This window comes from Spinacia oleracea, chromosome 6 (assembly GCF_020520425.1).
Source record: "Spinacia oleracea cultivar Varoflay chromosome 6, BTI_SOV_V1, whole genome shotgun sequence".
Classification (NCBI taxonomy): Eukaryota; Viridiplantae; Streptophyta; class Magnoliopsida; order Caryophyllales; family Amaranthaceae; genus Spinacia; species Spinacia oleracea.
In genome coordinates, this window is record NC_079492.1 from 15,163,984 (window position 1) to 15,219,811 (window position 55,828).

General features: G+C 36.3%; 2 protein-coding genes across 2 annotated transcripts; both read left to right on the forward strand.

Annotated features, from left to right (window-relative positions):
- The first annotated feature begins 6,742 nt into the window (after positions 1 to 6,742).
- Positions 6,743 to 18,116, forward strand: LOC130462694 (uncharacterized). Its single transcript, XM_056831483.1, has 12 exons — positions 6,743 to 7,126; positions 13,196 to 13,491; positions 13,590 to 13,805; positions 13,891 to 14,160; positions 14,273 to 14,665; positions 14,771 to 15,031; positions 15,124 to 15,449; positions 15,529 to 15,708; positions 15,801 to 15,905; positions 17,452 to 17,521; positions 17,633 to 17,731; positions 17,833 to 18,116. The coding sequence occupies exons 2-12, from the start codon at positions 13,207 to 13,209 to the stop codon at positions 17,929 to 17,931; spliced, it is 2,304 nt and encodes a 767-aa protein (XP_056687461.1). The 5' UTR covers positions 6,743 to 7,126; positions 13,196 to 13,206; the 3' UTR covers positions 17,932 to 18,116.
- Positions 18,117 to 29,520: 11,404 nt separating this feature from the next.
- On the forward strand, positions 29,521 to 30,458 carry LOC110777358 (protein SMALL AUXIN UP-REGULATED RNA 54). The gene has a single exon (XM_021981960.2). It carries the CDS (start codon positions 29,718 to 29,720, stop codon positions 30,225 to 30,227), a length of 510 nt encoding a protein of 169 aa, XP_021837652.2. The 5' UTR covers positions 29,521 to 29,717; the 3' UTR covers positions 30,228 to 30,458.
- The last annotated feature ends 25,370 nt before the right edge of the window (positions 30,459 to 55,828 follow it).

Consider the following 55,828-nt stretch of genomic DNA (forward strand, 5'->3'; position numbering starts at 1 on the left):
CAGGATCGAATCCACAGGGAAACAGGCGTTCTTTCAACTATCAATCAATTAAACTAGACTATTGGGAACAAGAGTTGGTTGGTGTTTTGTATACTAAGACTACGAACGATAATTAAACGAATATGAATCAATATATTAAGGAATCTAGGGCATAGGTTCACCAACAAATAACAATCCAGGACAACGAACAATTACGATAATCAACAAGGTAATTAATTAGACTAGCATGCTCTCTCGAATCGATACTAATCATAGACTTAGAATTAACGGGCTCTCGCTACGTATTAATCCTAATTCCACCTATTGACACAAGCCTAAACATCAAATTGCATCTCTCGAATCTTAACTTGATATTGCATAACTACCACAATTAAACCTGCGCAAATCTAATTGTATAGTGAAATAAACCAATCAATAGAAATTAATTACAATGCCAACAATCACAATATTCAATGTCCCTTCATATTGTTCAAGGATCCCCAAACCCTAGAAAAAAATTACTCAAGCATAATAACAATTAACAAAGTAATCAACATAATGGAAAACATGATCAAAAGTAATTAATAAAGCAAAATAGAAAGCAATACCTAAATGTAGAACAAAAGGATGAACTAAAAATTGTAGCTTTGATTGAAACCAAAAATAAGTGCTTGGAACAAATTTGAGAGAAAACTAGATTAAAAGCAAATAAACTAAGGGTCTAATACTAGAAAATAAGATGCCTCTCAAATTAACTAAGGCTTTTTTATATAGTTTGCCAAAATAAAGCCTAAAAACGGAAAAGTAAATGCGCGAAAACTGCTGGAGGTTGGCGTCGCCCGATCGGGCGAAGTGCTCGACAGTCGTCCCGATCGGGCCAAATTCTGCCCGATCGGGCGGTTTGCGAATTCTTCACAGCTGCTCTTATTTGGCCGCCCGATCCGGACCGGGCGAAGTGCGCCCGAACGGGCGCGCGTAGATGACTTTAATTTCCTCTTCTTTCCGCCCGATGGTTGCATTTCGCCCTCAGCTCACAAGGCGATTTGCAATCTTCAATATCCTTCGCCCATATCACCGAGTCTAACTCTCGGGGCCCAACATAAGCATTGAAGGCTCCCGAAAGTCGACGAAAAAGGTCCCGAACTTCCTCGGGCTCGCGTAGTGGCCTAAATCACCATGAAACGGGTCTAAAAAGACCGATTTCTCATAATCAAAACCTGAAACTCAAGGCACACTCAATAATGCATATTAGTACTAAAAATGGCTCCTAAGAGCTCATTTGACACATAAAAAGTACTAAGGGACAGGGGGTGAAACACTATATAAAACACACATATCAAACTCCCCCAAGCTAGATCCTTGCTTGTCCCTAAGCAAGGAAATCATCGATGAATACAAGACCAACTTCACCCCCAACATATTTCAAAATGAAACACATAATTCAAGGCAAAATCCAACAAGAATGCATCAATGTCAACCAATCAAATCTATTCAACCGCTAATCCACCTTAACAATCGTCAAGCAAAGCGAACCACAAATGCACAATGGAATTCAAGACTAGTGCTCACACACTCGTCACTCATTTATGTGGCGGATAAAAGATGTACCCGTTTTCTCTCCTCCCAACATATAAGTGAACAATGCCCTCCCAAACTCACAACACTCGTGTGTCTAGAAAAACATACACTCAACCTAGTAGTCGACTCGGAATGTGTCATGTCATAAATTGCATTGATAAACAACTATTTTCACATAATTACGACTCTATGCACAAAGGTCGGAAGGTCTTCAAAGCTTGTAATGTTAGGCTTAGGTAAGGGTGCGGTAAATTTGGATATAATGTGAGCTTAAAGCCTTGGCTTTGGGGAGCATGAATCCTAAATACAACCACGATCAAACAATATAATGATCACAACTCTCCCACTCAACTCATGATGAAACAACAAACACCAACACCATACTTTCTTGCCTTTTTTCACAATTATAATCAATCATCACAAGGGTATGAAATTACAAAACTTGATTGGAACAAATACTTTGAACTCTTTTTTTTTTCGAGAGTAATAGATTTTTCTCATTCTTTTCTTTTTCAATCTCTTTTTTTTCTTTCTTTTTGGTAACCTTCACATTTGTTTTATTCTTTCATCTCTTTCATTTTCAACGCATTTTCAACAACAACAACATGATGAAACGAACTCCTTTTTTCACTACTCACTTTGTGCTCAAAATGTAGCACACCACAACTCCCTTACCTCACTACTATTAGCTCCCCCAAGCTAGGCTTGGGACTAGTAACCAATGGGGTTTTCACAGGCTTGTAATATGGCTAGTCACCGAATAAAGGGAACAAGCAACAACATGGGTAGAAAAGGAGGGAACAAATGTATCTAGATTCATCTGAAGGCTACCTAAACAGAAAAATGTCTTCGTCCTCCACAATGTGCATGTATATGAGTCATAAAACACTACTAATAGTCGTAAATCAATACTCAAAATCAATGACACACCAGGAAACTATCACACATCCTAACCAAGTCAACTAGTCAAGCACCAAGTCCACAAATAGTTAGTCAAAGTTGACTCATGTTAAGGCATCAAATCAATCGAATATCAAATCATGGCCAACACATCTACATTGCCCATCATCAAATACCAAGGATCAAAACAATTTTCGACTAGGGGCACAGGGAAGCATGATATTGTAGGCATAAGAAGCGTCCTGCGGTACCTTCGCATCCCAGAAGTCAGACCTTAAAAAATACTTACCCTTCAACATCGTTGCTGCAAAGGAATTCGGGTTGGTGGCCAATCGCCAGCATTGTTTTGCAAGGAGGGTCGTATTAAAGGCGCTCAAATCTTTCATCCACATACCACCTGTTTCCTTTGATTTACACATTTTATCTCAACTAATCAACGCAAGTCTTCTTTCACTCCCTTTTTCCCCCCACCAAAACTTCCTAAAGAGACGACATATTATTGACGATGCTCTCCGGTAGTTTAAAGCATTGCATAGCATAGGTCGGGGTTTCTTGTGCCACAGACTTTAGTAATACTTCACCACCTGCCCGTGAAATATACCTCTTTTTCCACCATTTTATCTTCTTCCACACCCGATCCTGGATAGTCTGGAAAACAACTCTCTTAGACCTTCCAATGTAAGTTGGGAGACCAAGATATTTGTCGTGCTCAATCATAGCCGTAAAGTTTAACTTCGTCTGAAGCATATTCTGCGTATTAGTGCAAACATTCTGACTGAAAAAGACTTCCAATTTTTCCAGGTTTATCCATCTTTTGGCCCGAGGCTTCTTCATAAGATGTGAGAATGTCAAGAATATCATCTACTCTTGTCACAAGCCCTTGTAAACACCAGACTATCATCTGCAAAAAAATAGGTGAGAAATCGGGGAAATATGTCTACCAATTTTGACTCAGTGGATTACTTTTTGGGCCTCGGCCTAAGGAAGGCGGACATCCCTTCTGCACATAATAGAAAAAGAAACGGTGATGATGTATCACCCTGTCTTAATCCTCTTCCTGGTATAAACATTGGGGAGGGGAAGCCATTAAAAAGTATGGCATCGACGAGATATATATGCCTCATAATAAGATCAACAAAATCAACATTGAAACCCAGCTTTATCATCATACTCTTAATGAACACCCATTCAACTATGTCGTATGCTTTGCTCATGTCTAATTTCATTGACATATACCCCTTTCCACTCTTCTTCTTCTTCTTCTTCTTCTTCTTCTTCTTCTTCTTCTTCTTCTTCTTCTTCTTCTTCTTCTTCTTCTTCTTCTTCTTCCTAAGGTAGTGAAAAGGTCAGTTCAGAAGAATGGTCATTTATGGGGGGGTAGCAGCTCTTGTCTAGCTAGTTTGGAGAAGCATAAACATTAGCTTTTGGTATCAATCAGTTCCCACTATTCAGTCTGTTATGTCTAGTCTAAAGAGTATTGTAAAAATTAGAGTAATGGATGTGATGCCTAAGAAAGTTAGTAGGAAAGATCAGTTGTGGTTCATGACTTTGTAAGTCTTGTTTGTAGCTTGTTGTGTTGTCTTCTCTTCTTTGAGAGGGTCCAACCTAGTTGGTTCGTCTCGAGTTGAGTTTGACTAGGTTGTAATAGTTTTAGTGTGAGGGGGTCGAAAAAGCGCGAGGCTAATGCGTGACCTCGTCCCTCGTGGGTGTGACGATTCTTTTTATTCAATCAAGTGTAATTGAATTTCCTGTGAGTATACACCCAATTGACTAGTAATATAGGAGTCGTCATTCAGTTTTTAACGATAATGAGAAAAACTGACAAAACCCGGTTATCGTGACATAAAGGGAGTGCAATTATGTTTGACCATGACGGCCGTAGGTTCCCTTGTGATCCCTGGTGTGGGGATCTCTCAATATACACCCGCAAGGTAGAGATTGAGGGTTCAGGGGACTGTAACTACCGAGAGGAGTAATTCGCTCGTCGATAACTCCAGATTTCGGCGCCCAGGGCTGGGCGTTGAAAATAGAGATCCATGTAATTTCAGCGCCCAGGGCTGGGCGTTAAAGATTTAGGCGCCCAGCTCTGGGCGTTGAAAGTGATGTCTGGGCCGAGTTCTTTGTCAGATTCGGATTCCTAGAATCCGGAGTGTTTGAGATTTAATCGAGTCTTTCATTGCGTATCAATTTTATGGCGGAATGCGTCTGGACCCGTTACGAACTCTAGGCTCGTTAGGATTTTAATTAATACGTAACTATAATTTACGAATCATATTAGGAATAGGATTCTTGCAGTTTTCTATCTCATTTAGGATTTATGTTGGAGTGCAACACCTAATTCTGACAGGTTTCTATCTTTTATGTTTTGCCACTTTTAGAAGCTACCTTTTACGGCAATTACTATTTTTAGCAGGTTTCCATAAATAGCAGGTTTCGGGTTAAATGAAATGGGGAATCGAGATTCGTTTATTTTATAGGAGATGCGTTGTCAAGTGGAGTTTTTTATGCTTTCATCATCGAACCTTTCCCTTGCGGGAACGGGGACAAAAGTAGGTGTCTACAATTAGCCCCCACTTTGACTGAGTCTTGGAGTAAGACGATGGTCAAAGTATTAGACGGAGTGCGTCACACAAGCCATGGTGTATGTGACCTGTTTTGCGAGGGTCTCACGAGCCCCCGAGTGATAACATTTGACTTAAGGGTCATCACTTGAAGTGTCGACATATCCCTCACGTGTCATTGGGATTTGTCAACTGATAGTATAGAAACTTCCTCACTTTGTCATTGGAAGGATCTAAAGATGCGTAGAAAACTCCCTCACTTTGTCATTGGGAGTAACTACAGATGTTTTCGAAATTAAAGCTGTAAAGTGTAATTGGGCCTGGCCAAGCCCAATCACGAGGTAAAACGTTTTTAAAGATTCTCATTTTCAGGGCTAGCTAAACGAGAAAACCCCATTGTTTTTATAGGACGTAAAATGAAGGAAAATCCAGCACCCTTGTTTTTATAGGACGTAAAACGAAGGAAAATCCATTAAAAGTTATCACTGCAGCGACTAAGGACCTGCGCGGTTAGTGACGCAGACCCCGCCCGCTGAAGGTGGGCGAGCCTGTCCGCTGAGGGTGGACCCCCCCGTCCGATAGAAGTGGACGAATCTGTTTTGATGTTTTTGAAAATAAGGACCTACGCGGTTTGTGACGTAGACCCCGCCGGCTGAAGATGGCGAGCCTGTCCGTTGAGGGTGGACCCCCCGTCCGATAGAAGTGGACGAATCTGTTTTGAAATTTTATTTTGTTTTTTTTTGAAAATAAGGACCTACGTGGTTTGCGCCGTAGACCCCGCCAGCTGAAGATGGCGAGCATATTTTAAATTTGAAGACTTTATTTTTCGAAAACTGAGGACCTGCGCGGCTAGTGGCGCAGACCCCGCCCGCTTGAGGGTGGGCGAGCCCATTTTGAATTTTATTATTTTGCCTATGTAGAAGAGCTTTTGGTGATTACAACCTGTTGGTGAGTCGTAATATTTTTAGATGTGTCCTATAAGTGGGTCCACACTGTGTATATTTTTGTTTAACAATATATTTTTTGAGATATCCAAACATGACATGGTGCATGGCGCAGTCCGGGAATGTGATTTTGATCGCGCGCTCCTCGTAGGAGTCTATTTTTTTCGTTAGCCCCCAAGCACTGTGGCTCGTCGGTTGTTTTTTGCGTCTTGTAATCATGTTTGGGGTCATGCTCGTATGTGCGAGCGACCTTCTATAGTAGTGTGCTACTCTCAACAAAGCCGTGAGGTGCGACTTTCAGTGAAGAAATCGGCAATTTTCAGGCCGAATGAATATGGCAGGGCCCAATAGAAGTTAGGGCCTTTTGAGCCTGGATTCATTTTCGGCGCCCAGGCCTGGGCGTTGAAATAATTCACGCTCAGGTGGGGCGTTGAAACTGTAGTTTGGGCTGGTCTTTTGATGACACAGTTGGCCTCTTGTTCATTCGCTTACACTAGTGGAAAAAGGCTTATTTGCATCCCCGCATTTGCCACGCCATTCTGAACATGTGACGCAAATGACAAATTTTAGCATAAAATTTAGTCATTTGCGTCGCAGCTTTGTTAAACTGCGACGCAAATGACTCTAGGATGCCCCCCAGAGTCATTTGCGTCGCAGATTAGTAAAACTGCGACGCAATTAACTCAATCAAGTGCGTCGCAGATTTACTAATCTGCGACGCAAATGACTCTGGGGGGCATCCTAGAGTCATTTGCGTCGCAGTTTAACAAAGCTGCGACGCAAATGTGTTTTGATTTTTTTTTTTTCGAATTCGCGCTCAGCTTAATTGCTTAGGAACATTCTGACTTAGGTTAATATTGCTCGACAAACACTAGCTGCTTCCCTCCCAAACGAAACCAACACCAACACTAGCTGCTTTGTTCTCACCGGCGGCTTCACCCTGTTCACTGTCGTCGTTGCCTTCGCCGCCTTCCGTCGTTGCCGCGCCGTTCCTTTGCTGCTTCACTGCTTCACTGCTTCGCCACTTCACTACTTCACTGATTCCTGCCCTTCTTCCTTTTTAGAGTCGCCGCCCACGGCCAAGGAAGTCATCCACGGCACGGCAGCCGCCCACGCCGCCGCCCACTCAGCCGCCCTTGTTCATTGTCGTCTCTCCTCTCTTAGGTATTGAATTTTAGTTTTGATATTTATTGAATTTTAATTGTGCATTTTAATTTTAATTGTGGACATTATAATTGAATTTTAATTATGCATTATAATTGAATTTTAATGGTTGATATTATTTGTTGAATTTTAATTGGGTACATTTTAGGATTTAGGTTTTGTTGAATTTTAGTTGTAGGTTTTGTTGAATTTTAGTTGAATTTTAATTGGGTACATTTTAGGATTTAGGTTTTGTTGAATTTTAGTTGTTAGGTTTTGTTGAATTAAATGTTATGAAATGAAGTTTTGGGTATGAAATGAATTTAGGTGATATATGAAATCATGTTTTGGGTTTGCTACAAAATTTTGGATTTATAATGATTTGAATAGCCTAGTTTATATTCTAACCTTTGACAAAATTTGGTCTAGTGGTTGAAAATGGATCGGAGTTGGATGTATGGTAGTAAACGATTTTCTACAAGGTTCTTACAAGGGATTCAAGAGTTCATTAAGGTTGCCTTGAAACATCAATCAGAACATGAATCAAGTTTAATTCTGTGTCCTTGTTGTGATTGCAATAATTCAAGGGGGTATCGGGATATTGATGATATTGTTGATCACATAGTTCGTCGCGGTTTTAAGGGTAACTACACGACGTGGACATGGCATGGTGAGAGCATAGATCATGGGGCAAGTTCTAGTATGCCGAGCTCGAGTCAGCATAATCATTGTGATAATGGTGATGATAATGAAATTGAGGATGATATTGGTGTTGAAAGTGAGGAAGAAGAGGAGAAAGATAGGATAGATGATATGATGCATGATGTGGAAGACCATCATTTCGTTGAGCGTCCCCATATGTATGATAGTATAATCAAAGCTTCCGCAACACCATTATATCCTGGTTCTACACAAACTGTACTTGGTGCCGTCATCGAATATTTCAACTTAAAGGTGGAAAACGGTTGGACCAACAAGATTTTTTCACAGTTTTTGGAGGCCACGTCTGGTAATCTTCCTGAAGGAAACAAACTTCCAAGGTCTAACTATGAGGCCCAGAAGCTTATGTGTCCTTTGGGTATGGATTATGAGAAGATACACGCGTGTCCAAATGATTGCGTGTTATATCGAAAGCAGTATGCAAATCTGCATGAGTGTCCAAGATGCGGATTGTCCCGTTACAAGATCGTGGAGAATGATGCAACATCAACTAAGAAGAAACCTTCTCCGGCTAAGGTGCTTTGGTATCTTCCAATTATACCAAGATTTAAGCGCCTTTTCTCAGAAGAGAAAACTGCAAAACTCTTGAGGTGGCATGCCGAGGGGAGGAAGAAAGATGGGTTAATGAGGCATCCTGCTAATTCTCCACAATGGAGGAACATTGATCGAAAGTACAAGGTCTTTAGGGAAGAAGTTCGGAATCTCAGGCTTGGTCTTTGCACGGATGGAATGAACCCATTTGGGATACTTAGTACCCAATATAGCATTTGGCCGGTTCTTCTCACCATATACAATTTGCCTCCTTGGTTATGCATGAAGCGTAGATACATCATGTTGTCGCTCTTAATCTCTGGGCCTAAACAACCCGGAAATGACATAGATGTGTATCTAGAGCCACTCATTGAAGATTTGAAATTGTTGTGGGATGAAGGGGTGTTGATGTTTGATGCATACACCAAAACCAATTTCACTTTACGTGCCATGATTTTTTGTACGATAAATGATTTCCCGGCTTATGGAAATTTGTCAGGGTATTCTGTAAAGGGAAAGAAGGCATGTCCAGTTTGTCATGATGATTTGGTCTCGAGGCGCCTAAAATTTTGTGGGAAAGATGTGTACATGGATTACCGGATGTATCTTCCTGAAGATCATCCATTTCGAAAAGAGAAGGAAGCTTTTAATGGAGAATTGGAGATGAGAGAAGCTCCTGCCCCCTTATGTGCGTGTGAGGTTTATGAACGGGTTAAAGACATTGAGACAGAGTTTGGTAAGCCTTATAAAGGTCAGCCAAGTGGTGGTTACAAGAAGAGGTCTATCTTTTGGGATCTCCCATATTGGAGAGATTTGGAAGTTAGGCATTGTTTGGATGTAATGCATATTGAGAAAAATGTTTGTGATGCCATTGTTGGGACATTGTTGAATATGCAAGGGAAAACGAAGGATGGGCCTAAAGTTAGACAAGATATGGCTGCTATGGGTCGCTCCGAGTTGGCACCTCAAGAAAGGGGAAAACGCTGGTACCTTCCCCCAGCTTGTTTCACCTTGTCTAAAAAGGAGAAAGTTAGCTTTTGTGAGTCTTTGCATGGCTTAAAGGTCCCTGCCGGTTACTCTTCAAATTTTCGTAGACTTGTGTCCATGTCTGACTTGAAATTAGTTGGAATGAAATCTCATGATTGTCACGTGTTGATGCAACAATTGCTGCCGGTTGCAATTCGAGGGATATTGCCGCCACAAGTGAGGTATACCATTACAAGATTGTGTTTCTTTTTCAACACAATTTGTAGCAAGGTGATCAATCCAACAATACTGGATGATTTGCAGGCTGATGTACTTGAGACCATGTGTCGGTTTGAAAAGTATTTTCCGCCATCATTCTTTGACATGATGCCTCATTTGATTATTCATCTTGTTCGTGAAATTAAGCTTTGTGGGCCAGTTTGTATGAGGTACATGTATCCCTTTGAACGGGAAATGGGTACCTTGAAAAATAGAGTGATGAATCCGGCCAAACCTGAAGCTAGTATTGTCCAACAAACCGTCGCGGAGGAAGTTGCTGCATGGGTTTCTCAATATATGGCACGTTTGAAAGAAGTCGGAGTACCAAAGTCTAGACATGATGGGAGACTTGGGGGTCAAGGTACAATTGGCAAGAAAAGGATATCAATCAGTTCTGAAATGATGTGTAAGGTTGAGCTGTTTGTGGTGCAAAGTCTTAGTGAAGTCCATCCATACGTGGCTGAGCACATGAACTTTCTTAGAGAGCAATATCCTTCAAAAAATGGTCCTCAACTGATAAAAGAGCATAATCGTTCATTCCTCACATGGTTCAAGCGTCGAGTGATGGATCAATTTTCCGACACGCCTAATGAGGTATCTGACATGGTGAGATGGTTGGCATATGGTCCTAAATGTCAAGTCATATCTTATGAGGGGTACGACATCAATGGCTATTCTTTTTACACGAAGCGACAAGATGACAAAACGACGATGCAAAATAGTGGTGTTACGGCAATATGTTTGTCTTCAGAGTATGCTAGTGTAAAAGATAGAACACTTGTAGATAAGACGAACTCTTACTATGGAGTCATTGAAGAAATATTAGAGTTGGAATATAAGTATTTTAAGATTCCTCTATTCCGGTGCAAGTGGGTTGATATTAGTCGCGGTGTCAAAAAGGATGAACATGGGTACCTGACACTTGTAAACTTTAGTCGAGTTGGGCATCTTGCAGATCCTTTCATATTAGCATCACAGGCAAAACAAATCTTTTACATGGTTGACCCTGCCGATCGTAGTTGGTCAGTTGTTCTGGAAGGCAAAAGAAGAATACTTGGCGTTGAGGATGTAGATGATGAAGAAGAGTATGATGAGCAGTTTAATGAGATTCCACCTTCCTCCTGGCATATCCCTCAAATGATTGACGATGTTGACATGAGTTATACACGCCGAGATCATGATGAAGGATTTTATGTTGAAAAAGAGAAATAGTGAGATAGGTACTATTTTGGCAACTATTTTTTCACCAAGTTAATTTGTAGATTAGTTAAAAGTTGGGTTCGAAAATGTCATTTTTGCCTAAATATGTACTATAACGACCCAATTACCCTTAAATGTGGAATAATAGATTAGTACGAGGCTTAGAAAGTTATAACTATGCATATGAGACATGTAATAAGTTTGAAAACATTCCTTAGGTTCTTTGGTTCAAAGTTGGGTTCGAAAATGTCATTTTTGCCTAAATATGTATTATAACGACCCAATTACCCTTAAATGTGGAATAATAGATTATTACGAGGCTTAGAAAGTTATAACTATGCATATGAGACATGTAATAAGTTTGAAAACATTCCTTAGGTTCTTTGGTTCAAAGTTGGGTTCGAAAATGTCATTTTTGCCTAAATATGTATTATAACGACCCAATTACCCTTAAATGTGGAATAATAGATTATTACGAGGCTTAGAAAGTTATAACTATGCATATGAGACATGTAATAAGTTTGAAAACATTCATTAGGTTCTTTGGTTCAAAGTTGGGTTCGAAAATGTCATTTTTGCCTAAATATGTACTATAACGACCCAATTACCCTTAAATGTGGAATAATAGATTATTACGAGGCTTAGAAAGTTATAACTATGCATATGAGACATGTAATAAGTTTGAAAACATTCCTTAGGTTCTTTGGTTCAAAGTTGGGTTCGAAAATGTCATTTTTGCCTAAATATGTATTATAACGACCCAATTACCCTTAAATGTGGAATAATAGATTAGTACGAGGCTTAGAAAGTTATAACTATGCATATGAGACATGTAATAAGTTTGAAAACATTCCTTAGGTTCTTTGGTTCAAAGTTGGGTTCGAAAATGTCATTTTTGCCTAAATATGTACTATAACGACCCAATTACCCTTAAATGTGGAATAATAGATTATTACGAGGCTTAGAAAGTTATAACTATGCATATGAGACATGTAATAAGTTTGAAAACATTCCTTAGGTTCTTTGGTTCAAAGTTGGGTCCGAAAACGTCATTTTTGCCTAAATATGTACTATAACGACCCAATTGCCCTTAAATGTGGAATAATAGATTATTACGAGGCTTAGAAAGTTATAACTATGCATATGAGACATGTAATAAGTTTGAAAACATTCCTTAGGTTCTTTGGTTCAAAGTTGGGTTCGAAAATGTCATTTTTGCCTAAATATGTACTATAACGACCCAATTACCCTTAAATGTGGAATAATAGATTAGTACGAGGCTTTAGGATAGTGGTGGTTGTTCAAAGGATGATGGATGGTTACACCTGATACTTCTTTATTCAGGGAATTTCCATACTCCTTGAATTCTTATGCAACTGGTCTCTATATTATGCTCATGGAGCTGGATATTATGTCATCCATGTTTGCACTCCCAAACTACCTCCCAACCCGGAAAAAAACATCTTATTTGGATTTAAGTGTCTGCTAAGTTCCTGTGTACCATCTAATTGCTGGTTGTTAGTATCTGAAGGTTATTTCAGGAGCTTGGTTGTGCTTTCTTTGTTGCTTAATCTTTAAAGAACAGTCTGTTTTTGGGTGGGTTTGTGGACCAAAATTTTGCATATTCAAATTCATTCCCCAGCATTTGTACAGAACTGATCAGAACTGACCAGTTCTATGCACTGATCTGCACAGCTCAGATCAGAACTGTGCAGATCAGTGCACAGAACTGGTCAGAACTGATCAGTTCTGTGCACTGATCTGCATAGTTCTGATCTGAGCTGTGCAGATCAGTGCACAGAACTGGTCAGTTCTGATCAGTTCTGTGCACTGATCTGCACAGTTCTGATCTGAGCTGTGCAGATCAGTGCACAGAACTGGTCAGCTCTGATCAGTTCTGTGCACTGATCTGCACAGCTCTGATCTGAGCTGTGCAGATCAGTGCACAGAACTGGTCAGCTCTGATCAGTTCTGTGCACTGATCTGCACAGTTCTGATCTGAGCTGTGCAGATCAGTGCACAGAACTGATCAGTTCTGACCAGTTCTGTGCACTGATCTGCACAGTTCTGATCTGAGCTGTGCAGATCAGTGCACAGAACTGGTCAGCTCTGATCAGTTCTGTGCACTGATCTGCACAGTTCTGATCTGAGCTGTGCAGATCAGTGCACAGAACTGGTCAGCTCTGATCAGTTCTGTGCACTGATCTGCACAGTTCTGATCTGAGCTGTGCAGATCAGTGCACAGAACTGATCAGTTCTGACCAGTTCTGTGCACTGATCTGCACAGTTCTGATCTGAGCTGTGCAGATCAGTGCACAGAACTGGTCAGTTCTTTATTTTTATTTTAAAATCCTGCTTTTGAAGGTATGTAATTTTGATGATTTTCCAATGCAGTAGCGTCAGGCATGGATGAAGATCAACACGCAAATTCAGGTCCTTCTAACAAATCACCAAATCAAGTGCCCCAAAAGCAAAAAAAGAAGCCAAGAGGTCCTACAAAAGGAATAAAATCCATGCCCGGGGTTCCAAGAAAAATTGAATGGGATCACTTGGACCGACCCACAGGGAAATGGGCAACGGATTACAAGAATCACATTGGCGAGATAAGTCGCGCAAAGGTTTTAATATTGATCAGAACCTGGGAAGATGTTTCACAAGGAATAAAAGACACTTTGTGGGAAGACGTCAAGGTAACCGGTTTTATTTTGGAAATTCAGTTGTACATATCTACGTGTCTTTTTCATGTGCTAAAAGACTTTCTTGTTCCTTTTCTTTTTCTTTCATTTAGAGAGAATTTCATATCACAGATGAAACTAAGAAAGAAGTTGTCTTAAAGAGTTGTGATAAGCGTTGGAGGGAATTCAAATCAAGATTGACGACTGGTTGGATTCGGGGTACAAGGAAAAGGCCAAAAGATGAAAAGATGCCATATGATTTGTATAGTTATATAACTAAGGATATATGGAAGGAATTTGTGAAGATACGTACCTCCGAAGAAGCTGAGGTATAAAAATTATTCTTATTTAAAGTCTTGTTATAATCTAAGTTTTATTTTGTTGTAATAATTTCTTTTACCCCCCTAAAATTAGGAAATAAGTGAGAAAGCAAGACAAAGTCAATCTTTCAACATATATCCTCATCATATGGGACAGAAATCATATGCTGAAATGACAAGTGAATGGCAGAGAAAAGGGTACATTCCCTCAGTTTCTTCGTCATCTGAAGGTTCCTCTGCGTCTACAATTTCTTCAAGTTTGCCGAGTAGGACATGTTTATGGCTTCTTGCAAGATCGAAACCAGATGAGAAAGGAAATCCTTACTTGCCGGATGAGGGCACACAAAAGGTCAAAGAAAATATTGTAAGTTCATTTAACAATTTTGCGTAATGTTGTGATTCCTCTAATTTCATATATGTTCTTAAATATGAAACCAAGTGTTGAACTTTTCTCAAAACCATTTGATTTCATGTAGGATGAATGGAAAAGGAAACAAGATGAAGGGGAATTTGTTCCCAAAAGTGCACGAGATGATGTCTTATCTCGTGCACTTGGTAAGACTAAAGAAGGGAGACCACTAACATTTGGTGGTGGAGTAGGCATCAAAGCTGTGTGGGGGACCGGAGAGCGGCGTAGCTTTCGACGGTATGGAGATGCGGAGATGGAGGAAATGGAAGCAAGAGTGACCAAAAGGGTCAAAGATGAGACAATACAAGAGATGAACTCCAAGATGGATGCCATGGTCATGGAGAAATTTATCACATTTGCTAAAGAACTTGGTGTCCAAATACCAAGCCATATGAGGATAGACGCAAATGTTCATAGTAGTTGTCGTTCCGGGGGTTTAGATCCATTTGCCGACATTACGGTATGATAATTTGTGTTTTTCAAGTACTTTGTTTCTAGTTAATTCTATTGAACTTTTCTAACATGTTACATTGTATTTGCGTTATTGTTCAAAATAAATAATAAGGAACCTGTCCCGTGCCATCTATACCTGAACATAGGCTCGGAGAAAGTCTTTGTTGCCTATGGTACCATATGTCCAGAGTTGCTCCTTGATCACCACAACGACGTCACGTCCGATAACGTGAAAGTGAGCGTTGATGATTTTGAGCCCGCGTACAAAGAAGCTCCCGTCCCCGTGCCTTCTCAATATATTAAGAAACTTGCTCAAGCTCATGGTACCTTCACTCAGTGGCCAAAACATTTGGTGTCGCTTACGAATGAGGAGGTAACTAACATATGCATGATAATTTGAAGTAGAACTATTATACCATGTATGCTCACTAATATGTATATCGTTATTTGAAAATCATACCTCAGGTAAACAAGCCTACAAGTAAAGAGCCTAAAGGGAAAGGGAACAAAGGGAAAGAGATAGTGGTTGGGGGAAGTGGAACAAAAGCGTCCAACACTAAATCAAAAACCTATTTCCTTGAAAATTATAAAGTGCAAAATTTGAGTGGTAAGTGCAATGTGATGAAAACTATGATGTTGGGATTAAAAGAAGGGGAGCACGTTAAGGTACATTGCACTAAAAGGACATTCAATATGGAAAAGGACTTTGAAATTAGTGTCACCGTTGAAGACACCGATCAACTTCTCTCGGGAGCATGGCTCAATATATCAATAATACAAGTTTTTGCTACGTGAGTTACCTAAATTCATATTTTGCCCCTAAATTTGATTTTTATGATTGTCTTAACGTTCTTACACTCTATATTATAGGGCTTTGAGTGAGTTGTGTTTTCACGATGATTGTCACCCCAATAGTATTGGATTCATGTGCCCGGAGATGATCTCGGCCACCATGTTAAAGTCCGATGCAGATCGAATTCTATTGTACATGACGAGGTCCATGAGTGCACTTAGTTCTAAGACATTCATCTTATGTCCATACTACGAAAAGTATGAAAATTACTTTGAACTTCGTTTTTAATTGATTGTTATAAATTTAACTTTTTTTTTTCTAACTACATACGTTTATTGTTTGTATGTAGGAGTCACTGGATGCTTTTAGTTCTTTGCTTGTCTAAACGTGAGGTCTACATATTTGATTCTCAACAGAAGAAGAGAAATTTGATGATTAAGGAGCCACTAAACAAGTAAGTAAAGTATGCATATGAAAATGCCATTTTTGCCAAAATTTTTGCCTTAGGTTCTTTAGTTCAAAGTTGGGTTCGAAAACATCATTTTTGCCTAAAAATGACCTAGGACGACCCAATTAGCCTTAAATGTGAAATAATAGATTGTAAAGGGACTTAGAAAGTTATAACTATGCATATGAGACGTGTAATAAGTTTGAAAACATTCCTTAGGTTCTTTGGTTCAAAGTTGGGTTCGAAAACATCATTTTTGCCTAAAAATGACCTAGGACGACCCAATTAGCCTTAAATGTGAAATAATAGATTGTAAAGGGACTTAGAAAGTTATAACTATGCATATGAGACGTGTAATAAGTTTGAAAACATTCCTTAGGTTCTTTGGTTCAAAGTTGGGTTCGAAAACATCATTTTTGCCTAAAAATGACCTAGGACGACCCAAATAGCCTTAAATGTGAAATAATAGATTGTAAAGGGCCTTAGAAAGTTATAACTATGCATATGAGACGTGTAATAAGTTTGAAAACATTCCTTAGGTTCTTTGGTTCAAAGTTGGGTTCGAAAACATCATTTTTGCCTAAAAATGACCTAAGATGACCCAAATAGCCTTAAATGTGAAATAATAGATTGTAAAGGGCCTTACAAAGTTATAACTATTCATATGAGACGTGTAATAAGTTTGAAAACATTCCTTAGGTTCTTTGGTTCAAAGTTGGGTTCGAAAACATCATTTTTGCCTAAAAATGACCTAGGACGACCCAAATAGCCTTAAATGTGAAATAATAGATTGTAAAGGGCCTTACAAAGTTATAACTATGCATATGAGACGTGTAATAAGTTTGAAAACATTCCTTGGGTTCTTTGGTTCAAAGTTGGGTTCGAAAACATCATTTTTGCCTAAAAATGACCTAGGACGACCCAAATAGCCTTAAATGTGAAATAATAGATTGTAAAGGGCCTTAGAAAGTTATAACTATGCATATGAGACGTGTAATAAGTTTGAAAACATTCCTTAGGTTCTTTGGTTCAAAGTTGGGTTCGAAAACATTATTTTTGCCTAAAAATGACCTAGGACGACCCAAATAGCCTTAAATGTGAAATAATAGATTGTAAAGGGACTTAGGAAGTTATAACTATGCATATGAGACGTGTAATAAGTTTGAAAATATTCCTTAGGTTCTTTGGTTCAAAGTTGGGTTCGAAAACATCATTTTTGCCTAAAAATGACCTAGGACGACCCAATTAGCCTTAAATGTGAAATAATAGATTGTAAAGGGACTTAGGAAGTTATAACTATGCATATGAGACGTGTAATAAGTTTGAAAACATTCCTTAGGTTCTTTGGTTCAAAGTTGGGTTCGAAAACATCATTTTTGCCTAAAAATGACCTAGAACGTACGACCCAATTAGCCTTAAATGTGACTACTACGTATATAATTGCATTTACATGTGTAAACAAAGTATATAATTGCACTTACATGTAAAATATTCTTTGCATTTACATGTGTAAACAAAGTATATATAATTGCATATTTTATCGAATGTGTAGTGCTTTTCGGAGTTACAAGAGACTAGGTGGACAATCTAAGGGAACTAAATTAACATGGATTCCAGCACAGGTATATATATATATAATTAGTTTATTATTTACCTAAGAAATAAGTTTTTCAAAATTATAACATACAATGTGATAGAAATTTTACTTGTGTTATTTATTTTAATGCATTTAGTGTGCTCAACAACCGGGATCACTAGATTGTGGCTACTACGTCATGCGTTTTATGTACGACATAATAATGAATCATGGTAATAGTCAAGATCTTACTAAGGTATGTTCTCATAAACTACGTACTTTATATAATAAATTGAAGTACACAAAACTATTATATTGATCAATCGTTGATAAATTGAATTATTTACACTTTTTTAGGATTTTTCAAGAACATTGCCTTATTCAGCGGAGGAGATTAATGAGGTGAAAGATTTTTGGGCAGATTACTTCATGAACAATGTCGAATTTTTAGCTTAATTTGTAATATGAACTTGATCTCTAGCTAGCTACGTACCTTTGTTGTAATAATTTTATGTTTGTTGTAACATGTTGGTTGATCGATCTATGACGAATTTAATTGCCTTTTATTGGGAACGTTAATTACGTTGTAAACTTTTGTGACAGGTATTAATTATAAATGTATTCCCGGTATTGGGAATGAACCGTCTAATTTCAAAGACGATCATGTCGGAATTTCCAACTAAAATATTAAAAAACAAATATTTTTTTTAAAAAAAAAAGTCATTTGCAACGCACGTTAGCTCAATGTGCGAGGCAAATGACTTAATTTTTTGGCGCTAAAATTGTCATTTGCGTCGCACATTAAGCTATTGTGCGTGGCAAATGACTTTTTTTTTTTGCGCCTAAAAGTCATTTGCGTCGCACATTTATCTAATGTGCGTTGCAAATAACTTTTCAACATGGTGCCTGAAAAGTCATTTGCAACGCACATTAGCTAAATGTGCGACGCAAATGAACCTTATTTGCGTCGCACATTTAGCTAATGTGCGTTGCAAATGACTTTTCAGGCATCATGTTGAAAAGTTATTTGCGTCGCACGTTTGCTAATTGTGCGACGCAAATGACTTTTAATCATTTGCGTCGAGAGCTTTTGCCATGCACGATGTGCGACGCAAATATGCTTAAAAGTGCGATGCAAATGACCCTTTTTCCACTAGTGTTATTTCACTTGGAAGTTCTATGTATTCTCTTTTCTTTTGTTTTTTTTTTCTTTATTTTTAGAACGCGATGATTTTCTTAAGAAGCTGTAGCCGATTGGTGGACTACGGCGCTTGTCGCCTTGGGGTGATTGTTTTAAGGAATTGTTGCTCTCTAAGGCGTACAGTTACTGCAACAGTTGGGCGAGTCTATATGACCCGAGGAACATACCTTGAGGCGTAAGACTTTGATCGCTCTTGTATATATATTTTTTTCTTTTGAATGCGTTCGTGAATGATGATATGTATGTGCGAACGAGTGTTCATAGAATGGCCGTTGTGTGCGGTCCATTAATCAGTTTGCTTGAATCATATTTTTTTTTGAGCAATGACTGATTTTGAATAGTTTGCTTAGAAGCTTGATAGGGTTCAGGCCCATTCATGAAGTGGGCTCAAACATCGTGCCCTTTCGATTGTTCAAACATTTGCTTCGAGATTTTTTTTATTTTGCTATGGTTGTTTCGTAGCTTGGAGCTCCCAAGTATGCATGTTGGGATGCTTCCTTTTGGCGTACGATTTTTGTAGGTTTTTTCGAGAAAGATGCCCTGGGGTTCCGCTCGTGTAGGTGCGAGCTATCCCTTTCGTGGTAGGTAATATTTTGCTACCTTTAATCCTTAATGTAGAAGTCGTGTGGCTTGCATTTGGGCGATAAGTAGTCTTTGCCTCTTACTCTTGGTCGTGCTTGCATTAGTGCAATGTGCCTTACCCATTTTTAGACTTGTACTGCGGGATTATGGTGCAACGCAGGCTTGTGTGGCCTAACGGCGTGGCTTAGAACATTCCTCCAAGTGTTGGGATATCATTATTTGGAGTACCTCATCGTGTTGAATCGTTCAGGTGCTCGAACAAGTGTAGCACCTTCTGCGTGGGTTTGCACCGCTTATTACTTCGTTCGATGCGATGATTCACAGGTGTTTCTTTCTTGTTTTTGTATCTGGGCAAAACTTGGCTAGCAGAAATATTCAGCGCCCAGGCTGGGGCGTTAAAGATATCGGCGCCCAGCTCTGGGCGTTGAAAATGATTTCTGGGCAGAACTTTGACAGTTTTTTTTTTTTGTTTTTTTTTCGCTTTTGCTTTGGAACGATGTAGACTGTGTAACGGGCGCTTTATAGGGCGAGCGTTATGTGCAGTGGTTTGATCGGTGACTCGCGATTTTCAGTTACCCTTGTTAGTGGGGTGACTTTATATATTCTAAGTAGTGCTTTAGAATTTGGGAGGGGTTGTAGCCATTCTAAGGTTCGTTTTACACGATCAAAGCTTAGGATTGTGCCCATATGACATATGTATAGCATTAGCGTCGAGAATTTGCGATGAAATCGTCATTTCGAGCATTTTTAGAGTGTCTTTCTCAAGCCTCCAACTGTAGCTACGGGATTGACTTGGGGCTATAATGCCTTGCATACGTCTTTATGCATTCATGGTGACACGGATCATGAATAGTTTGAACCAGACTCGTTTAGTGCAAGGTACGTTCGAGTAGTGATCTGCTACTTCTCTTGTAAATGTCGTATTGTGCGACATTGCCATGGTCAAGGTATGTTGAAGTGTGCCTTTTCCAAAAGCTAGGTTCCTTTCTTTACCCACAGTCATATTTGGAAAGCCTTTGACTTACTTGCAACATTGAGATAAACGCATACTTAGCTTAAACCAACGACACTTTGTTATGTTCGAAAAAGTCTTTGAAAATTATTTGAAAATTATTTAAAATCCGAGTCCTACTGTGTACAATTCGAGGTGTCCTAAGTAAGTTTGAATTATAGAAGGGTTCGTACAAGATTACATGAGTGAATCAAAATACTGTTACGAGTTTTGGAATGTTGTCTAAGGATTTGCTGGAAGCCAGGGTCCAGGCGTCAAGATATTACTTGTGCCCGTGTGACACATGCTTTAGGCTTTTAGGGCCATCTTTTCCAAAATTGCGGGAATATAAACCGTTTTCAAATTGACTTAGATTTACTTGGTGTATGTCTGTATAAAAGGTCGAGGTATACTTAGTTCCTTCCCTATCTCTTTCATTTCAATTTTTAGCCCCCAGTTGCTGTTATGTCTTCCCATTAATGATGTTTTTAGATTTCGATTTTAGATGCCCGTGTCATATGTCTGAGTAGGGTGAGCCTTGGTTAAGTGCCAAGTCCTATTGACAATGTCTGATTTTTTTTTCAAAGGAGATTAGCAAGCATTTGAATTACCACGAACGGATACCCTGAGTTCGGAGGAACGATGGGGCGATGCCGTAGAACAATCCTCTTTATTGCAAGCTTACTGCCCTTACTATTTGTTGGCGATCATGACTGTGTCTAGTGGTGAAAGAAGGTCTTTAAGCGAACGACTATGTCTAGTGGTGAAAGAAAGTCTTTAAGTGAGTTAGTTCGCTTTTAGGGAGGGTCAAGTCGAGTACGTTAGAGGTCATGGGCGCTTGCGCTAGCCCCCATTCAATTGAGGCAGAGCGATCTTTTGAGTCTTGGCTATGCGCCTAGGAGTGTGAGTGCTCCTTCTGGCAAGGTACGTGCCTTTATTATTTTTCGATGTGTGCTCATTAATTTTGGCATCTTGGCGACTTGGATTCTTCCTTTGACTTAAATTTTTCTTTCGACTTGGGTTGCAAGTAATTAAATTTCAACAAGGGACTTCTATTTTTATTCTTGTTATTCTATAGGCTTTAATGTTTTTGCAAATTGGTTGGACCGGATCATGGATTGCCTACGTATCCGCCTTAAATAATTTTAATTTGGAATCAGGTCTTGCGTAGTTCTTAGCCTAGAAAATGGTTTCTTAGAATGCCGAATTCGATAAGTATGTTCTGAGGTGGAAACATATTGTTTGAAACGGTAGAATAAGTGAAGTTTATTATTATCTTAATCTGCTGCCTTGTCGTAAGCCAAAAAATTTGTTTTATATTTTTTTTGATTGAGTACATGTATTATATTTTTTTTGATTGAGTACATGTATTTCTTTGGTGGTACGTATATCTGAATACGTGCTGTACCCCTCCAAGTGTTCGTTATTTTTTTCGTGTATGCGCGGATAAAATGACGAGCACTTCTGGACAAAATTTGGCGAGCAGAGAGAATCAGCGCCCAGGCTGAGGCGCTAAAGATTTCGGCGCCCAGCTGTGGGCGCTAAAGATTTCGGCGCCCAGCTGTGGGCGCTAAAAATTATTTCTGGGCGGATCTTTTTTTTGGTGCGCTAAATGCTTCTTCTTTTTAGACTAACTTTAGAGGCGCTTTGCAAAGTTTCTTTTTTTTATTATTTATTACTTTTATGTACTTTTCATTGGTCTTCTTTTTTTATTCGTGACTCAAGACGGTTTGAGAGACGGGTTGAATGAGATAGGATAATTTGTATAGGTATTGGTCAAGCATAAGGATTACATCTTCTAGGACTCACAATTTGTAGCCTCAAGCCAAGGCCAATGAGTAGCATGGGGACGGCTCAAGGGTATATCAACAGGATGTATTCAAACAAGTTATATGGTCATTATGCTAATGGTGGTGTAAGAGCAGGTTTGGACTTTGGAAATGATGGGCATGACGCACGTGTCAATGGCCGTGCGTGGTTTGCGGTTGATAACAAGTTCAAAAACAAGAGTTGAGGTAATGGTTTCTTAGGTTATGGCAATGAGAACATGGATGGGTTAAATGAGCTGATCAGGGACCCCAGAGCGAAGGCGTCTAAGAGCATAAGGATTGGAAAGGGTAGACATCGTAGAATTTTATGATTTGGATTGGTTGACTCAATTCTTTTCTTCGTTTACTTGGGTAGATTTTGCACTTTGGGAGGTACGGGCTAAGTATTTCATGGCTCTTTTCGCTCTGCCTTTTCTCTTTCTATTTTTTCTTTCTTTTTGCTTGGGATTCCTCCCCAACATAAATCCTTCACTTTGGGCTAAAAGGTAGATGGTTGTGGTCTTTGAGTCACGAGGCGAGACTGAGTGAGCCTCGTTTGGTGGGCCTATAGTGGACCTTTAACTTTAGTTGGCCTAGGGTGGACTTTTAAATTATCTTACTTTGAAAGCGTATTTAGTCGTTTCTTAAAATGTGCAAATAGCGTAGATTCGAAATCTTGTTTTTACCTTATTGAAATTTAACGAAAGAATTACATCGAAAGTAATTTTTTGTTTCTTTTCAGATTCCGGTTTTACGGGATTTAATTGGAAGTTGTGATTTAGACTTAAACTTTCGTTAATCTTTCTGATTATAACCCGTGTATGAATACAAGGAGGTGGCCTAGACTCAAAATAATGACATGGCGTAAGCCTATAATACTTGACCAAGCGACTCTCAGACTTAGGCTAATTGGACCATAACTTTCGTTGGTTGACACTTTAGATTTTAACCCTTGGGTGTTCATTTGTCATGCGCCATTTTGCTTAATGTTGGCAAGGTAGTTAATTGGGGAGATCGAATTTTTATTTTTGCAAGACTAGAATCATTAGTGCGGCTTCTCTCTTAGTGTGTATTGCTTTTACCCCAATGGTAGACTTATGGTATGCCGATTTGGGTATTTTCATGGTTGGTCATGTTGCATTCATGGAAAATCTTTTAGTCCGTACTTAGTAGTATTTCAAGGAGTGAGTGACTCGAGAGGACTATGATAGTCGTGACCCAATGTGATCCTAAGCCTTGAGGCTATTAATTTTTGCTAACGGTATTGACACCTTAGGTTCACTTTGGGGTTTGTGCGACTATGGGGGAATGATTTTCAGAATGTGACTGTTTCCATTTTGCAAATACTATAATATATTCTTTTTATTGGTGAGAGAGTATTAAGGCCGTTGATTCTTAGCAAAGGATGACAATTACATATGGGTGCTTATTGATTTAAATGTTAGGAGAGGAGACTCAATATGGTTTAACCTTTTAACTTGAAGAACGACACCAAGCATTAGGACCGATTCTATGGATAAGACAACTAAGAATTAGGATTTAGATTGTACTTTGGCATAGCCTAGTCTAGACTCGGATTTATTTTTTTTATTCGAACATTATTTTTCTTTGAAAACTTCATTTGAACATTATTTTTTGAATACTTTGCCCATGTGACATTCAAGGTTATTTCAATTAGCGTGCTCGGTTTTTTAGCCGAACATCGTCGTCGTAGGAGGCCTAACAACGACACAAAGAGTTATTTATTTTTTACGAGTCGCTTTTGAAATCGAGTGCTTTTTCATACGCCCTCGTAGCAATTGTTTTTACGAAAAGTTTTTTTTGCTACGTATTTTCTTCATGCGTGGGCACCGAGGCTGCTGTGCCTGACCAAAAGGCCAGGCAGCAACTTCAGCGCCCAGCAGAGGGCGTGAGAAATATTGGCGCCCAGCCAGGGGCGCTGAAAATGCGTCCCTGACTGGTACTCGTTTTCTGTTCGCGTATATTCTTTTGTTTTGTGCGACTTAATTTTGCGTGCTTGCCTAATAACGTCCTTTACGCGTTGTGCGGCGTTGTGGGATCCGTTAAAGGCCATCCCGAGCGTCGCTTATTTTTGTGGCGATCGTTCGAGTTTGCGGAACACGTATTGTGGTATAACTCTTTGGCCAATTGGTTTATGAATGTTTGGGCAGTTTTAAGGTCGTTGGTTTTCTAGGATAGTTTATCACACACAATCACATATTTCGCTACACATAACTACATTACAAACATGGATTTGAAAATTAAATATGCCACGTAGTTTATGATAGGCTTCTATGGGTATTTTATTTGCGCCTGGCTTGGTACCGCTTCTATCGTAGATCCAACACATGCCCCGATCGAGGTAGTGTCTTCAACAGACGAATTTCGCTCAAGAGGCCAACCCGCAAGTGCAAGCCAAGGGGGCATGCAGGCGAGAGGGACCTAATGCGCGAGCGATTGGGTTCGGGATAGGTGTACTACCTGCACAAGTACCGAGTGGAAAACATGCGCGGCGTATGCACCCCCCCTATTGGCGAAAAAAGAGGTATCCTTAGTCTCAACTCCCGAGGGAGCCGAGATTCTTTATGATGTTCTGCCCGTTCACATTAATATGCTGATTTTCAGGTCGTCCCAACTAGATGGGGAAATAAACGCGGGGTAGGATCGTTTCACCCTTCGGCTATTTTGATTACCAACAAGCACGAGTATTTCCTTCACTATCCCCAGTGGAGTCGCCACTGTGGGGGGGGTCGAAAAAGCGCGAGGCTAATGCGTGACCTCGTCCCTCGTGGGTGTGACGATTCTTTTTATTCAATCAAGTGTACTTGGATTTCCTGTGAGTATACACCCAATTGACTAGTAATATAGGAGTCGTCATTCAGTTTTTAACGATAATGAGAAAAACTGACAAAACCCGGTTATCGTGACATAAAGGGAGTGCAATTATGTTTGACCACGACGGCCGTAGGTTCCCTTGTGATCCCTGGTGTGGGGATCTCTCAATATACACCCGCAAGGTAGAGATTGAGGGTTCGGGGGACTGTAACTACCGAGAGGAGTAATTCGCTCGTCGATAACTCCAGAGGCAGGATATCCTTACTAGCTCAGCATAAATAATTGAAGGGACATGCGTTAACTATTAAACTAATCTGAGTTGATTTTAGCAATATGCAACATATAATACTAATTCGATCGTGATTATCTGATTTAAATAGCATTAAGGGACCTAGCATGAGAATCCGATTTCCCAAAAATATTATATTTATTAGGCGTGATAGAACAATCAGATTAGGTTAGTTTAACAGTTCATAAAAAGGGCGAGGAAAGCAGTTAAATCATCGAAAAGGGACACATTACGACGCACCCTTGAGAGGTGCGTCACGGTTCTCAGAAAACTAACCACTTTGACTTTGCTATTTCTCCTTTTTATTTAACGAATCTCAGTTATGGGACAGGATACGTTCTGTTCGATTTATGGATCGATTGCGACAGAACGCGTGAACAGTTTCGCAGCGAGAGGCTTAGGCCAAGGGGTTTAGAGTCAATACTCAGAATATATTATGTGTTGTTGTGTGTTTTCACGTCGAACTTAGGGGTCTATTTATAGGAAAAAGTTCGTGGAAAGATAGAATTGCAGAGTTCTAATCCATAAAGAATTAGGAAAAAACACGTCCCAGGTAATTTCGGCGCCCAGCTCTGGGCGTCAAAGATTTCGGCGCCCAGGGCTGGGCGTTGAAAATAGAGATCCATGTAATTTCAGCGCCCAGGGCTGGGCGTTAAAGATTTCGGCGCCCAGCTCTGGGCGTTGAAAGTGATGTCTGGGCCGAGTTCTTTGTCAGATTTGGATTCCTAGAATCCGGAGTGTTTGAGATTTAATCGAGTCTTTCATTGCGTATCAATTTTATGACGAATGCGTCTGGGCCCGTTACGAACTCTAGGCTCGTTAGGATTTTAATTAATACGTAACTCTAATTTACGAATCATATTAGGAATAGGATTCTTGCAGTTTTCTATCTCATTTAGGATTTATGTTGGAGTACAACACCTAATTCTGACAGGTTTCTATCTTTTATGTTTTTCCACTTTTAGAAGCTACCTTTTACGGCAATTACTATTTTTAGCAGGTTTCCATAAATAGCAGGTTTCGGGTGAAATGAAATGGGGAATCGAGATTCGTTTATTTTATAGGAGATGCGTTGTCAAGTGGAGTTTTTTATGCTTTCATCATCGAACATTTCCCTTGCGGGAACGGGGACAAAAGTAGGTGTCTACATTTGGTGATTAATATTATTCTTGCTCGCTTACCAAAAAAAAGTAAGGTAGTGAAAAGGTTCATGTGCCACCAACACATTGTCCTAGACCTGATCAAATGGCGGGCCAAGCCAGGCAGAGGCATAAAAAAATCAGCCCGTTATGTTGGGTCGGGCCAAGATTCGGGCCAAAAATTGTGCCCAAATCCGTTATTTCGGGCCTAAAATACCGAGCTTTTCGGGTCGTTTTCTGGTCGGGCCATATTTAGAACTAAAAAGTGTAGTTTTATTGTTTTACGTTGTCCAAACCCATCAAAAAAATTTAAACTTTTGGGTCGGGCCCGAAAAACGGGTCAAAAAATTCAGGTCGGGCCGGCGGATCGGGCTCATGTTGATCAGGTCTAAATTGTCTGTAATAAGTCTTCCAGGAACACAGGCGCTTTGTGAATCACTAATTACCTCCGGTAGCGCCACTTTTAATCTGTTAGAGATCACTTTCGACACCAACTTGTACAACACATTACAAAGGTTGATTGGTTGATAGTCTTTCGTAGAGTGTAGAATTTTTTCTTTTCTATGAGCACCACATAAGTGTGGTTAATTTGTTCAATAGGAGCTCCATTATTTAAAATATTCAAAATATACGAAGTTACCTCCTTACCTACGACATGCCAGTATTTTTTGTAAAGAAGAGCGGGCATACCTTAGTATCACCTTACTAGACTGTATGTCTCAAAATCTAACCACTTGTCCTCGATCAGCTTAATATTTATGTTTTACGTCAAATACTGTACATTTTTTAATGATTTTATTATGAACTGTATATGTGGGTCCATGATATAATATTAGTAGAAATATGTCATTTATAGAAAATGGGCGAGTACTCCAAGTCATTTGACCTACTCTTTTTTTTTACAGGAGTTTGACCTAATCAAAACGCTGAAAGTTAATATACGCGTTACATTCAAATTCTTCAACGGATCATCTAGTTAGTACTATTATCCATGGAAGATTAATGTGCACCAAAAAAAATCTATGGAATTGTTCATATCTTAAAAATCACTTAATTAAATTATTACCATTCTGAGGTTGTGAGTTATTTCCCCTTATATCTTTAATTATTCGTTTGTCCACAAAAACTTGTATAAATATGTTTTCATGTATATATAACGAGGCCGACATTAACAAAAGTCACCTCGTTCTACTCAGGATCTTTTTCTTCATCTTATTTTAGAAAATATCAAACAAGACCTAAAAAAATCATAATAGACGCACATCCTATCAGACTCAATATTATAAGATGCACCAGAGTGAACCCGTGCAATTCAACCTCTTATATTTTCTTCTTACATATGCATATCATGTGAGGAGAAAACGCGAAAATGACCATTAATGATTACTCCCTCCATTCCTAAATGATGTATCTATTTGGAAAAAGGTGGTGTTTTTAAGAAAATTGGAATCTTAATTGTATTGGTATAAGTGTAATGATTGGGGGTAAGAAAAATGATTGTATGTAAGAGATTATAATAAAAAAAAAAAAAAAAAAGAGAAAATAATAAAGAAATAAGGTAAGAGAGAGGAGTGATAATGATGGGTGATAAAGGAGGTGAGAGAGTGGGTATATGGGGAAGAGAAAAGAATTAAATAATAGGGGTGAGGAAACTTAGGTGGGGAATCTTTAGGTATTTTGGTAATTAGATAGAAATATAAGGGTATTTTAGGATAAAATGTATGTCCAAAAATAGAAACGGATACAACAAAAAGAAACGCTTAAAATGGAAACGGATACAACAAAAAGAAATGGAGGGAGTATAAAATTATCCTCGTGTTCCAGTACACCTAATAATTTTTATATCAGACTAAACAAATCATAAGATTTTAAATCATGCCAAATCATTTAATTATGAACAAAACTGATAAAATTAAGATATAAATAAGGTGAATAGAACATATCCTAAGCTCGTTGTATAAATAAATTTTATATTACGTAGGAACTAGCAATCTACGTACTACCTCTGTTTGAAAAAAATCTTTACACTTACTATTTGCACGGATTCCGGTGCAATATTTGACCGTTAATATATTCAATTTTGTACGACAAAATATTATAAAAATTTGACATTTATAAAATACATTTTGAGACGAATCTAACAAGATATCTCATGATAATTTTTTATAGATATAATAGTTAGAATTTATGGTCAAAGATATGATTATTGGACACATTTTTTAAAACATAAAGAACTTAATGAAATAAAGGTAGTACGGAGTAGTAGTTAATAGCATGAACTTGTTTGATTGAGAGTTTTTTTTAATGCAAACTAGCTTATTAAGTATACAAAAAATCTCTTTTAAAAAAGCTCATATGAGGAGCTTTTAAAAGATAATTTAGCTTATTGGTTATTTCCTAACCGAAACAACTTACAACTAACAATTATTTACCAAACTTTTTTACGCAAATAACTAAGGATTTGTTCTCTTCACCTTGCTAAAATCAGACCAGGACCGAAAAAGTCAGACTATAAAAGATAAATTTAGATTAATGTAGACCAGAAAAAAGGGCACATGCGTAAAACAATCAAGCCAAACTAAATCATGAAAAATTTGGCCATACCAAAAAACTAGAAAAATCAAAACAGAACAAGTGAAGAGAACTGTCAAAGGACCAACTCAACCAAAAGCTTAAGCTAATGGTTGAATCCCCAAGATTAGTTTTATACTCTATCACGCCCCCTCACATGAAAGCCCTTTGGGCTTGAAGTGTGGATGCAGCATAGGCCTTCTCATACCTAGCGCGAAATATTCCACTTTGAAAGGAGGGGTGGATGAGATTTGAACTCGTGACATTTGCGTCACGTTGGCTCTGATACCATGTCAAAGGACCAACTCAACTAAAAGCTTAAGATGATGGTTGTAGCCCCAAGATTAGTTTTATACTCTATCAACAACATATCCTAACTAATTAATACACCCAGCCAATCAGACTTGCTAATACATAAGCTAGTCAAACCAACGGATACAAGTGATTAACAATTAGCCATTTGTAACCAAACGGGCTAATATTTAAAAACACAAGTGAATAAGCTAAGCAACTTAAGAGTGAGTGTCAAATGGTAGGACAAATGTGACATAGACGTTACATTAGCTAGGTTTTCATTCACATGCATCGGTCTCCCTCTTTAATATCACTTCATTTGTCTTTTCTTCCGCCATGTCTTTCTTGCCTCAGCCCTTTTCTTCCATAGCCATCTTATCATCATCATCATCAAATAATTGCAATATTACTTCTATAAATACTCACCCAAAATAAACACAATTCACAAAAAGTACCACCATAAGCCTAAATATTAAATATTCGACAAAACCCCTTACCACAAAAAGAAAAAAAAACATTTTTTTTTGTGAACATGGCAAACTCTAACCACATTGCAAAGAAAAACAAAATGATCAAGCTCAAACTAGTCATGGAGAAGCTACAAAAGAGTTTCTCCCTAGGGAAGAGACTATCCATGTCCGACGTCGAAGACCTCCAAGAACAACATGATCATGATGAAGAGCCAACATCATGTCATCATTTCGGAGACTCGAGGTCGACGGCGGCGCCGCCGTCGTCGGAGGACGTGAAGGAAGGTCATTTCACGGCGGTGGCGGTTGACGGAGACGAGGCGAGGCGTTTCGTGGTGCCTCTAAGGTACCTAACACATCCCATGTTTCTTGCATTGTTGGAAAAGGCAGCTGAGGAGTATGGGTTTGATCATGGAGGTGCACTTACCATACCTTGTAGACCAAGTGAGATTGAGAGTATATTGGGTGAAAGATGGAATGGAGGTAGACCATCTAGCTCTAGGAGAAGGTCTAATGATAATAATAATAATTGTAGGAGGAATTCTAATGATTTTATGATTCAAAGCTATTAAATTAAATAATTGTAATTTGGGTATATATATAATATATATATATATTGCATGTAATAATGCTTCCCCTCCTCTTTTTGTTCTCAATGTTTTTGAGGGGTTGTGCTAAATACAAGCATGTACTTATAAGTTATAAGCTAGATTAATAAATCTTTAGTTTAACAAAAATGTGTCCCCTAGAACTAGAAAATATGTTACTATCTTCGTTTGTATTAGTTCTACTCAATTATACTATTTTTGGTGTTACCACCCGGTTCACCGGATCCCTTAGGCCGGGTTAATCCGGATTCAGGGCGAGTTCTTGGTTGATAGGTTCGATCATGTCCCTTTCCAATTGTTGTTATCGGGGATCGAACACGCGGTCCTACCTACCAAGTTCAGTCTCAATCAACACTTAACTAATAGGCAATTGGTTACTCAATTATACTATAACAATCAAAGAAAGTTGACATAATTAGAACAAAGTAAAAGTGAATAAGATTTAGAAAAATGGAGGAACACAGAGGTCATAATCAAATAAACCTTAATGTGTCTACAATTAGATCAAAGAATAACATTGTTCTTTATTCGTTTTCGTTGATGTATATTTAACTACAGTGAGTGGGAAAAACTTTGTGAAATAAAGGAGCTGAGGGAAGATAAATCTAACAGTTATAAAGTATGTAAATATAGTTAAAAGTCAAAATAGGTAAAAATGTTTTTTACCACCTAAAAAATATTGACAAATTGATTTTTACCCCCTAAAAAAATAAAAATTGTTTTACCACCTAAAAATCAAATAAAAATTGTTGTATACCTCTTAACTACAACAAGATGGTCGAAGATTTATAAGACACTCTTTGTTTACGCAAACCAAACATAAAATCATACCTTATAACAGCTTATTTTTCGTTTACAAATCAGGAAAAGAATCACGTCTCTACCTATTTGAAAATTATTAATAAATTATGTGAATTAATGGGAAGTAAGGGAAAATAGTAGATTATTATACATGAAAATCGTGGGAGAAACGAAAGAAATACAAAATATAGTCGTTGAAATGGTCCGCATAACATTTTCGTCCATCTTTCCGATTAAGAAGTGGTAAAATATAAATTTTATTTTTTAAATGGTAAAATAAATTTTATTTTAAGGGGTAAAAACAATTTGTCAATATTTTTAAGTGGTAAAAATCAATTTATCCGTCAAAATATGTCAATAGAAAAGTCCGGAGATAATAAGATCCTACTAGTATTTCTTCTCGCCACATTTATAGGAAAGCCAATCGCGCTGCAGGTTATGTTGCCGCATTAGGTCATCGCATACAAACGCATCAAGAAGTTGACCCATACATAGATAGTAAATTTTCTTATTTTTTAACTTTAGATAAGTTAGGATACAATCTTGAGAGAAGACTATCCTAACTTTTATTATATCTTTCTGTTTAAAAAAATAAAAAAAAAAATAAGATCCTACTTGTAGTTCGATTACATATTTCTTTGGTACTTACTACGAAGAATATTACTACATAGTGTACCCCAAATAAAAGTGTTGCAAACAATGGTTGTGATCTACAGTATGAACCAAATTAAATTATACACAATGCAAAGTCACCTCAAAATTATTCGAATCTTTAAGTAGAAAGCGACACTGACAAAGTTACAAACCAGATTTTGCAAAACATTTTAGTTTAAACTAGAAATTAATCGTAGCTTCTAGTTCCTTCTTTTCAAGCAAATATACATATATCATACGTCATACATACGTTAAGAAGTTCTAGAAGTATTATCATCGATCCATCTTTGACATCTTGTATGGTTTTTTTTTTTTTACAAGGTAGATGAATAACCTTATTGGGTCGGAATCCCGCACGGGTTAATTTGCCCGGGTTAGCAGGCTAAACACTTTGAGAATGGGAGGAGTACGTGATAAGGGGAACCCTCCCTCAAAGTGTCCCTAAGTGAGGATTGAACCCCCAACCTTTTGGTTGGAAGGTGGAATCCGTTCCACTAGGCCAAGACACACTTGGTTTTGTATGGGGTGTTTGGTTCGCGTTTTTTTTAATGAGGTATGAGGTTGGAATAAGCAAAACATATACCTAATGTTTGTTTAAAAAAATTGTAATTAGGGATTCGTTTGGTAGGGTGTAAAACGTTTTTATGGAAAATGATTTTCTTTTTCAATTATTTTACGTTGTTTGGTTGGGTAAGGGATGAAACATAATTTTCAATGACTTCCTCCAAGGTGGAAAACCCTTTTCCATTTGAAAGGGAGGGAAACCATTTTTCCTTCTTTCCTCCTTACCTCCCTCTTCTTTCTTCCCCTCAATCTTCACCATTTCCTCCCATTTTTCTCCAAGGTACCAAACAAAGGAAAACTAGTTTGGAATTGTGTTTTCCCTTGAAAAATATTTTCCATGGAAAATCATTTTACAATGAAAAAATTTTACACCCTACCAAATTGAGCCTAATTTCCAAACTCATACCTCAAACCCGCAAAAAGTGTTTGGTAGGTGGGAATAGGAGTTTTGGGATTAAAAGTTTGGCGTTTAGAAACTCAATGGGGGGAGGTGGTATAGTTCAAACTATTCCTTGATAAAAATAAAAGAAAAAAAATATTTACTTTTTAACAAAATCATAACACATGGTATTAGAAATCATGTTCCAATATCTCATATCACTCTAGTTTCATTCCCGATTTCAACCCCATACCACTATAATTACTTCTCAAACCCCGAAATTTAACGGCTCGAAAATAATATTGGAAAAAACTTGATGGATGAGAAGGAATAGATCGATCTGATCGATCTATTGCATTTTATTAAGAAATCATGTTCCAATATCTCATATCACTCTAGTTTCATTCCCGATTTCAACCCCATACCACTATAATTACTTCTCAAACCCCGAAATTTAACGGCTCGAAAATAATATTGGAAAAAACTTGATGGAGGAGAAGGAATAGATCGATCTGATCGATCTATTGCATTTTATTAAGAAATTAGTATGTGGACTGAGCAATGACCCTAGGTTTTTACTTTGAACATTTTGTGTTGTTGCTGTTGTTGTTATTTATAATATCATATTTAATTTGCCTAATACTTGAGTTCCAAATTTATAATACAGGATAAAAACAAAAAAGCAAACAATAAAAGATCTCATGTCAAAATTAAAACACAAAATAAATAATATCTTCCAAACCGAGTTATATGTATTTGAGTCGAGTATGAAAGCACAATTAAAAGATACGGAATAGCTAAGGTGGTAAGCAGTGGCGGGGGGGGGGGGGGGGGCAAGTAGGGGCGGACGCCCCTCCAACATTTTTTTTAAAAAATAATTAACATAGAGATAAGCAGTATTAAATACATATATATATAACTAAAAGCTCCTTGTGGCAGTGGTTATTATTGTTTTAGTAAGTGTTGACCCTTAGGTACCCTTAGGTCAAGGGTTCAAATCCTACCCACTACCATATACCTAACTTTTAGCTTAATTTCTTTTCTCGCCCCCCAACGTAGCTTTCGTTTTCTTTTTCGCACTCCCAACGTACAATTCCTGGCTCCACCACTGGTGATAAGACTAGCTTTTACCTCATTTATTGGTGGTCGCGAGTTCAAACTCGGGCTTTCTCTCTCTTAAGAAAAAAAAACCCTCTTCCTTCGCAGACGAGCGGGTAATTAAGTGTAGTAGTAGTCTCTTTCTCTTAGGGTGTTTTTTTTCTGTTTGTTGGAGGAGTTACCTCTGTGGGTTTCGCCGGCAAAGAAGGATTTTCAATAGGTTGAAGAAGATTCTTTTGCTTCTGTCGATCTCCTCGACGGCGACTTAGATTCAGTCAACTTTGTCGATCTTTGTCACAATGGATCTCCGTCGGATCTGGTTAAGCAACCTTGGTGTCCATCTTCGAATCTTCCCTAGACACCGCCGTGGATAATCTCTCCGGTAAAGGTGAAATTTGGGATAAGGGTTTCTAATTCGGATTAGGGGTGCTAGTTAATTAGGTTGTTTGCTCTGCTTCTGCTAGGTTTTCGGAACCTAATTAATACCTAAGTTCCTTGTCACCGCCGTCAGGTAGTGTCGGAAAATACGCTGATGTTGACGGTAAAAGGTAAAGGCTAGGTTAGAGTGTAGTGTGTGGTATTAATTTTGCAGAATTTCGAAGGATTATGTCATTTATGTGAGTGGTGTGATCCTTGTTTTCGTCCCTGTTGTGTTAACTGGATTGGTTTAGTTGGTTAGTTTTAATGTCAAGTTTATGTTATTTTTGTTGGGTAGTATTTATGCTTTGGTGTTGGAAGTTTCCCTGTTGGAAATGTTAGTTATTGTAGCCCTTTGAATTTTCCCCAAAATTGGTTTGTTGTTGATGTCTTGTATGGGTATGTTCAACTTTGAAGCAAGTAGGGGTTGTTCGATTGAGTTTAAGTGTTGGCCCAATTCTAATTACGGAAGAGTCAGTTAACCTTGCTAGTGGCCTTGTCCTGGGTGTTCATACTATCTCTAGTGGTGGTATGTCAGGTTATAAGACGAAGGGAGAAGATGTGGGTGATTATGGAATGGGGTATCGACACTCGGTCTTGGCGTCTTTATGATGAAAATACGATTTTACCCTTTAAAAGAAAATCACCCCTCCCTCAATTCACCCTTTCCCCTTCATCCCTCCCCTTCCTTCCCTTCCATGTTTTATCCGACCACCTTCAACAAAAGTGAACCCCGCCGCCACCACCGGCAACCCAAAAAAATTGATGTCATCGTCAAAGAACCACCGCCACCGTCAACCCCTCTCTCACTTCACCCCTCATCTTCCCTTCCCTGCTTATAAACAAATTAATTAATTAAACAAAATTTTCTAACAATTTTATTTTTTTCAATTATATTAATCATGAAATTCAATAATTATTCAACTATTATTTTGGCAATACTTTTTAAAAATCAGAAATTAAAAACGAAATAATATACTAAAATTTTATTTTTATTACATTCGTTTTTACATGGTGGGAAAAATTTTAATTTTTTTTTTAAAACACAAGGGCCGCCCGGAATTGGCGGCCCGAAGCATGTTTGGGCCGCCCGGAATTGGCGGCCCGAAGCATGTGTGGGCCGCCCGGAATTGGCGGCCCGAACCATGTTTGGGCCGCCCGGTATTGGCGGCCTGAACCATGTTTGGGTCGCCCAGAGATGGTGGCCCGAACCATGTATGGGCCGCCAGGAATTGGCTACCCGAACCATGTCTGGCCTGCCTAGAGATGGTGGCCCGAACCATGTGTGGGCCGCCCAGAGATGGCAGCCCGAACCATGGGCGAGCCGCCCAGAATTGACGGCCCGGACATGGTTCCGGCCACCAATTGTGGGCGGCTCCTACATGATTCGGGCCGCTATCTCTGGGCGGCCCAATACTAAAAAATACATCATAAACTCCGACGATGAAACGTGCGGTTGATTATGGATACGCGGGGCTACTGTGGTGGCGTGGATGGCGGAGCGTAGGACGGCTCTTGTGTTGTTGATGGTGGAGTGCGGGGCGGCAGGTGATGGTGGTCAGCAGGGTTTATCTTGGTGGTGGTGCAATATGGCACTAAAAATAGTGTTGCCGGAAAATTAGAGTGGGGCTGCCAGAAATTTAGAGTGGGCTCCCGGAAATTTGAGAGTGAAAACTTGAGGTGAAAAGTGAAAGAGGTGGGGGTGACTTTTTATAAAGGTAAAATTGTACTTTTGCATTAGAATTTGCGGGCATTTTATACGTACGCGAACATCGAATAGCGATACACTTATTGTATTGTATTTATCTACGAAATATAAAATTAAAGTTAATACAAGAATAATGCACAAAATTAAAATGATGCAATTATTCCACGTCCAATCTCTTTCTGACATAAGGGTGAGGGTGACTGAAGGGGTGAAGCCGTGAAGGGTGAAGGCGTGTGGGACGAGTCCAAAATACTGTTGCCCTAATATGGCCATAAATAATTAAATTTAGGAAGTAAAGTTCCAGACCCATTGACGACAAAAGTTGAAAAAGTGCTTGCCTAATTAACAGTTGATGTCGATAATGTTAAGTTTCTGTGTGAATTAAATACTCAAATTGGGCCACTTTTGGGCAATTTGCCACTATTTGTATCGTGGCCCAATTCCTTTTTTATTTTATTTTCCTTAATCTTAGAAATAAACTAGATTAGATCCCGTGCACGCACGGATATTTAAAAATTATTATTTGACCATCTTTTTTATAAAAAATTTAATTGAATTATTTATCCCTTACGTAATTAATAATCTCGAATGTACTAATTTTATCATATTTTAACATACTACGTAATATATATTTTATATGTTTAATATGATGATCAGACTAAAATATTTGATATATTTATTATGATAATTTGACCAAAATATCGAGTAAGAATATTTTCTATTATTGACGTGACAATTTGACTAAAATTTTACCAAAATTTTAATAATGACATATTCCATAATTCTATATTTTTTTCCATATATAAACATTTACACAAAAGGAGAGAAAATAAAAAATAAAAAAATAAATAAATATGTCTTTTTAGAAAAGAGTTTTTGGCGGGAAAATTTTTCACCAGGAAATGACACGTGTCATTCCTGGTGTCTCTTTTAGTATATTAAAAAAAAAATAGATGATTATGCAAAATTTTAAAACTTTTATTAGGAAAATAAACCATGTACGACTTACGTAGTCGTACTTCGTACTATGTACGAAGTATAAGTGAAGATCATGAATTCCATATTGAAGAAATAAATGAAAAAATTGAATAATCGACCTATAAAATTTGTACATGTACTGACCTGCTCCTTTTGTTACCAATTGATTTTAGAATAATACTTTTACCGTTTATTTTTAATTGCAACACTTAACTTATCACGTTTGTCAATGCATATTTTAACAATTGATATCTTTAATTATCGATAAGTAAACATTTAAAAATCAATTTTCGCAAAATATACATTAAAACGAATTTTACAAGATTCCACATGAATATGCTTTTCCTAAATTATAAATCTTAAAAAGTAAACAAAGTAGATTATATTATTAGTGTTGAAAAAAGTGTTGCAAATATTTTGAAACGGATGAGGTAGAATTTTGTTGGGCTGAACTGAACTGAACTGAATTGAATTGAACTGAACTGAACTGAACTGAATGCTCCTGAACTGAATGCTCTTGAACTAAACTGAACTGAACTGGCCTGAACTGAATGCTCCTGAACTGAATTGAACTGAACTGAATTGAACTGAATTGAACTGAACTTAACAGAATATATTACCGAAATAAATAATAAATAATAAATAATAAATAATAAATAATAAATAATAAATAATATATAATATAATAATAATAAATAATAAATAATAATAATAAATAATAAATAATAAATAATAAATAATAAATAATAAATAATAAATAATAAATAATAAATAATAAATAATAAATAATAAATAATAAATAATAAATAATAAATAATAAATAATAAATAATAAATAATAAATAATAAATAATAAATAATAATAATAATAATAATAATAAATAATAATAATAATAATAATAATAATAAATAATAATAATAAATAATAAATAATAATAATAATAATAAATAATAAATAATAAATAATAATAATAAATAATAAATAATAAATAATAAATAATAAATAATAAATAATAAATAATAAATAATAATAATAAATAATAAATAATAAATAATAAATAATAAATAATAAATAATAAATAATAAATAATAAATATAAATAATAATAATAAATATAAATAATAAATAATAATAATAAATATAATAATAAATAATAAATAATAAATAATAAATAATAAATAATAAATAATAAATAATAAATAATAAATAATAAATAATAAATAATAAATAATAAATAATAAATAATAAATAATAAATAATAAATAATAATAATAAATAATAAATAATAAATAATAAATAATAAATAATAAATAATAAATAATAAATAATAAATAATAAATAATAAATAATAAATAATAATATAATAATAAATAATAAATAATAAATAATAAATAATAAATAATAAATAATAAATAATAAATAATAAATAATAATAAATAATAATAATAATAAATAATAAATAATAAATAATAATAATAAATAATAAATAATAAATAATAAATAATAAATAATAAATAATAAATAATAAATAATAAATAATAAATAATAAATAATAAATAATAAATAATAAATAATAAATAATAAATAATAAATAATAAATAATAAATAATAAATAATAAATAATAAATAATAAATAATAAATAATAAATAATAAATAATAAATAAAAATAATAATAAAAATAATAAATAATAAATAATAAATAATAATAATAAATAATAAATAATAAAAAAATAAAAAATAAAAAATAAAAATAAAAAATAAAAATAAATAATAAAAAATTAAAAATAATAATAATAAATGTTAACTAATAACTAAAGAATAATAATTAATAACTAAATAACTATATAATAAATAATAATAAGTAATATAATAATATAATAATATAAATATAAATAATAACTAATACAATAATATAAATAATAATAATATAAGTAATATTAATAATAATAATATTAATAATAATAATAATAATATTATTATTATTATTATTATTATTATTATTATTATTATTATTATTATTATTACTATTACGTTAAATTGAATTGAATTAAACTGAATTAAACTGAACTGAACTTAATGCTCCTGAACTGAACTGAACTGAACTGAACTGGACTGGACTGAACTGAACTGAACTGAACTGAATGCTCCTGAACTGAACTGAACTGAACTGCCAAATAAGTCCTGAAACTGAAATTAAGCCAAAAAGAACAGGGCCTTAGTCTCGGGGCTTTTGTCTTATTGATAATTGGTTTTATGATGAAATCTATCACGTGTGTAGGTTTACTTACACCCTGGATACAGCGCGCGACAACCCTATATAAAGCTCATGAGTATATGAGATGTGAACCTGTTAGAAGTGATAATTAAATAATTAAGGTTTTTCATAACCAGTTTAAATAAGCTCCATGAATGCAATTGAAGACGGATTAACCTTGGCTTATTTTATATCATGGTATCAGAGCCAATTGTACCGGATTATGGACACCCAAAAAGTCTTAATGACTTAAGAATGCATAATGTAGATCTAATACATGACCAACTTTATAAGACTAATGAGTTAGTCTCATCTTTTCGCTAATTGGTTTAAGGATGAATCCATTTATATATGTTTGTAGGACTACTGACACTCTGGATATATACCACGGGCGGTAACCCAGTATAAGTTCTATCATGAGATAGAGACTTGTTAGAAGCTACTCCGTAAGTGATAAGTTTTGCATATATACCCAGTTTTAATAAGCTCCATGAATGCAATTGAAGGCGGATTAACCTTGGCTTAGTTTATCATGGTATCAGAACCAATTCTAATGGATTGTGGACAACCAAAAGTCTTAATGACTTAAGAATGCATAATGAAGATCTAATACATGCATGACCAACTTAATAAGACTAACGGGTTAGTCTCATCTTATTGCCAATTGGTTTAAGGATGAATCCATTATATACGTTTGTAGGACTACTGACACTCTGGATACCGCAGGCGGCAACCCGGTATAAGTTCTATCATGAGATAGAGACTTGTTAGAAGCTACTAAGTGATAAGGTTTTGCATACCCAGTTTTAATAAGCTCCATGAATGCCAATGAAGGTAGGTCGAAAGAGATGTGTTAAAAAGGGAAAGATCAAAAAAAGTGCGCAAGTAGAAGGACCAGGGTGTTCCATTTGGTATTAGACGACTCACAACTGCTTAATTGGTAGGGTTATTTCATTTACATGCATGTCTCAGATATTTTTTTACTTCGTATATCGTTTTCTTTGAATATTTTTTTCAACAAAATAAATTAAGATCGAGAAATCTTCACTGCCGGCCAACTTCCAAGATTTAATTAATATACTCGTATGTTATGTCCCTTCGCTAGATACAAAGTAAACATTATGGTTTCCTTCAACTATCGATCTTCTGGGGTAAATCCGATTGAATGAATTGAATTGAATTGAATTGAATTGAAGTTTATGTATATTATAGGCAAATTTGTCAAAAACTACCTTATAAAATATGATTTTTGCGAAAAACTACCTTATAAAAAAAATGTTGTAATAAACTACCTTATAAATTTTTTATGTTGTAAGATACTACCTTTGGCCATATTATGAGCATTAATTTAAAATTACGACGTTGACTTTACTAGGTGCATATTACGCGACATCTAACGGGAAAGACGTAATTAAATGGCACGTGACATATATATGGTAAAGTCAATCCCGAAATTTCGATCAAACGTTCATAATTCGGGAAAAGGTAGTATCTTACAACATAAATTTTTTATAAGGTAGTTTATTACAACATTTTTTTTATAAGGTAGTTTTTCGCAAAAATCATATTTTATAAGGTAGTTTTTGATAAATTTGCCTATATTATATGCACTAGCTAATATTGCGTATTGATCATTATGAGTGTCACAAAGAATGCATTTTATTACCTTATTAGGTATATGAAATTGTATAAAATTGTACAAAGTTAAGTGAAAGATAAAAGAATTCTTGTAAAAGAATGTCTTACACAGACGGTTGATGTAAGCCTTTTCAAACAACAAATGTGAGTGACCTACATTGATAAAAGATGAGAGGGTTAAACACTTAATAAGGTCAAGGGGCTACTCCTTTTATTGTCATATGATTTAAAGGTGGATGCTCCTACAGTCATGTTAAGTGGACTATCTCTCTTGATGACATATGCAGCCCAGGCCAGAAACGTGTGGTGCAGTAGAACAGAATGCGGTAGCCCCTCAGGATTAGTGCAACTCCGACTTTGTGTAAAACGGTTAGCAATCAATACCCCACGCCCGCGAAGACCTTTTTCTTAAAAGAAAAAGATCGAGCGAGCATTTTATTGAAATAAAAGGAAATGCAAGTTGTTTGCTGTATTTTAAGTATAACGAATTTGATATTGATGGGAGAAAAAACTTATAATATAATATTAATAATATTGCATAAATTTGCCAATGTGATTAGTATATGAATTGATGGAATGGAAATGAGCTTGAAAATATTTGTGTGATGTCTTAATTGACATGTGTATTTGGAATTAATGATTGGTACGTACTGTACAATTTTGTACCTTATTGCACAATGTTTGGCAACATAACTGTTGAATATATTAATGTTAGTTATGTTAGTATACTTGTATTTGGTAAGATTTTGTACATTTTGATATGTTGTTTAACTAATTATATAGAGCTGCTCCTCTAAATTTAAATCTAACATGGGAAATTCAGAAAAATAAATAAATAAATAAATAAATAAATAAACTAATAGAATACTACGTAAATCATTAGGCACTAACTTAATTGATTAAAGTATTACAGGGATCATAGTGGGACAGTATTAAGAACGGACGTGTTAGCAGAATAAAGATAGGTGGGAAGTGAATATTATGGAGGCTAAACCTGTTGTTCTGGGCCTTCAAATTAAATGGTAGAGTGCGTTGCTTTGTTCAATAATAGTCAAGAGTGATTGTTTGCAATTGGTGTCAATATTGAACGGAAGCGAGCAAGATAGGTATCACTAAGCTCGTTAAACCTTTTTAGTGTATTAAGTTTTTTCATGTTTTTAGGGAGGCTAATGGAGCAGCTCATGTCAGTGATCATTTAACTTTTTTAGTTTACTCTACTAGTGTATGGGTGGATGTCGGGGTTTCCAGTTGATATTAATAATGTAATAACCTCGAACTAGCCTTTTGAGAATAAAATAAAAGTATCAAAGGATAAAATTTGAAAGTTAAGATTAAATCTCGTCTATATCATCGCGTATTTAGAAAACTCTCAAACAAAAAAAAAAATAACACATCAATATGACTTTGAATAGCATGGAGGCAAGTAGGCAACACACACATGCAAATGGTTTTATAAGTGTTGGGCCCACATGGGTACCATTATGCCAACATAATATGCCTTGAGAATTGAGAGCTTCCGTATTGGGTATGAATTTAAGGGCCCACATAAAAGTTGTTACTTGTTAGTTGTTGCACAAAACTTACACTTGTTCTATAATTCAATTCACTAGTTGGGGGTGAATTATTTCATGTAAGGATTAGTCAGTACGACTTGGAGAAAAATAGACGAGTCCGGTGTCATTATTTCTTGATTTGGATCGAAGCTAAGCATTATTCTTATTTGGAAATATCTTTTGGCCGGCAGAACTTCTCAAATCAAATAACTATGTTTTCTTAAGAATCAAACCAATCAAGAATTGAATAAAATGCTGTGGAGTTATGTTAAGAGAGGAGGAAGTAAAAATCCCATGTTGTGATGTATCACCAAATACATAACACCAACAAAGAGACAAAATAGATAAAAGACAAAACTGCTTGCTGTCATATTTTTTGGACCGATTATGGATCGAACAAATGATGTAATGGTACAAAAAATGAAATGAAATGGTATTTTTTAAATAAGAATGACATTTTGTAAAAAAAACAAATGGTGTTTTGTTAAAAAATGGTACTTGTTTTTTATAGAATGGTACATTTTAAAAGAAAATGGTACTTGTTTTTTAAAGAATGGTACATTATAAAAGAGAAATGGTACTTCATGTCACTTTCTCTCTCCTCTTTTTCTGTCATTCTCTTCTCTTTTATTTATTAATTTTGTCATTTTCCGGTTGTCCTATTCATTTTGTCATATTCCTAATTTGTTTGATGTTGGTGTAAATTTACGAAAATACCCCTGTGATGTGTTTGCTCACACATCACACCATGCCCCCTCTCCAACCTCGTTAAGAGAGACGGGAACAGTGTAACACGTAATTTCGTAAGTTTAGTCTCGCGTGGAGTCGAGCATGTTGGAAGTTCTAGTTGGAAACAACAAAGAGTGCAAAAGTGCAGGGCCGTCTTAAGTATTTTGGAGGCCCTGTTCTAATCCAGTCCTAGCCTTAAAAATGTGGCCCTTATAAATACGAATAAATGTGCAATAATCGGAATATTACTAGGAGTACTTTACGAGTATTAAGTTTTTATACCAACAAACCGAACCATTAAAAATTCAAACAATCTTATTTTATTTTTTTTATAAAGTCCCAAAAACATTCCCGCAATTGCTTTGTCTTCCTTTACACAAAGAAGTATATTCTTTAATTAGGCAGAATACATTAGGATAAACCATTTAAACTCTAATTTTCTTGGCGATCTCTGGTATCCTACAAGCTCTAAAAAAACTCCACCTTTTGGGTATATAGTTGAAGACAACAAAATAAGTACTAAAAAACTTAAAAATAAGAACAAAGTTTATAATTTCATCAATAAACTCTCAGACTGATAAACGAAAAAAATAAACTCAAAACACATTAAAATCGCAATAAATCGAGGGAGCATCAAATCAGACTAAAATTGCAACTAAAAGTTTAATTAGGCAAAACAAACTCAAATCAGGCTAAAATCGTAGTAGTTAATTAATAAAGAAAACAAAATTACATCAATAAATTCAAACTGAAAAACGAAAATTAAAGAACAAAATTCATAATTTCATCTATATTATATCACCTTTACTGATCTGCAAGTTTGTTGATTTATTCTTCGACCTTCAGCAAATCCCCAAATCCTATTCCTTCCCAATTTCCAGCAAATATTAAATTGGGGAAAGGAGATCTATAATATGATTTTTTTTCTTCTTCAAATGAAATTCGAAAACACATTGCTTGATAAATTGGTAGACAAGGAAAGAAATATATTAGAAGGGGGATTAATTGTATAGAAATAGATTAAATTCGACAACTACCGATAACATTCATCAGAAAATGTTATTGTTAATTGAATAATTGAGAAGAAGAAAATGTTTAATAGAAAGTTTGGTTAGAATATGGAAGGATTGACGATTATTGGAATTCAAATTTTTGGAAACAAGAAAGTAATTGGTAATTGGAGAAGATTGCGTTTATTGGGTTGAGAATTTATTATGTTTATTGCGTTGAAAATTGATGAACTGAACCATAAATGAAGTACTCTGTTTCATTTTTCCCTCGGTAATACTTAAATTGGGTTTTGGAAAATGAGGCCCTTTAATTTTTGGTGGCCCTGTGTTGTTGACCAGGTTGCACAGGGCTTCCACCGGGCCTGAAAAGTGAAAGGAGGGAAAAAGTCACACATTGATAAAATACCAACTTCTTACGTTCTTTATTTAGTGCAAAAGTGGGAAGAGAGGTATGGTGCACACATAGGAGGAAGTCATTTCGGCATGCTGTGATGTGTTTCAAAATACATCACATGGGCATTTCTGTAAATAAATTGAATTCAATGGTACATGTTTTTATCGTAATGGTACTCCGTTTAACGAAATGGTTTTTAATGAATGTTACACAAAATGCCCTGTGATGTACATCACAGCATGCCGAAATTCCGCTCCCGCACACACAGTAGCTGAGTTGGGTTGAGATCAGGCCTCGAGACTTGTGATCTTGGGGAATGCGATGTGTGAACATGGGGTGAGTTTTTTGGGCCCCATATATTCTTTTTGGTCGTCAGTAGTTTGCTTAATTCTTCGTAACGGTCACAATTGATTTCCGTTTTAATTACATAGCCATTTATGGTTGTTGTACTTCCTAAACGCCGACTATATAATTTCCTTCCGTTTTTTCCCAAAACTACATTTCACATAAAACTTAAATTCATATTCTCTCAAACTTTCTTCCGTTTTTTGGCAATATTATGTTCTTCAATCGAAGCTTGTAAGTGGACACATGTCTTAGTGTCGTGATAACCTTGGAGGACAACCGTAAGCGTCCTACTGCACCGAGGTAGTTAGCGCAAAATTTTCTTTTATAACAATGATTCGGCCACGGCGCGACAATTATTCACTTCTTAAATCGCTATATGGAGACAAGAAGTTCTAATTGTTTTATTTCGTAACATAGCAATGTCAGAGGAACCATTTTACGAGACAGATATCTACCTTTATACTTATGGACAAACTATCGATTGAATAGAATGTACTAACAGTTCCACCTTACCACAAAAAAAAAGTGGCGTGGAGTTATTTGGGCTTTTGTACAGAGCATAAAAGTTTGGTCAGCAAAAAGGGTGCCAAAGAATTGGGTTGATGGAATGTGGAAAATTAGGCTACATGGGCCTGAGTGTGAAAGAAGTTCACATGGCCAATTGCCTGGACTTATCGCTCATGTACTGTCTACCAAGTAGTTCCGGTATGGACGATTGCCGATTGGACTTATCCAGTTATCCTGTGTCTATCACGTATGGTACTCGTTCCTTAAAATTATTCTCATTTATTATTTATAGCCTTTTATGCACGTGATGCGTATGTGGATTTTAGAATGCATTTAAGTTGACATTAAAAAATTGTAGAATAATTATTTTTCTTTTTCCTTCAGATTGTATTTTAATCAATGGTTTAATCGGAAAGTTAAGAAAATGTTAAAAAAATTTATAGGAATCCAATTTGTGATTTTTGTCGTCTAAAATGATAAATCTCAATAATGTTGTGAAATAGAGAGAAAGAGATAGAGAAATTGGGAGAGAACAACGATATGTTTTATTCCTTGAACAATAGGGTATATATACATACAATATAATAGGGTTTGCTTGGAGAACAATAAACCCTAGATCTAGAATATTCCAGAAATATACTAGGGGTATAATGGGCATCCACATAATATTTCATAACACTCCCCCTTGGATGTCCATTATTGAAGGTTATGCCTCGTTAAAACCTTACTAGGAAAACCCCGTGGGATAAAAACCTAGTGAAGGAAAAAGAGTACATCATTCTTCATAATACGCTTGAGATGTTACCTCATTAAAAACCTTACCAGGAAAAACCAATGGGACAAAACCTTGGTTAAGGGAAAAAGAGTGCAACGCGTATTTCTCCCCCTGATGAATACATCATTTGAGATCTTCTGGTGCAATTGATCCAATATTGTTGAGTAGCTTCTTAAATGTAGCAGCGTGGAGTTCCTTGAAAATTGATTCTCCAAAATTTAACTTGAATCTCCAATTCTCCACTTGAACAGATGACGCGAATATCTTTATCACCAATGCTTTGAAAATAATACCTGTAAGATCATTTGTTTTTCTCTATCTCATTCGATACGTTTGTTTTCGAGTTTCTCGATGCATAATACTTTAGCTTCACCTGAGATAAATACATTTTCTTGTATATGATATTACAAGATTTATCCATACATATTGGACATATATACCTTCTTCTGGAGGTCACAAATTGTAGTTTTTGATCAATATTGATCAAACCTTTTTTGTCATACTTTCATGGCAATACATGATAAATAACAATATCATCACCCAACCTGGAGGTATAATATAGCTAATAATGTTATTTATGGTTCTTCTGGACCATGACATAATATCCATTGGAAGGACATTACATACCTTTATCTTATATTTTAAGATGATTCATATTTGTACAAGAATTCTTTTATGAATAAATTAATATGTATATTTCAAAACTCTCAAGTACTCAAACTACTGGTTGAGACGACATTCCAAAAACACTCTTTTAGAGTTTTGATAATATCTCATCAATGTTGGGATGTTTGTATGCAAAACTCAAAAGGCTAGATGTTTAAGAACATCATGAATAAGTTCTTCAGAAACTTTTCTTATTTGTATGATTCATAACATACTATTAAATCAATATTATATTTCTTTTGCAACTACTAGCCCAATGAAGCAGAAATCTCATCTTATAAATTTCCATAAAGTTGTAAATCCGTCTTACCATTATTTGGATTCATATTTCATATACGACATCATAATAGTTTTGAAACATGTCTTACGAAATTATAACTAGATAATTCTATATCATACCATGATAAAACATAAAACAAATTAAATGTATGATGAATGATGCATGATGCATGATGCATTTATCTATTAACTACACATGTATATGAATGTAAGACTCAAATGCAAAACACTGTACAGTGTGGATATTTCAAACCCATAACTTGTTGGACTTCAGGCCCATGAGCTCATTTGATCATTATAGTTATGTCTACATCGAAACAGACATAGATTTACGATCCCCTATTCAAAATCCATTATTTCTCGCATATGCATTATATTTCGGTTCCATCATCTACCGGTATCATAAAAATTCTCCAACATATATTTTGCATGCTATTCATCAATGATATCTGAATACTTATTCAATAGGTAGCATTCATTTTTTCTCACGGGCCATCTATTATTTTTCAGATATCTATACCACTTCAAGGGTATTTCATACACTATATAATTAATAGTGTTTTCTTTATTTTCAAAAATATCATCAACTGCATTATCTTGCCATCATTTCCATATAGTCACTATGTTGGAACCGTATATATAATCTACACTTCAGGTGTAGAGATTTAAATAAATATTGGCAAGATATATATTTCTCAACACTATATGTAACATCGAGCACTATGACTATCATACACCTTTATGCCTTTGAACATGTAACAATTTAACACAATCAAGTCATAAATATTTATGTCCAAACATACTTGAGGACATAAAGCTGGCATGTACACTTACTCATATGGGGATCAATTTATTATCTTTCAATTTTGCCAACTTATTCTTGCTCGTCTCCCCCTAAGTTGGGAAAATATTTTCAATATGTTATGGGGCATAAAAAATGTCACCAACTAAATAATACACTTTTCAACTTGTATTTTGATAAATATTACACACTTTTGTTCTCTTCTGGAGATCAACATTGATTATGGGGAGTAGATATAATATGCAGTTGTTTTCCTCATATTTTCTCTTTTCGTGCTGACGTATGATTGCCCTAATCAAGAGATTTATGATGCTTATTTATGATACTTAAATCAATCACAAAAACACTTGTAAACTTATTGGTGATCTTCAAGTCACCTACTACCATTCTGGTGAACTTCAGGTTACTTACTATCATGGTGAACTTCAAATCACCTATCATTATACAATTTTTTCAAAAGCATTAATATCTCTTGTATTTATTTTCTCAATCGATTTATTATAACTATTCGATTGAAATACAACTCAACCTCATCATTTTGTCCTGCCTTTGAATATATACAACATATGAGGGAGTGTCAGCACATAAAATTTTATTTGATAAGAATTTTCAAATTCTCATAACGGGTATTCTTGAACTCGGATGGCCTGGATTATCACATCATGCGTATATAATATCATATAAAATATTTCATTCGATAACTGCTGGTTATCTTCTCAAAGTGATCACTGTAATTATAGGATACTATAATTTGAACATATTGTGATGTGATATAACGACACAAACTAGTGTCTCAATTATAACGGCAAGACAATCTAAACAAAACTTATGGAATATAGCATGTACTCTTCAAGAGTATCCATTACAACTTTGGTACATGTCACAAAAGTATACATATTCAGAATGTAGTATATTACTCATGCTCATAGAGCGAGTCAATAAGACATGATCAAATATTTGTACCAAGTTTAACATATTGTATTATAATCCTGATCATATACTACTAATTTTATTATGTTCAGAGCTATTTCCCACTAATCCTTGCATGTATTCATGCATAATTTGGTTTGGAGAGCGCTACAATGTTTACTAGACATATATTTTCATACACCATGTTTATCTACAATTCATTCCCTTTTGATGGGTGCTAATAAAGCTCAACAAGATGCTTTGGTGTAATGGGCCAAACATTTGTTCATTTTTCCTCTGCAATCAACCAAAAATATAAAATTTGTATTTTCTCATCATTAACTTTCACATGCTTTTCATCATTTACAATCTCACTTCTGGTGTGTATATATGTATTTTGAAATTACATTTGTACTCATTTATTCACCCATGATTATACTATATTTTACTTTCACATACTCGATCATGACTATTGACATTATCTTCACTATCTATAGTCATACAATTTCTCATTCACTTCTGGGAATGGTTTACCTAATTGAACGTGATCATAATATTTTTCTTCAGGATTTCGTTATTTGTCTCATCCACCAAAAAGACAATATATAACTATTTAAAAACACTCTTAAATCTCTCTAAAAAAAATACAGTGTCTGCAGGACCACACTAGTTTCATGAAAGAAATCTAGGGTATCTTGACAACAAGATTTAGAAACTATTATAGTTTTCTAGGTCATATTTTCTTGTAATTCTCCAAAAGGTCTGGGGGCCTATTTTCACTTGTAAACAACAGTCAAGGGTATATTCTCATTTCAACATATAACACTCTTGATAAATAATTTTCTCCAGAGAAGAGCAAGACCACATATTTTAGTTCTTCAATATTATCTAGTAAATTCTATTATAAATTCTACTTGTTTTAGTAGACCAATGACCTTTTTCTCCGTTGCGGTAATATATATTGGTCACATATCATTTTTATCTTTCTCTTGTTTGTTACCATCTTTGTCCCACTTCTGGTGGGGATATGAGTTATTGAAAGAACCACCTCGGCCTCGAACTCGACCATATTCGTATCCATGCCCATGTCCATGACCACGTCTTTGACCACTTTTGTTGTGTGGTATTTTCTTTCCCATTATGGGATGTCACATCGCTTCAGGGAATGGACCAGGAGCAGGACCGGTTGGGTGTGATTCTTAATTTTTTTTTTCCATCAATAGCTCGTAATTTTTTTTTCAGCCACAAGGAGACAAAATATAAGTTCCAAATATTTCTTAAATCCCTTTTCACGGTATTGTGTCTGCAGGATAACATTATTTGAGTGAAAGGTAGTATAGGTTTTCTCCATCATTTTTGCATCATTGATTTTCTCTCCACATAAATTCAACTGTGAAGTAATTATGAACATAACTGAGTTATATTCAGTTACAGATTTAAAGTCTTGTAGTCTTAAATTTAATCAGTCATATCGAACTATAGGTAATGTTACAGTTTTCTGGTGGTCATACCTCTCCTTTAGATTATTACAAAGGACTTGTGGATATTTTACAGTCAAATACTCTATTTTAAGACCCTAATGGAGGTGATGACGAAAGAATATCGTAGCATTTGCCTTGTTTTGACTTGTTGACTTATTTACCTCTATGATTGTATCACCAAGTTTCTTTATATCTTGGTGAATTTCAATATCTAACACTCAAGACAAATAGTGCTTTTCAGTTATATCAAGGAATGCAAATGTAAGTTTTGTAAAATTTGACATAGTTCACACTATAAGTGAATATTGCAAATTAAGTTTTAGCTAATAGATATACCAATTTACATACACCATAGTATTGTCGTAGAAATACACCAAAAGAAAGAAAAACTCTGGGGACTGAAGAGATTATTGACAAACAAAACTGTCAGCGGATCATTAATACGAATAATTCGCCGTAGACGTAAAGCATATCGCCGATTGGCCCCATGTCTATGTATTATTCAAGGATACATATGCATCGGATATAATAATACATTATTATTCAATGATGAAATTGGCATGGTGATTATACATAGACATGGTGATTATACATAGACATGGTGAATCGAATATGTATCCTTGAATAATTGCCCCACAAAAGTATAGCCAGATTAAAGTAAATTGAATCCGAAAGCGGAAAAATTAGTGTATCTAATAAATTATAAAGGAATTTAAAAATAGAAATTTAATTACTTTACTACACATCACTAAGTATTACTCCTCATCAAGCAAATCAAATAAATCAGGAGTCACTAATATCAATACTTGCGGCGCATGGATCAATTCAATAACTAATATTACTCATCCAACAAATCAATAAATCACGAATCTCTAAATATTAATACCTGTGGCAGTTCAATAATACGTACCTCAATGATAGATGATTTTCTTTGTTTCTCGTTTGCTCAGTCGGTTAGGGTTTGGTGCTGATAACGTGTTGTGAAATAGAGAGAAAGAGATAGAGAAATTGGGAGAGAACAACGATATGTTTTATTCCATGAACAATAGGGTATATATACATACATACAATATAATAGGGTTTACTTGGAGAACAATAAACCCTAGATCTAGACTATTCCAAAAATATACTAGGGGTATAATGGGCATCCACATAATATTTCATAACAAATAACACGATTTTTACTTTTATTTTCTTAGTGCATGGATTCGAGATTCGAGAGATGGAAGAAGAATATATAAACTCATATAGCCATGTCACATATGTATCAGCAGGACTTCAAGAGAAACGGTAGTTGACAGGAGCGGTTCTGGACTTCTGGGGCGGCGCGAAATGAGCTACGGAACCGGGCCCCAAATTTTTAAGTTTCAAATATACTGTAATTAGTTTCCTAAACATACACAAATACTAAATTGGAATACTGGTTAAGGTAGTATGCTAATTTGGCAAGGGTTTGGAGTTCCCTATCCAATACTAGCCTTATATGCACGCAATGTTTGCGAGATAATAAAAAAAACTTGAAATTGTGTTATTGTTAGGTTATGATACATATGACAATTCATAAATCATGCGGAAAAACCATTTAGCCAGGAATACATATTATTTACACATAATCATATAGCATAATTTAGATGCATACTCTTTGTTGCGTGCCTTCCCTAGCTGCGCCCGAACCGAACAAGAACAAGTCTTTAGGACTCCAAGTGTCGTCCCTCCGTAGATAGTCCACAGCACGTCCGGATCCGCCTTAAGATTGACCAACTAGAGTCGCCCTTAAGGTACTAGAATTTTCGGCACTCTTAGGTAAGAAATATGGCTGAATTTTTCTCTCAAAACTCACTTTGAATACTTGAATTAATCTCTGAAAATATGTGACCCTAGGCACGTATTTATAGAGTTATGGAAAGGGAATTGGAATCCTAGTAGGACACGAATTAATTAAACTTAGAATCCTACAAGAACTCTAATTAATTAATTTATCCTTTTAGGAATAGGAATTTAATCATATACTAACTCTAATAGTTTTAGGAATCATGCATGAACACAAACTCACACACACACGGCAGCCACGAGGGCCGCCCATGCGTGTGCGTGCGAGCAGCAGCCCACGCAGCGAGGCCATGGCCTTGGCGCGCGCTGGGCCTGCCTTGTGGTGGGCCTGGGCGCTGCCTTGGCTGGGCGCGCGTTTGGCTTGCTGGGCGATGGCCCGACTTCGTGCTGGGCCTTCGTCCGGCAGGCCTCGTCCGATGCTAATTCGTACGATACGCTTCCGATTAAATTCCCGGTTCCGGAATTCATTTCCGATACGAACAATATTTAATATTTCCGATTCCGGAATCAATTTCCGTTTCGAACAAATATTTAATATTTCCGTTTCCGGAATTATTTTCCGATTCCGATAATATTTCCGATTCTGACAATATTTCTGTTTCCGGCAATATTTCCGATTCTGGCAATATTTCCATTTCCGATAATATTTTCCGATACGTACCATGTTTCCGTTTCCGGCAACATCTACGACTTGGATAATATTTATATTTCCGATACGATCCATATTTCCGTTTCCGGCAATATCATCGTTTCCGGAGTATTCATTTCTTGCCTGTGACGATCTCAGCTCCCACTGAAACCAAGATCCGTCGATTCCGAATATCCATAGATGGAGTATCTAATGCCATTAAATACTTGATCCGTTTACGTACTATTTGTGTGACCCTACGGGTTCAGTCAAGAGTAAGCTGTGGATTAATATCATTAATTCCACTTGAACTGAAGCGGCCTCTAGCTAGGCATTCAGCTCACTTGATCTCACTGAATTATTAACTTGTTAATTAATACTGAACCGCATTTATTAGACTTAACATAGAATGCATACTTGGACCAAGGGCATTATTTCCTTCAGTCTCCCACTTGTCCTTAGGGACAAGTGTGCATTTCCTAATTCCTTTGTCGCTCGATGCTTGCTCTTGAACATAAGGTAAGAGTTGTCATCCTTATTATGTCCAGAGGTGTTCCTCGGTTTCAGAGTTCAACTGATCAAATAAACAGATAATCATAGCCTATGATTCATCCGAGCACGGCCATGCATTTCACAGTTTCTAGCTCTCCGAGTGGCCTTGTACAACTTTTAAGCATCTCATCCCGATTTATGGGAGGACAATCCTAATCTTGCGATCTTGAGATTAGACTTCGTTTGATAGGTGATTACCTGAGCGTTGCCTTTATAGCCTCCTTTTACGGTGCGACGGTTGGTCAACGTCAAAGCAACCAGTTCTCAAACAAGTAATCTCAAATCACTCAGGTATTGAGGATTTAGTGTCTAATAATTTAATGAAATTTACTTATGACAGATTTTCATCTCTTACAGTAAAGTTTCATAGGTCTTGTCCGATACTAGTCTTCCCAAAGTAAGTATCTATGCAAATGATTATGACATTGCCATGTCCACATAGTTCAAGAAACAGAACTACTAGTCATCTTGCATTCTAATCGTCTAACGTTTTCTATGCGTCCAATTTTATAGAAAACTCCGACTAGGGACCATTTTCAACCTTTGACATTCAAGTTCACTTGATAGACATTTCTTAGTCACAGGACTGGTCCTGACAGTCTATCTTGAATATATCGTCAAATTGAAGGGACTCATCATTTAATAAACCACAAATTAAATGGAAAAATGAATTCTTTTCATTTATTGTGAATGATTAACCAATAATGTTTTACAAAGATTTAAACTCTAAAACTTTAAAACATTAAACAGAGACATCAAAGCCATTCTCCAATATGCTTGATTCCCATAGCTGCAGTGTGCGAGTTGTGCTTCGCCTGCGGCAGAGGTTTAGTTAATGGATCTGATATGTTGTCATCAGTTCCAATTTTGCTTATCTCGACTTCTTTTCTTTCAACGAACTCTCGTAGAAGGTGAAATCTACGAAGTACATGCTTGACTCTCTGGTGGTGTCTAGGCTCTTTTGCCTGTGCAATAGCTCCGTTATTGTCACAATACAGGGCTATTGGTCCTTTAATGGAGGGGACTACACCAAGTTCACCTATGAACTTCCTTAGCCATATAGCTTCCTTTTCTGCTTCATGTGCAGCAATGTACTCCGCTTCAGTTGTAGAATCCGCAATGGTGCTTTGCTTAGCACTTTTCCAGCTTACTGCTCCTCCGTTGAGGCAGAAGACAAACCCAGACTGTGATCTGAAATCATCTTTGTCGGTTTGGAAACTTGCGTCCGTATAGCCTTTAACAATTAATTCATCATCTCCACCATAGACCAGGAAGTCATCTTTGTGCCTTTTTAGGTACTTCAGAATGTTCTTGGCAGCAGTCCAATGCGCCTCTCCTGGGTCTGACTGGTATCTGCTCGTAGCACTGAGTGCGTACGCAACATCCGGGCGTGTACATATCATAGCATACATTATTGAACCAATCAATGATGCATATGGAATCCCATTCATTCGTCTACGCTCATCAAGTGTTTTTGGGCACTGAGTCTTGCTTAGAGTCATTCCATGAGACATGGGTAGGTAGCCTCGCTTGGAGTCCGCCATCTTGAACCTATCAAGCACCTTATTGATATAAGTGCTTTGACTAAGTCCAATCATCCTTTTAGATCTATCTCTGTAAATCTTGATGCCCAATATGTACTGTGCTTCTCCTAGATCCTTCATCGAAAAACATTTCCCAAGCCAAATCTTGACAGAGTTCAACATAGGAATGTCATTTCCGATAAGTAATATGTCGTTGACATATAATACTAGGAAAGCAATTTCTCCCACTGACCTTCTTGTATACACAAGATTCGTCTGCGTTCTTGATGAAACCAAAGTCACCGACTGCTTCATCAAAACGTATATTCCAGCTCCTGGATGCCTGCTTCAATCCGTAGATTGATTTCTTTAGCTTGCATACCTTTTTAGCATTCTTTGGATCCTCAAAACCTTCAGGTTGTGTCATAAACACAGTTTCTGTTAAAACGCCGTTTAAGAAAGCAGTTTTGACATCCATCTGCCATATTTCGTAATCGTAATATGCAGCGATTGCTAACATTATCCGAATAGACTTTAGCATTGCAACTGGTGAAAAGGTTTCATCGTAATCCACACCGTGGACTTGCCCGTAACCTTTTGCAACCAATCTAGCTTTGAAAACTTCAAGTTTCCCATCCTTGTCCTTTTTCAGTTTGAAAACCCATTTGCTTCCAATGGCTTGGTAGTCATCTGGCAAATCGACCAAATCCCATACTTGGTTTTCAGACATGGAGTCTAATTCAGATTGCATGGCTTCTTGCCATTGCTTGGAGCTAGGGCTCGTCATAGCTTGTTTGTAAGTCGCAGGTTCATCACTTTCAAGTAATAGAACGTCATAGCTCTCGTTCGTCAAAATACCTAAGTACCTTTCCGGTTGAGATCTATATCTTTGCGATCTACGCGGGGTAACATTTCTAGATTGATCATGATTCTCACCAGATTCTTCTAAAGATCTCTGAGTTTCATCCTGAATGTCATCTTGAGCATTCTCTAGAGTTTGTTGTTCGACTCGAATTTCTTCGAGGTCTACTTTTCTCCCACTTGTCATTTTGGAAATGTGATCTTTCTCCAAAAAGACACCATCTCGA

Coding starts and splice junctions, on each gene's coding strand:
- LOC130462694 (XM_056831483.1), top strand. CDS start 13,207: ATGGATGAAGATCAACACGCAAATTCAGGTCCTTCTAACAAATCACCA. Junction 13,806..13,890: donor GTACCTCCGAAGAAGCTGAG/GTATAAAAATTA, acceptor CCCTAAAATTAG/GAAATAAGTGAGAAAGCAAG. Junction 14,666..14,770: donor ATCCATTTGCCGACATTACG/GTATGATAATTT, acceptor ATAAATAATAAG/GAACCTGTCCCGTGCCATCT.
- LOC110777358 (XM_021981960.2), top strand. CDS start 29,718: ATGGCAAACTCTAACCACATTGCAAAGAAAAACAAAATGATCAAGCTC.